This window comes from Silurus meridionalis, chromosome 23, assembly GCF_014805685.1.
Source record: "Silurus meridionalis isolate SWU-2019-XX chromosome 23, ASM1480568v1, whole genome shotgun sequence".
NCBI lineage: Eukaryota > Metazoa > Chordata > Actinopteri > Siluriformes > Siluridae > Silurus > Silurus meridionalis.
Genome location: NC_060906.1, coordinates 13,433,836 through 13,485,457, shown reverse-complemented (window position 1 = coordinate 13,485,457; position 51,622 = coordinate 13,433,836). Strand labels below are relative to the sequence as shown.

At 37.6% G+C, this 51,622-nt stretch overlaps 1 long non-coding RNA gene across 1 annotated transcript; it reads right to left on the bottom strand.

Moving 5' to 3' along the window:
* Positions 1-340: 340 nt before the first annotated feature.
* Positions 341-28,459, bottom strand: LOC124377307. The gene is made up of 3 exons (XR_006924091.1): positions 28,305-28,459; positions 24,658-24,760; positions 341-1,435 (listed from the first exon to the last, which is right to left on the bottom strand). It is a non-coding gene; the product is annotated as an uncharacterized LOC124377307 (long non-coding RNA).
* Positions 28,460-51,622: the final 23,163 nt, after the last annotated feature.

Here is a 51,622-nt window from a genome sequence, read left to right as displayed (position 1 = left end):
ATCATAAGAACATTTCTTGTTGCTTTGACCAAATTGCGAATGCTTTGGTACATTCATTTAATCAATTGTGTACAATTGTCTACGTTTCCTACATTATAACTTGTTTATGTCATGTTGATCAAAATATATTATACTGGTTTCAGCTAAATAGTCTTAACCCCTTAAACATTTCAGCATCAGTTCATTGCATAAGTCACTGAATGCATAATGTTTTAACCAGTTGTCATCATCTGCCATCTAAAATGTCTATTAAACTTTTTTGTGAATGTGACTTAAATTGATAAATTGTGCAGATGAATCTTAAATGTCACTAATGAAGGCGAGTGAACAGTAAAACGGGTCAAAGCTGAATCTTGTAAACCTTTAATTGGAGAGTGTATACAGACAGAGCAAAATAAAGAAATTATAACTTCTAAAAATGGATGAACAACTAAGAGACAAACAAACACTTGTATAGTACAGTAAAAGTGTCAATCCTGTAAGGTCTCTTGCGATCAATATAAATGAAATAAATAAATTTGTGCTGCTAAAATTCATGAATGCCAAACAGAAGGAAGTCAAATTTTGTGCATTTTCAGTCACTGTGATCCAAACCATAGTTTATATCAAGAAATCCTAAAACTTTCACCATCATACTGACAACAAGACTAAACACTTTGATCTTGTTTGTAAACAATACCAAAGGGACTGATGGGAATGATTTGTTCATTGACACAAATACTTACTTTTGAGCGATGAAATAAGTATTTTGGGAAAAGTACAGGCTTTTGCAAGAAATCCAATGTTATGTGCTGTTTGTACACATTGTTTTGAGAACGCACTTACTGGTTAAAATGGCAGAATTACTGTAATGTTTTCTATCAGACCACTAGGTGGTGCCATCACCACATTACTCATTATTCAGTGATTTTCTCCCCACATAATCTACATAAATATCCAATATTATTCCACCTCTACTTTGTGGTGACTCATTTAATATGTATGCACATTTTTTAGGTCTAAGCTTATGTTAAACATTACAATAAACTGTACACTGCCATGCCATTCCCTTTTCACTGTCTTACACTAATAATCAATGTTCCTTGTACATTTCTTTATTAAGCATCAACCTAGTTCATATATCACAGCATGAGCTGAGCAAAGGGCAACAGTGAGTGAAACAGTAAATTAGGACCATAATTAACTCCCCCCAGCAACCAATCAAGCTTCCCATAGAGATCAGAGCATCCAATCAGCCACCCTTAATGCAATCCTGCTAGCCAGTCATGCCCCCTGCTGGTATCAGAGCTGTTTTTGAAGGTCCAGAAGGAACTGCGAGCACCAAGGTGTCCTCTCACTAATGCTCTCTCACTAATGGCAGTCTAAGCACTGCTAACACTCGCTGATTCCTCTATTGAAAAAGCAGCAAAGGAAACACCCCCATGGCATTTCTGATCTGAAATAAAACAGAAAGAATATGCAGTGAATTGGCTAAAATATGAATATCCTGCAGCCTGCAATTTATACTGTCTGTATGCAGGCACTTTGTTCCAATGTATGTTCTTTTATTCATTTATATCAGATATAACCTTCATTAGGTATATATTAACACTTCCACATCACTTTTAACACTGTTCATATATTGGAACAGAAAGCTTAACATTTAGCACTAACAGAATGACAGACTGAACAGACTGAAATATATAATCATCATCATCATCATCATCATCATCATCATCAAGTACTTTATCTAGCCAGTCTAGTGTCAGTTTGTCTTATAAGTGGAGAAGTAGACACCAGATACAATTTTTGACTCTGATATTGGCTAAATTTTAACAATAACAAATTTGATAGATAATTTAACAGCTCAGTCCTGTCCAGACACAGACATAAGCAGGGTAGATCCTTATACACCTTACTACCTGCATAAAGTATTTGACACCAGGTTTTGTTGTTTTGGTTCCTTAACCACAGCATAGTATAAGTGAATAAAATATAATTTAAGTGTAAATGTTTGTGAATTTTGACATAGTAATAAATATTTTATTGACTGTTTTGGATTTTAAAGGTTTTTCAATATAATTCAGCAACATGTAGATGTACTTTTGGTGGACCACCTGGAGGAGTATCTATTTGGAACAATTTTGGTCCACACATTTTATCATTTCTTTTTTCTTTGGCATTTGAGGGCATTCATTTATGCACAGCTCTCTTAGGATCCTGCCACAGCAGCTGTATTAAGTTCTAGACTTTGACTTGGCCATTCAAAGTCCCTGAATATTTTTTTCTTTTACTTTTGGTCTCATTAGTCCATAAGGTATTGTTCCAGATCTTTTGAAAGTTGTTCAGATGCAATTTTGCATTAAAAAAAAAAAAGGCAGGCTGTTATATCCTTTTCGAAAGAGAATTTGCCTTTTTTATTTTTTAAAGATTGTACTGTTATGAACATAAACATAAAATGTGCTTAGGAGTTTTTGGAGAAATCTTTATATCTCAGAGCACTAAATACTCTGACCTTGAACTAAAATTGCAGCCCAATACTGGGAATATTGGCAGCTGATTTAAAGGCTCTTTGTTAGTAAACAATCCTTTTTCCTGTAAAATGATGAATTTCTAAAAGTTTGAAGAAGCCCCTGTAACCATAACATGATTAATAAGCAGTAACAATTGCATTGCCGAGATCATGGCTGATGTCCATTCTGGTGTCCATACAGACACACACACCTGAACGATCCATAACAACACACTACCAAAGGTCTGCTTTTACAGATTTCACAATTCCTGATGATTAACTAGTCTTGACATTTCATTTGTAACACCTACAGTACAGACCAAAAGTTTAGACTCACACTGAAGGTATCAAAACTATGAATTAACACATGTGGAATTATATACATAACAAAAAAGTGTGAAACAACTGAAAATATGTCATATTGTAGGTTCTTCAAAGTAGCCACCTTTTGCTTAGATTACTGCTTTGCACACTCTTGGCATTCTCTTGATGCCTACTTTGAAGAACCTACAATATGACATATTTTCAGTTCACTTTTTTGTTATGTATATAATTCCACATGCGTTAATTCATAGTTTTGATGCCTTCAGTGTGACTCTACAATCATCATAGTCATGATAATAAAGAAAACTCTTTGAATGAGAAGGTGTGTCCAAACTTTTGGTCTGTACTGTATATATAATATATATAAACTTTTGGTCTGTACTGTATATATAATATATATAAACTTTTGGTCTGTACTGTATATATAATATATATACAGTACAGACCAAAAGTTTGGACACACAAGGTGTGTCCACCACACACACACACAAACACATACACACAAACATATGCACATATGCATACATGGTAGGCTCCTGATTAGAGAACTTACTGTATCTTAACCAAAGGCATCATGAAGGACAAGAAGCTATAAACATTATTCTGTTTTAAAAAATTTTCAACACATTGAGCACCACAAAACAAGTAACATTGAAATCTATTCTAACAAAACACAACTTATGGTATTTGGCTAACAAACCTGCAACTTATTCATGCAGCATTTACATACGAATGTATTTGTTAAATATTCTTGTTACATCATGAAGACTGACTTGAGTGATCAAAAGTGTTAGAAAGTTCCCGAAAGTGTAAAACAACCTGGCCTGAAATCTTCACTGTGTGCCGTATGCAGTATTTTCTGGAGTTGAGCAAGGCTGCAGTGTCTATGCCTGTACCATTACTGCGTGGGAGGTAGGAGTGTGTAGGTGGCTGGGGAAAACTGCTATTTACACCCTACTCTGCAGCACTGACAACATTTTTTTTATACAAGGGCCCAGTATGATAGTATGTTGTATCTGCTGGGAAAGGCTCTTTTCCCATTGGTTGGTCTACAACAGTTCTACAAGGAATTCTGCGTATTCTATTTTATAAGGTGAGGACAGAAATGAACAAATAAACCTGAGTGTTTATTTCATATAATAACGGGTGTGAAAAAGCCTTTAAAGGCCACTGCAGTTTTTCAATATGAGATGAGACAGCATTAGTCAGCACTATAAACTGCTACAATTTACTACTGACCTGTACTATTCATTCTATGTATCTTATATTTTACAGGCTGCACACACTGGGGAGAGAGAGAGAGAGAGAGAGAGAGACAGACAGACAGACAGAGGGAGAGAGAGAAACAGATGGAATTTATGCAGGTGGCATTTTCATATTGGACTTGGATTTGGACTATTCATTAATTATTCTCAACGTCTCAAAGTTTTCTCAAAGTACACAGCATTTGCATTCAAGCATTGATGTTACTCAATATATATATATATATATATATATATATATATATATATATATATATATATATATATATATATAATATATAATATATATATAAAATAATAAAAACAAATAAGAACCTTGACCACTGTTTTCTCTCTCAATCGAGAAAGTGTATACTGTTTAAACCCAATGTAAATCTTTTATATCACTCTAAGCATGCACCAAATTTTGTTGTGTGCAAGAACACATAGTCACCATATTTTGCTGCAAACTCTTGCACAATCCAGTGGGAGGAAAAATAGGTTGCCTGTCTTGGTGTGCCAGTTTGCAGAGTTTTGCTGCAGTGAGATAGAGGGACCTGCTTTGATCATGCAAAAGCTGACAGGAATGAAGATGGATGCTGACAATCTCCAACACACACACACACACACACACACACACACACACACACACACACACACAGAGTGTCTCTCAAATTAACTGCATACACATTGTTCTAAAATGCAGGATATAAAGTAAAGAAAAAAGCAATCTGAAAGAAGTAGGGAACATATAAGGACAGTGTTCTTGGGGCATGTGAAAAAAGAAGCAATAGCATAGTATCAGTAGTGTGTACCAGCATCATCAATCCAAAAATACTTCAGACGAGCTGAAGAGCCTCTCTGTTTTATAAACAGATCAGAAAATATTCAGAGTATCTTAGTGTACAACTGGCTTTAAAAAAATATCCCAAAACAACACACACACAATAGGAAATACTCTATACTGCAATATACCACAAGATACTGAGTAATTATATAGATGTTTTAGAACAATATATATATACTTTGAGATCTTAGGATGACTCTTCTTATCCAGAACAAGCTAAATGTCCAAACACATAGCTGCACAGGTAATAAGTGATGATATGACTAACAAACAACCAAGACTGGTGCTGAATTACATTAATGCTAGTCTAGTTCACCACAAAAGAAAAAAGAATCTTAGCTACAGAAAGTAAATCATCTACTTTCTTTCATTTTGTACTTCACTGGAAAAGGGCAATGATGAGAAAGACCATTTTTCTACTTCAAGCTTGGCAATGACATGCTTGCCTTGTGTATTATCAGGCTGTAAGTGGCTTGAACATTTCCAGTGAAGAGAAATTGCCACAGCATATAAATGTTTTCATATTGTGTGCTTCCATTTTGGGGAAGACTTGCCACATTAGTATGTATTTAACCAGTCCCAGTCCCCCCCCCCCCCTATTTTTTTTTTTCTATTGTTAATTTAACAATAATAAATTATTCCTTTTTTTAATCATTATGACCAATAATGTCATAATGAACTCTCTGAATAGCCTGTCAGTGTATAAGCTTTAAATACATATTGCGATATTGCATCATATTTATCATTCGTGTGTCTTATTTATTGCATATTTAAGTGAATGCAAAACAATTAAAAAGATGTTGCTTTTTTCACTGTAAGTGTGTTTGTGTCATTCAGTAGAATAAAACTGGAATCTTTAAATTCATTTATATGCTGTTGCTTAACCTGTGATTGTGATTTTGGTTCATTACTAGAGATTTAAAGCACTTTTGTACGTCGCTCTGGATTAGGGCGTCTGCTAAATGCCGCAAATGTAAATGTAAATGTAAATGGTTCAGCAACACATTTTCAGCCCCTTTCGTGTGTGTATATATATATATATATATATATATATATATATATATATATATATATATATATATATATATATATATATATATATATATATTAATGTTGTTGGTGTACTTTTCCGTTTAGCACAATTGGCAAACCAAACTAGTGAAAAAAGCTTTACTAAAACACTTGTCAATATACTAGACTGTAATATATTTGCAGATATTTGTTTTGCCACAGAAAAGCATTGTTTTCTTGCTACGGCTCATTAAGTTTCATCACCATTCAGCTTGTTTATTCTCACTCAAACATCAGTGTAAACTCTGTTGAAGCATGACTGCTTTCAAAAGAACTATTAAAGTGAAAAATGACAGAAGTGGATGACTGATATCATTAACCTCATTAAGTCCTTCAAAATGGTTAGCTTGAGAACTTAACTGTCCAAGCTGAGATTAAAACCTTCACGCAAATTTAAAGATTATCTACTGCTGGAACAAAATCATTATCTTTCTGCATTGTGCTATAGTCATTAACCATTAAACATGTTTAGGGGTTTCTGTCTCAGTTTCATAAATATGGCCCCCCTTTTTCATTGCTAGGTGGGTACTTAATGGTATGTGGTGAATCCGAATGCATTAATCCTGTCTGGTGTATGCTGCACCCATCCCAGGGGTCTAATTGCCTGCTCCTTAATGAGCAGCTCCTTTTACGTTAACGTGTTAACAATCTCTATAGCCCGAGTTTAATTATGCATGGAATAAGCAACAGTGAATGCTGCCTTATTGGGGATTTTACTTCAATTTCTATTTGGGCTTAATTGGTGCTTCCCTGCCTGGGGTGTGTGTTTGATTGTTGCCAGTTCTTTATTCAGATGCAGACTGAGTAAAGGACTGTAAAGGGAATTTTGCACTAAAAGACTGCATTAATGTAGAATCAGTACTAAAACTGCAGTGTGCAGTGTCTGTACTAAAACTGATTGCTCTTTTTGGTAGTGAGGAAGTTACCTAATATTTAGGTAATATCTATAATAATACTTGCTGTATTGTCTGTGTCTGGATAAATAGAGTACATTTGGAATATAAGAGCACTTGGTGCATTAGAAAAAAGTGGTCTGTGGTGCTCTTGGGGTCAACACTACACAGGGAAAGCTGCTTATTACAGATTAGGCTTCAGCAGCCTCGGTACCAAGTGTTTTCCTCTTGAATTCAAAGTGCTCCTAATAGCTCATGGGTAAGTGGAAGCATTAGGGCCTATTAAAGTTAATCAACATAAAACCTTGACAGACAGTGTGCACATGATTGAACTACTAGATAAGAGCAGAGAAAAAAATATCTACTTTGATCAAATGTACCGGTTTGTTAAATAATGTTTGTTGGTCAGTGTCTGGTAATATTTGTGTCAGGTACAACATATTCGAGAGTCCTCAAGGACATATGTGTTTCTGTGTGTGCAAATCCTTAGAGTTTAATTATTGCAGGAGATGAGCGAACACGGAAAACAGACACACAAACACTCAGACTCAAAAACATAGGTACACCTATAAACACATACAAGCACCTACATGAAACATCTCACATACATATTGTGTATGTAAATGTTTGTTAAAATTGAACATGGGCCAACTTTCCAGAGATCTTTTTATGTCATCAAATGTAAAATACATTTAGCTATTGCTTAAATCTGTAAATATCTTCCGTTCAAACATTTGATGTTTTCTGTGTTCTACTGTGAATAAAAATCATTGCAGTCTGTTTTATTTATACACAGTGTCCCAATATTTTTAGAATCTAGGTTGTAGTTATCTGGTTTATATAATCCTTTGTAAAAAAAAACAATTATTGAGGCACTTCTAATGGCTCCACCACTAAGACAATCTGAAGAACATACAAGATATTTTTTCCTAGAAATGCAAAAGCTTTTTACAGTGTTGAGTTGCAGTAATCAAACCTGGGAATACCAGGGATCTAACATGTGAACAATAGCCATGTCTAGTCAGGAAAGTTCATCCAATATTGTTATGAACAAATCTGCAAGATCTGGATGGCGATAACTTAATTAACAAAGTTGATCTTAGCGCCTAACTGTGTGTTTTTGTGGACTGTGAGGTTGTTAATGAGCCTTTTACTACTAGGGTGATAAGACTGATAGGTCTGTGTGGACATAGGATGCATGCTCTGGATTTTCTAAACAACTCCATAACACCTCCATCATTTTTCAGGGGTTTCTCCGACAAAGTTCTCAAAAGAGTGAAAGGATTGTGAATTGTTATTCAGTCAAAGATTTTTGGTTTGTTTGCATTGTGAAATATGCGGTAAACAAAACCAAGCTTATGCTCAAGTTATTAGGGGATTCCATAGACTCGTTTAAGTTTGGATCACTTGGATGGTTGAAAGAGAATAAAATGAATCTGACCAATGAATAGTTTGGATGAAATAGACACTGTGATGCAGTGGGCTGTCTTTTCTTAGTAGAAGCAGACATTTTGACACTTTTTGACAGGTAATTTGGGGTAAGTTAGGACCTAGTGAATCTTCTGCTACGTGATGGAGTTTGTCTTGGCGAATGGCCAAACCAATGAGCACATCTAGTTACATTCCACTGTCATAGTAAACCAACTCTGTAATCACATCCCTTTTTAGCCCCTGATGGAATGCATTGATGAGTGTAGGCTTGTTGCATTTGCTCTCTGTAGCTAACTCAGTCCTTTAGGGCATACAGTACCATGAACCTTTTTACGGTTGACATGAATTGCTCACCAGCTAATTTGTCATAATAATTTATCAAGAGCTGGTATTTTTTTTCTTTTTTTTAAGAATGATATTTTGTAAAGAAAAGCACAGTGAGGTAAGCAATGGGAAATTAAAAAAAAAAAAAAAAAATATTTAAAAGCTATATCGTTTTTTCTAAAGAAATAACATCGCAACAATGACCTAAACATCTGCTGTAATGATGTTACATAATGTTGATGTTATTAGATGTTCGCAAATAACACCATGGCACATTTGTAAGTGAAAATCTCCAGAGCCGCAACATTCAACATTTTCTACTGTACATTTTCTGCTTAGTTAAAACTGGTAGGTGGTTTCTATCCAACTGATTGAAAAGCACAGTGAGGTAGGCAATGGGAAGCATTTTTATGTGACACACTGCCATGATATTACTGGAATTTGTCAGGAGTTGTAGCTAGATGGAATGCTTCTTCATGTCTTCTAGTGGAACACTGTAACACAGCTACATGGTCTTAAGCAAAAAGAGCTTTGTGGAATTTTTTGAAACCTTTGGCATCTATGCTTTTGGTGGAGTCATCTTTCATGCAGTGGACAAACAAGTGCAGGCTTAATGGTGTTGTTAAAATCAGTATAGTAGGGCTACGCAACACTGGTCATGCAAGCTACAAAGAGACAAACAAAACAAGATTAAGTCTGAAAAAATAAGCAGGCTATAGTCAAAACACTAATCAAGAGAGACAGATAATAAAGACTTGTTATCATAGACAGCTCAGCAAAGCAGTAATTAGTGGTTATTTTTAAAAGAGGTAGAGGATTTTAAGAGCTGTAGTCTGCAATTTACAGACATAGGTGTGACTAGAGATGAAATTATTTACTTGCTTAGGATTACTGTGTGTACTGGCATTAAATTGTCATTTTGTGTTACCTAATTTAAATCTCTTTTTAAATAAGATATTTGCATATTTATTAACTCTCTTTCGGTTTTGCACTTTATTTCAAAGTCTCATACAGACACTACAAATGATCTGTTTCAATAGCATATCACAAATGTATCCATAGCCTCTTGGCATGAACTCTAATCAGATTGTCTATTAATTGTCTGTTGTTGTAGTTTTTTTTTAAAGTTATTTACATTTGACTACAGATATTTTCTTTATGTTTTTGGCCCTTAGTGAATTTTTCATTAAACTAGTTAAAATCCACAAAGCCTTGATTAGTTCATTGTTGTCATTCAAAGCGAATTTATTGCAAGGACAAATGTAGCCCAGCCACATGGTGGCACTGTGTCCTTAAGCAGAGGTTCTCAATCAGTGAGTCGTCAAAGTGCGAGTGATTAACTGGTGGATGGGTAGAAAATCCCCTTTCCTGCTAACGTCCCTTTTCTAATGAGAAGAAAAGGCATCACAGACAGTCTCTCATTTCTCATTAGGAAAGGCTCACTCCCCTTTTCTATCTCAACCTGTCAAGCTGTCTTCTCGTGAAATCTGTATAAACAATTCACGCTTGAGAAGATGGAATGACAAAGGCAGGCGAAGAGTGCAAAAGCAAGGAAGTACTGTACGTCCCTGAATTGTTCAGAGTCAGTGCAGCATCATAATATGCTGTGTTCGTCAAATGCAAATGAAAGGCTGTAATCACTTTTATGTGGCCTGTGGGTCTGAGGATAAAAGAAGGGGTGACTCATTGGCTCGCATTTGTTAAGCACGTTCAACAGTAAAACAATCATCCTCTCCCAATGGAGTGGGTCATGAAAACATGAAAGCTACAGTACGGTTCCATAAGTGTGTGTGTGTGTGTGTGTGTGTGTGTGTGTGTGTGTGTGTGTGTGTGTTTGAATGTTGTGTTCAAAGAACAGAAAAAAACCACAACAAAAAAAAATGGTTTACAAAATACAAACTAGCACAATTATTAGCAGAGAACACAGCAGAGTGTGCATTAAAAAGGCTGAGTTAGTGGATCGTTACAGCTCTGTGGCTGCATGTCTCCAGTGAAATAGTGCCGTGTTTAGGTACCACTGTATTCCCGTTCATTCTCCTCAGCATTTCCCTTGAGTTTAGGCTTGCCAGTGATTGAGAGGACTTCTATGATTGGCCTGTCATACTCTTATTCTCATCTTTGTATCCTACCCGCCGGAACAGCAACTGCTACAAACACTGATACTACCACTCATTAGAAGGGCTACATATTTATATTTTTGTCCTTGAATTTCCTCCATGATCAGAAGAGCATGACTGAAAGTGCTTAATGTCATAAACCATTACATTGCACTGGGAACAGAAACAGCCATTAGCTTGCGTCTGATAATTGCTACAAATGGCATCACACAAGAGTCTCATTGAGTGAAAGTGCATAGTGACAGGCCTGTATTAAGATATTTATTTGGGAGAATATGGCTCATGGAGAAAAGAGCACCTTGCATCCCAACTCACCCATCCCAGACATGCACTACTGCTACTACACCTACTCTGCTGGTACCACACCACCATTTATAATTACAGAAAAAGCAGCGGTTTTAACAAGCAGTGTAATCAGTTATTCGTCATGTTATTTCTAGGGTTGTCTGACTTCAGGCTTGAAAGGCTGTAATTTCACTGCTCTAACTCACATACGTTACTTTGTTGAGTTTCCTAAACACATAGCTGTACAAAATCTGTGTAAAATGGCAGTATAATCTCCATATTGAACATTCTCTGACTGTAGGATACTTTTGTGAAACTGTACTCTGGTCATTATTTGGTGAGTTGGGTCATAAATAGTTGTAAAGATGTAAGAACATATTAAAAACACTGGATCTAGAATTACCAAAAGCAAATGGAGCAAATATTCTATAGTAACTAAAGAAGGCAAATGTAACACACTAATTAATCATTTAAAAAAAGCTATATTGTTGTTTTCTGAAGAATAACATTGCAACAATGACCTGAACATCTGCTGTAATAATGTTACATAGTGTTAATGTTATTAGATGTTCACAAATAACACCATGGCACATTTGTAAGTGAACATTTCCAGAGCTGTAACATCCAAGATTTTCTACTGTACATTTTCTGCTTAGTTAAAACTGGTTGGTGGTTTCTATCCAACTGACTGCATTTGTATATAAAATGATAAGCAATGATGTTGTGATTCTGTACATTGCCTGCAGAATAATACATATGAATTATTCATATAGAGTATAAAGTATGAGTAGGCTAAGGCAGTTACTTGATGATCATGTCAGTGTGGTACAGGGAAAATATCTAACTCATGCTGCACCAGAGAGGTCACCTGAAATCTAGCTATTTTTTCCTGGCACAAAGGTGATACTTGATCTTGGACAGTAGCACAGCCACAGGCAAAATAGTGATCACATAGCTGACAGCAGCACTCTACATATTTTTGCTGTGTGTGCAACCCAGAGGCTGTATAAAATACAGATATCATACGTAATGGCCCAGAAGGCATGGTACAGTTTGAGGTGCTGAACTGAAGTGTCTCTGAGCGTCTATCTGAACATGTGCTGTATGGAAATGTCTACTGCTGGCAGCATGAGGCAGCACATCTTTCACGGTCACGCTAATGGGCCATTGTTGCGCTAAGGTTCCCCTCCTATGCTCACCCGTTCCCTCCCTCCCTAGGGTGAGGAGGGCCCCAGTGCCATTTGTGAAGTGCCATTAAGGTTTGCTCTCCATGTGTGAAATTATTTTGATGGACTTTGATGGGCTAAGGAAAGGAGAGGCAATGCTTGGCTGCCTCTGCATGGTCATCCTGTCCTGTTGGCCACTACTAAAAGCCCTATTCAAATTCAATGATTAAATGGTGTGCTTGATTAAACAATGGAAATAATTAAATCTGAACACCGGGAAAGAAGCTTTTGGCTCACCGAAGCTTTGGTTATTAGCCACTTGATGACAAGGTGAAGAAGGATGTGTGGGTGTATGCATGTGAGTGCACGCATGTGCATGCTGGTGGGTATACAAGTGTATAGAAAGCATTGAGTGGTACATGAGTGGCTCTGTTTCCAATTGGAAAAAATCGAGCAATTGGGCAGCTGAATGACTTCAGTTGGGATGTGAAATCATTTGTAAGAGTGAATAGACTCACAGCAGCTTGTGTCCATAGCATATGTCACAGGTTACCTCCTGGATTAATGAAACCTCCTAAATTTCCAGATAACGTCTCTCAAAGCTGAGTTGTGATTTACGTGTGCTAAGCGTTGCCAGCCTCATTATTATCTCAATCCAGCTAAATGCCTACATCAATAAGAAATGAGTTGTCCACCAGTCAAACAGGTCACATGATCGTGCCCCACCCTTGCAGCCAAAAGGCCCCAGCTATGAGGAAAATGAAATATTCATCTCTCTCGCATCCATAATTCAGCAGCAGGAGGCAGGCAACCATTATTTGTGCATCCAGGCCAGGCAGATGACCCTGCGATTAGAGAGCCACAGTCCAGTTCCACACCACAGGAGTGATGGAAAAAAAAGAAGGAAAGCATGTATTTCCGTTGGTTTTGAAAAGTGGCACTCGTGACGCTGTTTCTGCTCGGGTGGGAAGAAGGGGCGGAGCTAAAATACAGTACAGTCTTGCTATGGGTTTGAAGGTCAGGATATAAAGCACACATTTCACCTAGAACAAAGATTTTGAAGATGAGTGATATGAAAGCAGGTGAACAACAAAATGAGTTTTCATGGTGTGGCTGAGTGGAACAGGAAAAAGTGAGCACAGAAGAATGAAAAGTGCTAATATGGCTGATGCACAATTAAATACAGATGACGCATGTCTGTGTGCATGCCATGTTGCCAGTTTCCTTTGTGTCTGTTTCACAGAGAAAGCCTGTATCTATCTGATTTGTTTTTGTGTCTGTATCTGTATCTCAGAGAACGCACATGTTTGTTTTGCGCATGCAGTGCAGGGTAATTAGCATCGTTGACATTGTACTTGCCTGCCAGGCTAATCTGTCTACGAGGTGCTTATCAGTAGTGGTGTTTACCAAGTGCGCCTGTAGGATCAGGGCTCCATTAGCCTGCTGCTAGTTTTCCACTCTCTTCTATTGTCCATCGTGACGCCTGGCCACAAAACCAAGCCTCCTGTCCTTATTGTTAAAGAACAACTAGCCAAGACAACCATCAGCAAGCAGCGGGCAGATGGCCCCATTCAGCAGTGCTAACAATACAAATAGCTCGACCCAGAGTGCACACTTGGATCCCAGTGCTGCCTGAACCTTGCACATCCAAAACCCAGCGCTGATTTCCTGAGAGGAAGGAACATATAAATTGTGTCTTTTTTTAAACTTGAGCATTTTAAGACTGATGATGGGTGACGTATTTATTCTGTACTTTTGTCAAAATCCATAGCTGATGGAAGAATGAGAAATTAGAAATGTGAATTTGGTAAAAGACAAGCTAATGGTTGGCAATTATGTAAAAACCGTTGTGTGAGCCCGTTAACCGTTCTTCACTGCGCATTAAAGACATTTCCAAAGAAATAGTTCTGTCATTCAAATAATGCACCAGCACATTTGATCGTCATGACTGAACTTGCACATTCAGCCCAAGAGTACAAAATGAACTTGATTTTTTTTTTTACATTTGGTTTTCACAAGCAAATTGTTGGTCATTGCACAATAAATCTTTCACCTTCATGAGTCTAGAGTCGATTCAGGCTGCGTTTGAATCTTCCCATGCAAATCCGAGCTCATGAAATGAGTCCCCAAAGGCATAGATGGAAACATTTGCATCTGTATGAAGGCTATGTGCGTAGTCTGTGCTTGTGCAAAAGAACTTCTGAGTGTCTAAGTCATATAATGAGAAAAGAGTTCATTAAAAATATACTTTGCAATTTTATCCTTTACGTTATTGTGCCTGCCCTAAGGACCTACATCACAGAGTGCAATGAGGTGTGCTAAAGTGCAAATTCAAACAGTATGCCTAATATCACTGCTTAAATCAAACGTTATTCATGAATGCATAAAAGAAAAGATAATTATATAAATTTAACCAATTTCCACTGGGCTACAGACCTTTATGAGGTCTGCATTTATAGCTGCCACTGCAGTTTCTCTGATCTTTGGGATCTGCATTAATTGAATAATGGCCAGTGGCAGCTGGCGTGGCTGCTGAGAGCCGGTGTGGAATGTGGTTGTTGTGCTGTGCCTTGGTCAATCTGTTCGGATCAAAGTGGAGGGAGGAGGAGGAGCTGAGAGGGCAAATGGAGGAATGTTTTCAAGGCCCCCAAAAAAAGCTCATATGAATTCAGGGCATGTCTCTCACAGGGAACACTCTGTATTAGCAGGGGAATGTGTGGGAGTTGGTGGAAAAAATGTCTTTTCTCTCCAAATCTGCTCTAGTTAGAACACAGCATGTTGTGTGAAGACTGACACCAGACTGAAAAATTATGAGCGGCTTCTAATGGTGATCTATAGAAAGAAAGATGGAGAAATGGATGGTACTGGCATGAGATGGGATTGGTGTAGAGGAAAGATGTGACATGAGGCAGCTGTTCTGTATAGGCGCGGAAGACCAGGCACTGCAGGGAGGAGGCCAGTGGGAAGGGAAGCACCTGCCTTTCTCTCCCTCTCTTCCTCTCTCTCTCTCTTTCTACCCCTCTTACTTATTTCTCTCCATCTTTCCCTTGCCTTCCTTCTGCTTCCCTCATTCCTGCCAGATCAAATGAGCTCGTTCTCTGTGTAGACAGCAACAGGGAGGAGAGCTCCGAAGCTTTTGAATGTGGATCATGTGTGGCATCCAAGATAAAATAATCCACTAGCACAAACTTGTTTTCTTTTCATTTCAATGTGTTAAAAATGGCAGGAGCCCAAGCTGCTCAGGTTCAGTCCTGCATCTAGGGAGGTAACTATAGCTGAACTACATCAGAAATCCTCTTAAAAAATTCCAAGGAATATAGTAATTCCCTCATGTATATTGGTCCTTCAGGATCATTAACTTTCATCTCTCAAACTAGAGGTTTTTAAAAATGAGTTCCCTTTGGAGGTTGGCACAAATAAAAATGTTGGCACCAGAATGAGACTTAAATCAGATTGAAAAATAAAATATTCATAACAGCTTGCATAAGCATTATAAAAGCTTTAGTGGTCATAAATTCTGCGTTTATCAGTTTAAATATTAAGTTGATATAAGTCTTCTAACAGAAAAATGTTACAACAACCAGCAATGGGATGACTTATATTAGAGCATCATGACAAATTACTTGGTAACTTGGTGAAGGTTTGTATGTGAGAGTTACATAATGGCAAGGTGGCTATGATGTATAATGGCAACTGTTGCCTTCATGAATGAATGAATGAATGCAAGAATGAATGAATGTCACTGTAAAACATGTTCATGAAATTCTGACATTTTAATCTGCTAAACAAAATGCAAATTACACTGTCAGTGCAGTGTGAATGTATTGCACATATTTATAAAAAAATTCTATTGTTACAAGAACAATAATATACCAGATCTTCATGTCGATGTTACCACCAAGAGTTCATCAACCACCACAGACTTGCTTTGTTCATTTTCCAAATAACCTTACATGCCAAATAACCTTACAAGGGATTTCCATATCAGAATCATGATGTAACTCTGATCTCCCTAAAGCAGACTTAGCTATAAACTCAGTTGTCATGATGTCACTTGACTCAGGTGTTATGTAAACTTGACATTAAAATTGTTAAAAGCAGAGAGCTGATGCCTATTTAAAAAAGGCTTTTTAATTTTGATGCAATTTTATGGCATGTAAATCGTACATTTACATTTTATATAGCACTATTAATACTGCAGAAACAGCACTACCAACGCACTTTACATTAGATCATACGCTGTTGCAGAAATTCCTGCCATTCTGAATGTGATACAGTTAGAATGTTTTTGAACGTATGCAAGTGACATTTAAAGTACAAACAGACAAACTTTTAATAGTGAAACAAAACTGAAATAAAAAGTTCAGAAAATGTTACCAGTGAAATTTAAGAGAAGAGAAATTTACCCTCAAAGGGTCCACAGTGGTTTATAAATTCAGTATGAATCTTAAAAAAGCTTTCAGTGTAGAGATTTTCCACTTAAAGCCACAATATAGTGTGATATTTGTTCATATTTTCTGTGGGTTCGCTAGATTGATAGGAGGTCGGCTGTATATTTATGTGCAGCTCACCTATTCAAAATCTGGCTTAAATAAAACACAACAGAAAATCAAATGCATTCAAATGGCGTGTTCTGCTTGCCGTTGCGTTATCTCCCGATTCCAACCACCAAACATCGTTTCTTTCAGCCGTGTTTATGTGGAGGTGTAATTGCTGTACATTAATTCCCTCTTTGTGCACAAGAGATCTTTGAGCTGCAGCATTAGCCAAGTAAACAGAAAACATTCTGATGTAACACTGACTGCAGAAATCCCGGCCAGCCACTTCAGACACACTACACATGCTATGTTTTAAAGAGACTATTGCCTGCAGCCTGAACAGTGATCCATTCATCATGGATAGCTCTGCCTTCAGTTTTTTACAGTTCAAGATTTAATTAGTGCACAAACTGATTTATTTTTATTTGCTTATGTGATTTATATGAAGCAGTTCCATCAATGCCAGTGCAGTAATTTGTTCTCACCAAGCTATTTCATTTTCTCCACAAGGCTCTTATCGCTCCACACATCTAGTAGTGAACGGATTTTGGAAAGAGACAGTGCTTTTCCATCATTAATCCTGCGTGAATGCTAACTGCATAATTGAAACTGCAGCAAAAAGCCAGTCCTTTTACACTTTGCAAGTTTGAGCTCTCTGATCCTGGCAGGAACAATATGTGAGCTGCAAAGGCAGCTTCATTGTGTATTCAGTATGAGAGTCAGAAAGCTAATCCACTCAGTCTCAACTGGGTAGCTCCTGTCATTAGGATTATTTATAATCAGTAACAAGATTTTGGTGTTTATGAGCATTGACCTGTAGGTAGTATGTGAACTGGAGAGGTTTAATTCTAAGTTGTACTAATGTGCATAAGCTAAACACTAAGAGTGAAGTAAAGAAAAGCTGGCACACATTTATTTTCTCCAACTATTCCTTTACCATACAGTCATATACATGTATACCATTCATTGTGTCTATTTTAAAACAAATATTGTTCACTTTTGTTGTATTGATTTTTTCCACCATGTTTTTTTTCTCACAAACAAACATATAAACAATAATCATGGTTATTATAACTATTATTTGTACTGTGACAACACAATCTTAAATATAATGTAACAAAATAATTAATTAAAGTCAATCTTTTTATTGTTTTTTGTAATTGACTATGAAATCTGACTTGCCATCCTAATCTCTAGATTGGACTGTTGCAACGTGTTGCGTATATGTTCTCTATATTTTAAAACCCAGGTGATTTATGGGGATTTGGAACATAACCAGCGGAGTTCTTCTCAATATTTTGATTGTCTTTAGCCAGATTTAAGAGTTTGTGGAATATAAAACTAAGATTGAGGCAAAAACATATTGCACAATACTTTACAGAAATTTTGAATGTACAGAATGTTTCATTCATTAATAATGGCATACTTTTATTAAACCACATTGATTTAATAATGTGATTTAATGTAAAATAAAAAAAATTTAATAAATAAAAATTATTATGCATAAAAACAATTAACAAAGCACATGCTGTTATTCTTTTTGTTTGTTTGTTTGTTTGTTCAAGTTATTACTTGTTTTTTCCTCAAAATTCATATTCCAGATGAAGTCACTATTGGAGCTAGAGTTAGAAATTCTTCCCTTCTGCAATTCTGGGACTTTGACATATTTCAAAAATAAAGTTCCTGTAGAGGAGCATGCTGACATTCACAAACCGCAGGGGTTAATACATGTGTCCTGCAGTGTGTCTGAAACAATGGCCTAGCCCTATCGACTGTCTGTTAAATGCAGTGCAAAAATGCTTGCACAGGATCTCAAACAGTCCTCACAGGGATAAATCACCACTGCATTGAGGCTGTATGTACAGTCTATCCCTGCTCTCTCACATGATAAAGCCACCAGACTGACTAAAGAGTTTGCTGCCTCCAGATGTGCGTTGGCATCATGGTGTGAGTTATATATTTAAAGCCACCTAATACTTGTATTTCATAATTTTGTACAGGATTTTTGGGGAATATATTAATACCAATCATTCTGTTGTCACAATGCCTGTCTTAAAGTCTTTTGATATTTAATCACCACCTGTCCTTTAACTGTCTGGTTTCAGTGAGCCATGGCAGGTGTAATATCAGAGCCCAAAACTATGGTTGTAGTATTTTCCTTTTGTAGCACATTTGCCTAAAGGTTGAGTGTGTTTTATGCGCCGAGATGCTTTTCTGCTCACCACTATTTTTGCTTGAGTTACTATAGCTGTCCTGTCAGTTTGATCTAGTCTGACCATTATTTTCTGATCAACAAAAGCATCAACAAAATGGTTTCTGACAGCACAATTGCTACCTTGCTAGTTTTTAGCACTATTCTGTGCAAACTTTAAAGTCTGCTGTCTATATAATTCTCAGCTGATCAGCATTTTAATATTTAAACACCAGTGACAGCCCGTGCATTTGGTACCTGGGCCTTTAGTGGGGACTTACCCGACTTAATCTACCTCTTAATACCACCATCACATCACAATTATAAAAACCATCAATACTATGCAAAAACGCAATATAACAAAGCATATAATTACAGAGAGAGAGGCATTCGCATATGGAGAGTGAATACCATTTTACTAAAGCAAACTTTAATCCTCTATGCTATAACCACAGCTGTGTCACCTACATAATCTGGAACAGTTCAGAATCAATATTTGTCTAATAACATGACAAAAACATAGAAATGTAAATAAAATACAACCTACTCACCAGAGATGCAGACTCATAATTTGCACCGCTCCTCAGAGGCTGTAATCCAGTGGTACCGCTCATATTCACTGGTCTGGAAGAGGAGAACAAACCCTTTCCCAGACTGAGACAAGCTAGCTAGCTTCAGGGTTGGCTGACCTCTTCTCATGATGACTAGCGTTTCTTGAAAATGAATTTTTAAGTATGTCTGAGACCAAATCAATTTCTCTTTCTCCGTAAGCATTAAAAAGTCTCACTCAGATGTATTAATGTGTGCAGAGTGCTACAGACGTGTTCTGCCAGTTGAACTTGGCTGAAACAGTTTCCCTCTGACCAACCAATCAGAGGACGGAAAAATGCTGACGCTATTCTGGGCCTGCTAGCTGCCCTGTGAGGCGAATACGAAATCTGATTTATCTCATTTTCAGAACTATATCTTAAAAAGACTATGGTAAAAGAGCCAGCAGTACAGACCTTGAAGGTCCTGGGCAGATTAGATTGACATGGCAGCACATAGTGGCTGAAATCTGATTGGTCAAAAAATCTAACATTCACATACACGTACTGGAAGCAGTGCAGCCAAGAGAAACACTACGAAATGAAGAGAATAAACTTCTGGGAATAAATTAATAAAATTTCATGGAATAAATATTAAAATTTCTGTTGTAAATGAAGGTCAGAGCTTCTGATAGTGTTTCGGCCAGCAGAAAAGGCTTTGCTCAGATATTCAGATTTTTTACCCAATCTTGTTGTTTGATGTGAACCTTAAATAAAAGCTACTGACCTGTGATTGCATGGTTTTATGATTTATGCTGCTGTCTCATGATTGGCTGATTATATAATTGCATAAAAGCACTGATGTACAGGTTTTTCCTGTTAAAGCAGCTAGTAAACCTATGTCACACACTGAAATGAAATGAGTTATAAAACAGAGGTAAAAATATAATGTTTGATACTACTATCAAGCCAGAGGTCAGCAGGTTGTAGTCACCTGTATTTACATCTTTGCTGGTGCCGGCCCTCCAGCAGGTCAGGTTAGGGAATTGTTTAAACGATAATCATAGTCTCGGACACTTTTTGGCTAGAGATTGTTCTTAAGGGATCGCTGGCTCTCCCAGATTGATAAAATTAAGGCTATGATTAGGATTGACTTAACTGAAATTTCGAACAAATTCCATAATTACTTTTGTGATTTTTATGAGCTCATTTTGATATAGCTTGGGGTAAAATCTGAGTTGTGTCACTCTGTAAATTCTTACATTCTGCAAAATGCATGTGTATTAATCATCAATTAAAAATGAGTGATGACATCAGTCTTCAAAAACAGAACTAGAATGTGAAATCCACATATTTACTTATGAAATCTGGCCACTAAAATAATAGCTTTGTTATTTGTACAGAGAAAGAGACAGAAAGAGATTGCACAAGACTGTGTGCAGCAATACCTTCTTGTCTGCCTGTGTTTATTATATTATTGCTAGACCGGAGCCAGAGATGCCAATAAGGGCACAATGCATCACACTCTGAAAAATAAAAAGGAGACAGAAAGACGTTTTATCCAGAATTGATTGCATTACAAGTAGTAGAACACAGCGTCTAATTTTTCCAGCTCTTTTCCTTCTAGTCTTCTGTCCCCACCTATTTTTTCCTGAACATTCTTCACATCTGACATTTTAGCAGCTTATGAAAGCAGAACTCCCCTTCTATTTATTATTCTTCTCAGTTAAAGGGTTTGCTTGTTTACTTCTCCTCGTTTTCCTTTTTTTTTAATTCCTTTGCAATCCGGATATTCACTCAAATGCTTCTAATCTCTTCTTTCTCAAAGGGCGTGACTCCTGGAGCTCTGCTAAACAGTGCCACTGCATAGTCTTCCTCGTGAAGCTCACACACAAGCACACAATATAGTGAAAATGCTTCTTCTATTTTATTCTACATTCTTTTTAAATTTAATTCAACTATTTTTATTACACATTATGTGATTGACAACTTTGAAATAGAATCTTTGAAAATATTCACATGAATTTCAGACTTTCCTGCCATTTGGTGCTCCTTTTGCTTTAATGAAAATGTGCACTCAGGTTGGCGCAGACTCCGTAATTCTGTGCTTATCTATTTTAGCAATTTGGCACTAGGAAAATCTGACCTTTGTGCAAAGCAGGTAACACGGCCAATATCACACATTTGCTTACAATTCAGAAGGCACCTAGAAATAGTGCAGAATCTTGTATATCAAATATTCAAGATAGTAAACATTTACTGTATTTGTTTGAAATTTTTAAGCATTCTTAATAAACTTTCTGTTTTTCCATCTTTAAATAAAAACACCAACAGATTTTCAGTGTAATCACAGGCTTTTGGACCTCTCTTTAGATGGCTGCTGTAACATTTACAATATACAGTTCTGTGCATAATCATAATCAATTATTTAAAAAATTCTAATTACTGAACACAATTCATTCGTTATATTTCCTCCTAGTAATTAATTAAAATTAATGGCTTTCCTAGGTAGTGATTGCTTTTTTTGTTCCATTGAAAAACAGTAGGAGCAACCTCATGATGTGCTTCTGATGAAAGAAAAAATAATAATTACATCTGATTGGACAGACCCTCACTCAACATTATCCAGCTTCGCTGCAGGTCTACAGTATTGACAGCACCATACAGGAGTAACAACCCAAGAAAGTCAGCCGAGCTCATGAGAGGCACATAGAACAGCACTATGGCTCATTACACTGGGAATGCATGAGATCAGAGCATAGGACTCCTTAAAATTTTTCATCCAAACTATTACACTTTCTTTTGTACTTGATCTGTTCAGTGTTTGCAAGATGGATAATACTGCTGCTGTAACTTAAGTGTGGGAGCCAAGGTTTGCCAGGTCATTCATCCCTGCTTTCTTATTGAAGTGGAGGCAGCCATTGTGTAGCTAGTCTCCATGTCCAAGCAATTCTATCACTTTTCTGGAACTAATACTGCAAATGCAGTAAAACCGAATAAGCACAATCCGGGCAATCTTGTGGAAAGCATAACAAGCATACAGTGCATAAGTGGAGCTGACCAGTACTGAAACAAAGGCGTGCCATTTCAGAGTCACCACTACGTAAGTGAAATAAAAAACCATGCCAGTTGCGTCATAACATCCTGTGCAAAATGTATTATCAACCACATGGGGGATGATGAATCACTACAACATTAAATAATTACAAACTTTAGTCGATATCAGTTTTACCAACCAACCAACCAACCAACCAATTTCTTATAAATGGTGTAATGTTTGAATTATCACATGCTTGACTGCAACCTTTCGCTCAGTGAAAAAAAAATAGTGCCCTATTGCTCTATCTATGGATGTCATCCCCAGAGAGGGTGGAGTACAGTGCAAAGACACAGACGCACAATGACTCACTCATTCCATCCATGACCTCATCAGTGGTCGACCCCTGGGGTGTCTGGGAATAGGAGTGGAAAGAGAGTGTGGGGGTGTGGGTGGAGACAAACAGGCAGGTCATCTTCCATGGAAACAAAACAAAAAGATAAAACAAATGAAGTGAAGGTTTGCTACTGGATACAGGTGTGTTGTGCTCTGTGACCTTATTTAGTAGGACCCACAGTTTTACACTCAGCATTGCATCAGATTACAAATATGTTACATGTAATGAATGGGCTGAGGAGTAGGGCATCAGGTGGAAAGAGCATCTTATTTAATGTTCCACAGGTACAGATGCACACTTAAAAAAAGGGTTGAATAACTGATGTTATTGTACGAAGCATTGTGACGCCACTTGACCACCATTCTAGTACTTCCTTACTGTGTTGCAAAATTTCACAGTTGTCTATTGACAAAATAAAAAATATTTTGTACTATATTTTTACATTACACCCAATATATGTGCAATGATGTTTACAAGGTAAGCGTTCACGTAAAAGCATTCAGGACCAAGGCAGAGAAGTTTCTGTAAGGAAAGTATATATAAAAGGCACCTAGGAGGAGGGTGTGCTTAAGGTTCCTGGACCAAAATTTATGAAGCTGAAGGCTTAAAGGGTAAGAAATTCATGAAACACACCTACTGAGCTGTCATTCATTATTAACTAGGATGGAATTTCCAGGTTCAGAAAATAATCTGAACATCAAAAGTTTAAAATGGAGTATGAAATTTAGATTTTTTCGTTTTAAACTATAATAATTTTAATCAAATGCCATTTGAGTATGACATTATAAGATTATAACATTATAAAATTATAACATTATAACATGTCACACGTATGCTGTGCCCCAGTGTGTGAAAAGCAGTACATGTAGTATATGTACATAAAGTTATAAAGCATTTGCTTTGATACAAACACTTGCAGGATTCTCAATAATAAATATGTGGAAGGGTTGTGTGCTGGTTGTAAAATGAGCCTGACTTTATATGTTCGATTAATATATGACAATTATGTTGATTCTTTTCATTTTTGTATATTGACAATATCTCGGATTACTTATTTTTGTGTCTAAAATTAGTTTGCTGTCGGAATAGTGTTAACATTTTCAGGAAGTTCTAAGAACATGCTTTTGGAAAACACAATGAATCATCCTCAAAATTTGTAGGAATTTAGGTCTAGGCCAGATGTTGACCGATACTATGGCTACATTAGATAACCTACATTAGTAAAGGTGTACGTATTGTTCTGTGCTGTGTTGTCTCTGTGTATGTGTGCGTTTTTATGAACTACTGAAAGTTGTAGCAGTTTCTGACTGACCTCTACACTCTAGCACAGTGCTCTACACTCCACATACACTCTAGACAGCCTCATCTCAGTGACAGATGTGCCTTTATAAACTCAGGAACCCCCCAGAGAGAACAAAGGGCAGGACGCTGACCCCAAGGCACAAACAGAGACACAGTGAGTCAGTAAATGAATGAGTGGGTGACTAAATGTACGAGTATGGTTAGATTGATACTTTCTTAACCACGACAATGCGGCACTCTTGTCTGCCTGTCCTTGCAGTGACACAGAGAGACAAGAAGTCAATCTTTGTCTTTTTTTCCCCTCTGCCATGGTGTGTGTTTAGACAAGTAACAACACCACACCAACCCTGTCTATCAACTATTCAAATCTCAGTCTGTCCCTCTTTCTCGTAGCTGTGGTACTTATTAAGGAGGGGCAGAAATGTCTGGTGTCTTGTGGGTTAGACATTAGGATAATGCTGCTGTAGTGACTCACGCATTATTGCTCTTTATATCCACACAGTCTGCAGTGCTGGGATACTCCTCCAAGGGTATTGCAGGTATCTGTAGGCATGTCTGCATTTTTTTATATATATACCCTAAAAAAAACAAAAGAAGAACATAAAATAATGACAGTTGGAGAACATATGCACAAACAAACAAGAGTGATGGCATTAAAATCTTCTTCTTCTGCTTTTGGCTGCTCCCATTAGGGGTCGCCACACCGGATCATCTGTATCCACACCACCCTGTCCTCTACATCTGCCTCTTTCAAACAAACTACCTGCATGTCTTCTCTTACCACAACTATAAACCTCCTCCTTGGCCTTCCTCTTTTCTCCTTACTGGCGGCTCCATCCTCAGCATTCTCCTAACGAGATATCCCATGTCCCTCCTCTGCACATGTCCAAACCCTCTCAATCTCACCTCCCTCACCTTGTCCCCAAAACGTCGTACATGCGCTGTCCCTCTAATAAACTAATTTCTAATCCTGTCCATCCTCGTCACTCCCAACGAAAATCTTAACATCTTCAGCTCTGCTACTTTCAGCTCCACCTCCTGTCTTTTACTCAATGCAACTGTCTCTAAACCATACAACATCGCAGGTCTCACCCAAGTCCTATAAACTTTCCCTTTCACTCTTGATACCCTTCTATCACAAATCACTCCTGTCACTCTTCTCCACACACTCCACCCTGCCTGCACTCTTTTCTTCACTTCTCTAACACACTCTCTATTACTTTGCACTGTTGACCCTAGGTACTTGAACTCCTTCACCTTCTCCACCTCTTTCACTGCAACTGCACCACGCCACTGCCCTCCCTCTCATTCACACATGTACTCTATCTTACTCCTACTGACTTTCATTCCCCTTCTCTCCAGCACGTACCTCCACCTCTTCAGGCTCTTCTCCACCTGCTCCCTACTCTCACCACAAATCACAATATCCTCCACAAACATCATAACCCACGGAGACACCTGTCTGACATCGTCCGTCAACCTGTCCATCACCACTGCAAACAGGAAAGGGCTCAGAGCCGATACTTGATGCAATCCAACCTCCACTTTGAACCAGTCTGTCGTTCCTACTGCACACTTCACTGCTGTCACACTGTCCTCATACATCTCCTGCACCACCCTCACATACTTCTCTGAATCACCAGACTTCCTCATACAATACCACAACTCCGCTCTCTGCACCCTGTCGTATGCTTGCTCTAAATCCACAAACACACAATGCAACTCCTTCTGACCTTTCTGTACTGTAATATCAAATGTAAGCATATCATAAAAGGATTTATTTTTCTCCTCAATTTGAATTTCTCTAAAGAAAGGAAAAAAAAACAAACATTTGTATGTCCTCAGTATTATTTTACAAAAATGCTTCAATGATAAGCATTCATTGCATCAGTATGAGCCATCCTTTGCCAGCAATTATGAATTTGTATACTAATAAATACTTAGCTGTATTCAATATGTCTCTATGGATTTTATTTAGCCATTTTCTTCAAGTCAGAACCACTCTCTGTGGACTACAATGCTAAACTGCAATTTTCAAGTCATGCCACAGATTTTAAATTGGATTTGATTGTGAGCTCTGAACGCATTTTCAAGATACAAACCCATTCCGTTGTCATCTGTGACCTGTGCTTTGGCTCATTGTCCTTTTGCACCATATATTTTGCCTCACATGCAGATGTCTTGCAGGTTCCCCTGAACAATTTATTTCAGCTCCAATTTTGCCTGTAAAGGCAATAAGGTTTCAAGGTCCTCCTGCTGAAAATCTACCCTGGAGCATGATATTACCATCAATGTGTTTACAGAAATTCTGTTACCTGACTGTTGAACTGTATGTGCTATGATTCAAATTCTAGGCTTTGGCTTTATACCAAATGGTTTAACTTAAGTCTCATAAGACCACAATTCTCTCTTTTAAAAAACCCTCAGTTTTTTTGACATGGTCTTTTTCAGAAATGGATTCCTACGAGCCAGTATTCTATCATTGCAAGAACAGTAAATAGCTGATAATGTTCAGGTCAACACAGGTGCTCCTATTTCAGCCAGTGAACTGGGTGTAACACTTTGATATTTCTTGGCCTGATATTCTTTGGCCTGATCTTGATAGCATTTTGGCTTCACCATATTTTTTCCACTTTCACTTTTTTCCCCACTAGATTTCACAGTGCTCTTAAGAAGGTTAAAAGCATTGCCACTTTTCTAATAACCTTCTCAGCCATTTTCCTTTCGAAAACCTCATCTGGACACCTTATGGGCGTTTTTGTCAGCCTTAATTCCAGCAAGACTAATTTGATCTAATTGGACACACCTGGATTTAACACACAAAAGTCGTATGTCAGATGTACCCTGTTTAACATATTCACTATGAGCACGATATAACAGACTAGATTAAAAAAAGCTTTGTATATACAGGAAATCCTTATTAAATGATGCAAGCAATACAGCAAAAAGACCACAGATTTAAAATCGCTCTTTCTTTCTGGTAGTGCTAATAGAAAGCTAGCTGACAAAGGACCTTAAGATATAACATTAAGACAATTAGAAGGCCTCAAACATTGATTGATATAGTTTATTTAAATATTAAGGAAGCTGAAAAAAATAGCTAGCAATTTCTGCACATTCTGCAAGTATACTGATGTCACCTTGTGCATGGACTGTATAGCTTTACTTGAAGAATCAGCTAGCTAAATTAGCTGGCCAAATTTTGACACATTATTTAGTTATGTTAGAAGGCTAGGTTGGACAATCTATCTGATAAAGCATATTTAAGCAAGTAAGATGATTCAGTGATATGAAAGAAAAATAAAATAACTGAAAGAACAATAGCCTTTATATGTCACATATACATTACAGCACAGTGAAATTATTTTCTTCGCATATCCCAACTTAAGAAGCTGGGGTGAGATTGCACATGTCCACTTATTTTTTTGCCATATCATGTACGTGCATCCAGTCCAGCTCTGAATAATAGGTTTTACATTTCCACTCTAATAATAAATAAGATTTCAGGCTGTAACTGGTATCGATTGTAACTGTGGCCTACCAATTAGTACTTCGGCAGAGGTAAAGAAACTGCTCAGATCAGATAGCGCACCGTTTTGTGGTGTTCAATAAAAAGCTCATGGTGAAGCTATGAAGATTTGAAGAAATCTCACCCTAGTGTCTAACCACTCTAATTGCTATGGCTAGATCAACAAATGCTTTTCTCTGAGACTTGACAGCTCAGTCAGCCTGTTATTCTGTGTGGAAAATAGGACACATTGTAAGAACATAATTCACTTGGAAAAAAGCATCTAAACCTTTCCAAAAATGGCACAGTCAATAAGAAAAACTCTGTGTGTGTGTGTGTGTGTGTGTGTGTGTGTGTGAAGTAGAGAGAGAGAGATTCACAAGTCTGCATTTATGCCAACAGTAATGCACTTTGCTGAAATGGTATAGACCATGGGTCTGAATTGGACTAGACCCTGCAAAGATACTCTGTTCATAAATAGTCATTTTATTGAACTCAGTTTAATTGCCTTCATTACAAAAAATGACCTACAAGGCATTCAGCTCTGGAGTAGAGCTTGAACCACATTAGCATCTATATTAGCAACTAAATGCATCAGCTCATGTGCTGCCAACCTGCCGCGAGCCCCTTGGTGCTGGATGGTGGAAATGCAAAGCCAGGCACTGCAATGAACAGCAGTCTGTGCTCCAAATCCTGCGCCTACAGCACTCATATCAAAGCGATGACTGTTCCAGGCAGAATGGGGGTTAAACCAGAGACGGAAATCTCACCAGGGAGTGTTCAACCCCATAATGCAGTTGTCCTCTGTGGGCACAGCCCCTGTGGCATGCCATTAAGGACAAACACAGCCTGGTATGAGTCAACGTCTCTTACTCGTGTGGGTTTAAGAGAAAGAATTCTCAAGAGGCTGAAGAGAGACCTGGGCTTTAATTTCCCAAGAGAGGCCCAGAGGGACTGTCAGATGTCAGGGACTGCTACCTCTTTTTCTTTTCCATTCGATCGTAATAGCTTTGTCTCACTGCAGGTGATTTTGCAGTAGGTGGAACAGAGTTTGATAATGACACCATGGTATCATTACTCTTCTGTCTGGCTGACAGTACAGGTGACTAGCTCAGGGCTTTAGTGCAGAGACCAGCTGTTTTAAAACACAATATACTGTACCTGAGTCATTTAAATTCAGTGCTTTGTATGAGGCAGTTTTACAGAACTGGTTTGTAACTTTACAGCAAGTCTTGTGTGGTATGAATATCTTGGATGGGTTCATTGTCATTAGGCTGAGTGGAAAGGTGGTAAGCATTGCTTCTCACTGCGTGACCATGCATGTGTATAATGAATGGCTGATGGAAATAGGGGTAGGGGAGGAACCACACACACAACACAACAAGTTAAACAAAATGTAGTATAAGAACGGTGGATATCTATACAATCTTACTGAGGGCTGAAATGCTAAAAGATTTGATGATCTGCTAACTATTCATGCAAGCCTTTGAGGAGGAGAAAGAAGACCAACTAGGGTTGAAGACTTCTATTGTCAGAGAATTCAGAGGTGATCACCTTTCTCAAACTGTATACTTCTCTTTGTCTATGAAAAATATATTTTTAGAATCTCCTGATTTTTTTTTTTATATCTAAAAAACAAAAGAGAATTAGTTTCTACTCAAATGTGGCTCATAGAATCTCACAGTATTTTTATGTACTAGGCTTATCAGCATAACCTGATTCCTAATTTGTTATACATGTAATTAATAATGTAATATTAGTAAGAAATTAAACTATTTAAATTAATTATATTAAAGCCTCAGCACAGACAAATACTGTAGCAGGAGGGAGTGAAGATGTAGACCACACCACTTTGTCTGCCACCTTTGCCTTATTTCGTATCAGGAAAAACCCTGGCATGTGACAGGAGGAGGGAAGTGGGAGGGGGAGAACAGAGAGGAGAAAGTCATAATCCCTTCCCTTCTCGCTCTTTTTCCATGGTGACAGTGAGAGGTGGTGTGAAGGTTTTCTGCTCAGACAAGAAATTGAATTTCGCCTCTGTCTCCCTGAGCTCATATTTATGACTCTGTCACTGCCTGCTGCATTGCACCGTCTGTGTGGGCAAAGGAGAGATGGGCAAAAGCTTCCTGCACCCACCCACACACATGCATCCCCAACCCATACACATATTTTTATCAAAATAAGCATACTCATACACAATTACCTCATACAGGTCAGAAATGTCTGCTTGCTCACACTAGTATGGCCTTAGCTTATAATAAATTATACAGTGACAAATTACATGTAAACATTACAGGACAAGCCATGTGTGTGGAATAAATCAGTGTCATGTTTATAAGAGTCCACTGTCATGATGCATCCTATTTTTGTTTAGGCCTAAAAATCATGATACCCCTATGCACCGGGTCATCACTCAGCCCATCTTTCTGTCAAATTTTTCTTAGTCTACAGTGGTGGCATGACTTTGTGACGTCCTCTAAATACTTGGAGCTACTGTTCAAGGATCACAATATGAAGCATTTCTAGTATTCAACCATGAACTTGACCTAAAGCATTCTGACCATAGATATCGTTAGTTTAGGGGAGTTTTTCTGTCTTTGTTACCATGACAAAACAAATCTTATTTCCGGTACAAAGTGAGTAGCCACACAGCGACACTGCGCTAACTCTGGTTTAATTTGTTTTATACCGCTGGAATTAACGTGTATATTTTCAATTTTAATAATAATAATAAAAAAATTTGCTCAAAGTGAGAGGGGGACATTAAACAAACTATTTTCTGCTCATGAAAAGGATTGCATGTGTACCGAACCGATAGCCCTGTACTGAAATTTCCTTTACACCCTTTATAAACACACACACACACACACACACACACACACACACACACACACACACACACACACACATAAATGACTATATTACACGCATAACTAGGTAATATCATATATTTCATGCCATTTCTCAATATGCAGTATTGACAGTAACTGACTGTAGAATTCATCTGTGAACTGCAGAATTCCATTTGTGTTTTCATGGTGAATGTGTTTTGACATTTAGAGGTAAAATCCCATTAGTATTAAGCAATAAAGAAAGAAACAGAAAAGAGAAGGCACCTTTTCACTCACAGCATAACTAGCTATATAACGTTTTCTGTATCAAAAAAATCATAGGCAGCGATTAAGTAAATGCTGATGTTCATTTTTACTAGTACTAATAATATCTTGTACAGTCACAGCAGAAACAAACAACATGCTTTGCAGTCACTTCTAATAGATGTCAGATAGAATCTGTTGGTGCTGTTGGTGTGTTTCAGATTTTGGCTTTTAATTAAAAAATGACAACTGTATTACATTGTGACTCCAAATTATAAACCTCTACCCAAAGTAGCAAATAATATTTGTGTTTTTGGTACAATAGCAATAAACATGCTGTTTTTATTTTAAGTAGAAGTTAGTATTAGTGGTATACATTATAGACAGGGCAGCTGTGGTATGCGCAAATATACACATTGCATTATATACGTATATTGCTCAAATAATGGCTGTATTTGTTACAATTTTTTAATTCCAAGTAGCTTGAGATAACCTGAACCAAATCACTTTACATGTAGGTTGAGGGATTTAAAGGGTGCTATTTTTCTCATATTTTTCTGTAGGTCTCCTATTTTTAACCACAAAACATCCATTAAAAAAAACATACCACACACACACACACACACACACACACACACACACACACACACACACACACACAAAGTGAGGCACCTTTCATTTCCTCTACAGAACAGGCTGTGATGGGTATACTTGGATGTGTGTATGCTTCATGCTTTTTCTAAGTTTCTATAAGGCCTGCCTCTGCCATGCTGTTATATAACTGAGGGAATTTTGTCAGTGTGTGAGCAAGAGCAGACATTTTTCACCCTGGGGGCAGATTTAAAATTCAGACAGAAGAAGTCAAAATGGAGTAAATGAAATGAGAAATTCGTCCACGCTCAAATGGGTCTTACTACTCAGGGGCTGATGACGCATACGCATGCACATCCTATATCGATCCCCCAACCCTGATCCTAGAGTGTGCTGTAATGCAGAGACTGGAGTGTGCCTGAGACATAATACAACCTACTGTATATGTAGTACACTCATAGTTGCATTCAGAGAAATAAGTAAATACCACCTCACATATACAGGGTCAGCTTTTTATTATGACTATCAGTATGAAGGCTGAACCATTTAACCATTTAATATTTCTTTTGACATACTGTACATATCTGAACCACATACAGTATTAATGTACTGTACCAGCATTAAAGCATTGCAGTCCCTCAAACATTAATGAAATACAAAAATCAGTTATTTGGTGTGATGTCAAATACCACTTGTATTTGAGTTATGGTGATTGTTATCCCTATAGCCACACTATCCAGAAAAGAGATGACTATAACACAATTCCTATTGCAGTGGAGAATCCAAACTATAATTTGAACACAGAGTCCCTGTGCTTTTCGATAACATCGTTTTGTATTATAATTTTCATTATTCAAACCCAATGGCTTCATTTAGAGATAAAATTGCTTTGCGCTCCTTCTGAATGATAGAAGACATCTGGGAAAATGTCATTATGGAACCCAATGTTAATTTACCTGTCTAAATGGGTGCGCACTTGTGTGTGAGTTTAGCGGTCACCCTGACAACTCAAGACAGCTTAGACAGCACTTACAAAGGGGTTCATGGTGGGCTTCTGGAAAAAAAAGCTGTCTCCAGCAAAATATTCTCATCCCCACTATTTTTCATTTGCATGACAGATCTGCAATGCAGGAAAGATAAAGAGCCTGTAGTGCTTCAAAATTGGTCTGAAAGCCTAAAGGAGTGGCATTCTTGTCATTTGATTGGCAAATATTGCAGTGCCGCATTCACAGATGTTTTATGAGTAGTGGCACTGTCAATTTCTATCTTTGTTTATCTATTATAAATGGGCTGAATGAGCCTTTAGGTAAGAGTATTGAGCAAGGCTGATACTGAGGAGATATGGGTGAGTGATGAGGTCATAGCACGAGTCAGGTTTGCTGGCTTTGTTAATTTCACATGAGCCTCACGTGAGCAAACAAGGCCAGCAAATCTAATGACACCCTGCTCAGACTGCATGGCCCCTCGATCTGTCAAGCATTAGTACAGAATGGCAGGGCTCGTGCACTTGCACACTCACCCACTCACGCACAGCCTCCCTCATTGATCATAGTTATGGCTACTGTTCAACTTTAATTTATGGTGCCATTAAGCTTTCTGCTGTTCTACCCCTGACAGACAACCAATAGCGAGGACTGCTAGAGAGCATTTGGAGCATGCCTGCCAAAATTGCATTATTGTAAAAAGAAGAATTGTGTTTACAGTTAGGACAGTGTTTTCAACCGTGTATGGGCATATAGTAGACTTATATCACAATAAGCATGACTGCATATAACAGTCACAGTGAAACATATCTGCACCACTACACACTTATCACTGCTTGAGAGGCATATGAAGAATTAAGTGGGAGACCTGAATGAATTTTTAATCATAACCCCACTGGCAGATGCAGTACACACTGACCCTGGAGAGTACTGCTGGACTTTAATCGAGATGACACACACACAACTAATGTGTCTGGTTACTAAATCTGCTTAGGGCATGCAACGGATGGAAATGAGACAACATCTGGAATCACTGCCTGTTTGGCCACTAGTCCAGCTAAGAAAAAGGGTGTCTAAATCTCTCACAGAAGAAATAAGCTGAATAATTAAGTTAGAGACATTAGGCTTCTCTCTGTTTTTTCTACAGTTTTATAGCCTTTAATGTAATAGAAAATTTTATTTTTCTGTCATAAGTGCAGGGTTTGAACAACAAGAGCCATGTCGGCTAAAACTATACTTCATAATCAAATTAGGTGTGCTCACTGCCCTATTTAACTTCATTGAGTTATTATTGCACCTAGTGGTCAAAAATGGGAACTAGGACAAGTGCTAAATGAGGCCCATGGGGGCAGGAACCACACTGCCCCATGCCCTGGGGAGAAGCAAAGGATAGGACAGTTAATGACAGGGTTGTCAAGGTTACAATTATTAATGCAAAATTGGACTAGTTTAAAATACTCTGCAGCCACCAAAACCTGTTTTATAGTAGGTAATCAGTAAAAAATAAAATTTTTTATAGAAAAGTAGATTTATATCACACAAAGATATGGCAAAGTTTAAAAGTGGGAAAGATGATTTTTATAATAAGATTATATCCATATATCAATGTTTTCCCACACAAAAGCCACAAACACACACACACACAAATGCCTCCCTTCTCCAATGTCTGAAAAGCTGAGATAAACTCATGTCTTAGCTCAGCTGAAAGTAGCACTGAATTAAAAAGCTGAAGCACCACCCCTCTACTTTCCGCCTTGTTTTCTTGGGCATCAACAAATTAACAGCAAATCTGGACATTATTTCCGATTCTACAGCAAGCACTCAGTCAAGCAGCTTGCATCCCATCAGATAATAACGTGCCCGAGTGCCTCTTTCCTAATGAGAGTAATTTGGGAAGGCGTGCTTGGCTAATATGACTGATAACAAGGGTATTGTCTAATTGCACATCTAATGTGTCATTTAGAGCTGATGACTTTCAATAGGAGGGGCTGGCAAAAGTCCTGGATACTCTGAAGGGTCTTCTGCTCTCATGAGAGACGAAGCGAAATATCTGTGTGCATTCAGCAGTGGCGGGAATTTGGTACCTGGGCCTTCAGTGGGGACTTACCCAACTTAATCCACCTGTTAATACAACCTTAATACAACATTAATACAACATTACAGAGAGAGAGGCATTCGCATATGGAGAGTGAATACCATTTTACTTAAGCAAGCTTCAAACCTCTACACTATAACCACAGCTGTGTCACCTACATCATCTGGAACAGTTCAGAATGAATATTTGTCTAATAACATGTTAATCATAAAATGTAAATAAAATACAACCTACTCACCAGAGATGCAGACTCATAATTTGCACCGCTCCTCAGAGGCTGTAATCCAGTGGTACCGCTCGTATTCACTGGTCTGGAAGTGGTGAACAAACCCTTTTCCGGGCTGAGACAAGCTAGCTAGCTTTGGGGCCGAACTCTCCTCACGATGACTAGCTTTTCTTGAAAACTGATTTTTAAGTATGTCCGAGACCAAATCAATTTCTCTTCCTTCGTAGGCATAAAAAAGTCTCACTCAGATGTATTAATGTGTGCAGCGTGCTACAGACATGTTCTACCAGTCGAACTTTGCTGTAACGGCTTCCCTCTGACCAACCAATTAGAGGACGGAAAAATTGCTGATGCTATTCTGGGCCAGCTAGCTGCCCTGTGAGGCGAATATGAAATCTTATTGGTTAAAAAAAACAGAGCTATTTCTTAAAGAGACTATGGTAAAAAGGCCAGCAGTACAGACTTTGAAGGCCCAGAGCAGATTAGATTGACATGGCAGCACATAGAGAATGATATATGATTGGACAAAAAATCTAATCTCCACATACACGTACTGGAAGCAGTGCAGCCAAGAGAAACACTACGAAATTAAGAGAATAAACTGTTGGGAATAAATGAATACAATTTCATGGAACAAATATTAGAATTTATGTTGTAAATGTAGGTCGGTGCTTCTGATTCTGTGTTTAGGCCAGCAAAGAAGGCTTTGCTGGCCCTGACCGCCCACCACTGGCATTCAGTAGTGCTGGACTAAGCTATGCAATCCCATTTCTATTCCGAAAAGATACTTAAAAATGATTCAATTAAGTGTTTTCTGCAGTTCTTTTGAAAACATTGATGCCAAACTTGCGCCAATGTAAGTAAAACCTGATAGCTAGCAATCATAGTGGTGTAATTTAATATAATTCGTTCTTTACTGACATAGAAACATATTTTTAGTAACATTGTTAAACATAGACATTTAAAAGAAGTCTGTAATGCTGCTTTTTTTTTTTACTCAAAAGTCATCAAATAAATATCTAAGGCAAAAATATGTATAAAAGAAAAAGGGTCTTGCACAGCAGTGTAGTAATGTAGAGATATAAATCGAATTGATTCCCAAATCCCTTTTGTCCGCGGATTTTGTAATAAGCTTTGAAAGATATTTTGTAATCGGTCAATATGATTTGAACAAAAATAAATCAAATATCGATTGCTGCAGGAGAGAGAGAGAGAGAGAGAGAGAGAGAGAGAGAGAGAGAGAGACTATAAGCAGATTGCTGTTTTAATGCAGATCAGAGGCAGACAGCACTAGTGTGCTTACAGAAGGGATCATAAATGATAACCTGCTCCCTGATTCCTCACACCAAGTATCATAGCTTTTACAGCCAGCAATCCTGCTTGATAATTCAGTCAGGAAGACAGTAAGTGGAAGTTATACCACCTTTCCTGCGTGAAATTTGAGTCGCATCAACAGTATGAGGTTGAGAAAATGCTTGCTGTAGCGAACGCAGCCAGATGTAATCAGATTTAATTTCTGTCTGAGCTTTTGTTCACAGCTACACTACACTGCAGACTATTAGTCTCAAGCAGGAAAATGACACAGAAGCCTGCATCCAATGCAAATGAAGTATCATTTTAGCTTACAACCTAATGCTAATAAGGGAACACTTCAATTACTATACATATTCAGAGGATTTCCCCATCATCAAATCAACTCCATAGACTAAACAAATGATATAATTACTTGGGAAATGACGATCGGAAGAGAGCACAGATGTACTCGTTTGAAACGGCACTAATATTCAATGTTTACAAAGGAGGTGATCTATGCCCAGAAGCAGTAGAGGTGGGCACAAATGGCAAATTTGTGTGACAATGGAGCTTCCAGTTTGTAATCTAGTTCATTCTAACCTTTAACAAAAATGCACTGACTATGAATATCTAAACAGATTTGTAAAATGTGACTGCTAAGCAATGCTATTCACTCACCTTATACACACTAGCTGACAACATAACTTCATAAGAGAGCTGTGCTGTATGATAATTGCCCATTAGGAACGATCTAAATTATCACAAATATGCTTAAGAAAGGACTTTGATTGCTGAGTAAAACTATTAAAGTGCTTCACTGCTGGACTGCATATATGTATGAGGTGCAGACGTAAAACAGGAGCCAAATTAAAACACTACCATGGGGTTTAGAAAGCTGCAGTCTTCAGAGCTCCTGTACCAGAGCTTCACGCCCAAAGTCAAAAGCTCATTCGCATTCACAGCAGTCTGATAGTCTAAAGCTCAGGGTTATGTGCTGCTGTTCCAGGTCAGCTCTACAGAGTCCCTGCTTTCTCCAGGGAGCCATGAGATGGTCTAAGTGTTGGCAAGCACTTTAATATTTTATGTCTGTGCTTGGGTAAGTGGTTACAAAACTTAAAACACACACCATGTTCAACTCTATCCTCTTGTTCACACACATTCTATGCTGGATTTAACGAAACCTGAATTACACCTGCGGCAGCCAATTAAAAAGGAACCCAATGTAGAGAGGATGAGGAGCAGTGGGTGGTTTTAAGCATAACCCACCTTTAACATACACTTCATCCCAAGTGAAATTATCCACATATCCACTTGTTCACAGCAAGCAAGCAGTAGACACCAGGATAACAAGTCCCTTTTAAGTAGTTCTTGAACCCAGTCAAAGCGTTTCATTTATCTTTCATCAAATGGTAAAAAACACCTGGAATAAAGTAGTGTGTGGTTTAAGACTAAGCCTAAATCTTCCCCTCACTTCAGCTTTGCCCATGTAACAATTGTTATTTATGGAATAGTTAATAGTGATTGTTTTCCAAATGCCTTCATGTCTGAATATGTTTAATTGCCTTTATATAACGGATGTACAAAATTAAATGAGCAGCGCATTATACCCCTTAACCTTTGGTAGTTCCATTTATTTATTTCTCATCTATAGTATAATTTTTTAAATAAAAAAAAAAATGTTTATGTTACAGAGAAAATAGAAAGCATAAATCCCTCTGTCTTGATGATTCCTTACATAAATAAATGTCATCTAACAGAAAACTTCAACATTTCAAGATTTTAGTTGTTAATGACATTTATGTTACCAAAACTATAAATGCATTAAAATGCTATTTTATTAGCAATGTTTTAATTAGCTGTTACTATTACTATAGAATAACAGCACTGTGATATAAAAGCTAGCAACATGTATAGAAAGAACCAAAAATCAACAATGTATCATGTAGAAAGTGTAATCATTTATAAAAAATAATGTATTAATTAAATCACATAAACATTGAAACATGGCATCATGGCTCATAAACTTAGATAGTATAGGTCACACTTTTAAAGCTAGTAAAATGTTATAACACTGCCTTTTGAACAGAACTGAAATATTTGCTCCTATACTGCCTGTCAGCATAAACATTTTCCCTCGTAATCAGTAGTGTAACCAACCATTTTAAAATGAAATTGATTTTAAATTGCTTTCATGGCAGTCCATCAGCTAAAATAATGTGGAAAGCACAACAGTGGTGGTGATATGCGGAACACTTTACACTGATGGATCGTTGAAACGGTGATCTCAGGCAGATTCCATATTTTGTGGTTTTCATGACTTTGAAAATGTAAATATTCTGAGGTCAAGAGTTGTGAAGTAATGCAGAAACCTCTAAATAAACGAATACATGAAACAGTTAAAAAGGAATGTGGCTGATGTGAGGTGGAATTTTAGTATGCAGCGTTTCCTTAGTGATTTTACCAACAAATCACTGCAAAGTGTTGTTCTTGTAGTGATTTGGTATCGCAGATAAAAAAAAATAAAGCGTTCATGCTCTGCCTGTAGGCCAGGATACCTAGCAACAACCCACTTAAAAACAAATTTCCTGTGTTCACTTTCCCATGTCAAAACCACAAATTCAGGTGTCAGGTCCAGGTTTGAATGCACCATGGTTTCCAAATATTTTCCTTACCTAGTATTGAAGTTTCCCAGTACTCACTTAAACAACATCCAGTAGGCTAATAGAACTGTCAGTTCACCTGATATCACTTACCCCCAGCTCAGCTGCCTGCTTTCACAGTAGTGCGCCTGTTATCGAATACAGATTGAACTGCCCTGTTCCTTTTAAGGACAGTTAGGCTGGTCAAGAGAAGGCAGCACTGCAGTGAGTTGCTTAACAAGAACGTCTCTCCATTAATGAAGATTTTTATCTCCTTAGCATCAAAGACTGAACACAAAGCCTGGAGTGCGTGCTCTGATTAATGCATCTGCCGAGTAACCACAGTGACATAGAAAGCTCTGTAGGCATTTGTTCTAAAGAGCCAAAATGAGACTCACAGTTTGTCATTCTTCACTAACTAACAAGGTTAAATGTAATGATAGCGTCTATAAAACCATGAACTTTATCTCAGACAAAATACTTTCTGTTGAATATCTTCTGACCCTTGACACACACGTAATAGTACAGATTGTTTTAAGGTGAGGTGCATTGCCTGTTGCTTGCCCTAATTGCATATCAAGTGTGGGCTAAACTATAACTAATTAGAGAGTTAGCAGTCCCATTTAATAATCTTTCTGTTCATTAACCTTGTTCTCACCTCTATGACTGCTGTTAACTTGGCTGATAGATGGTAATATGGAGAGACTGCACTTTCCCTGTTTGCTGAGGTGTGCTTGCTGTGACAGCTTTGACAAATGGTGCAATGTGACTTGATCCACAGAGAGTGCGGTACAGCACTGCAAAGCCCAAACAAGTTTACTGCAAACACGACAGTGTGCTAGTGCACAGCAGTAAATTGCACATTTCTCCAAGGTGTTAGCGCAAGACAAACATGACACCGTCTGCTTGCCATGTACCATTCCTACAATTATACATGTCCTAAAATTGGGGTACAGAAGAGATGACTATGAACATAGATACAATTTGTTATTCAAGTTTATTAGTCTAACATTAACCTGATACTTTTACATCATTTTCTCTTTTGATGCAAATTACTAAAAAACGAATTACTTTTTTTCAAATTAGATTACACATAATCACATTCATATTGTTAACATTACAGGTCAAGGAAATAAGCTATACGACAATATTGTGAAAACTCACAGGGTACTCAAATAAATGTTGTTGTTTATTCTTCATTTCCCTGGATTACATCCTTGAATTTACATGACCTGAATTTAAAAGAGGAATGGTATAGTGAATTATTTTCAACAATAAATTACGAAAGAAGCATTTTATGAATGTTATATAAATGTAATATAAATGGTTGTACTACTGTATATTTTGTAGCCTACAGTATGTATTGGCTCCAGTGCATTACATCCACTATTAAAATAGAAATCGGATATTACATGTGGTGTATAAAAAACCCTAATAATCTGCACTGAAAACTGATTTGCTTTATTATGGGGTGGGATTTCCCTGTTTTGTCCCCAACAAACCAGCTCTCACCTTCATAAGGCAGCTAGCATCAAAGGTGAAGGTTAACATGTGCTTCCTATGAGACTTGCTGGGAAACCTGCTCAAACACATTTAGAGGAATGTGTGATCAGTAAGTGTTATCAAACTCAAAAAAAGGTGTACATGTTTTTGGTTTTTTTACTACTTATAAGTTGTCATTTTTACTTTGATAACTATTAAAATATTTGAGAACCACCAAAGGTCTTTATTGTGTGCCTTAAATAGGCCTAACATTTACCAGCCTACCTCAGTTTGAGGTGCAGTTGAAATCTAAATAATATCTAGACGGTCACAGTGCTGTATGTTGAGGATGCAGCTGAGGAAAAACATCGATGAAACAGTGAAAGCCACATCAGGTGCTAATTTCAATTACAACAAAATCGTTTGCCAATACATTGATCACAATCTACCGGTCGATCGCAAAGGTAGTGTGGGTAGATCACATCACATTAAAAAAGTAGATATTGATTCATGCATTTTTTTAGTAGATAGATCGTTTTGACTTGGTCATTTTATAAGTAGCTCGCATGCTGAAAAAGTGTGTGCATCCCTCCATAAAAGTAGCTAAAGGACACTTAATATTGTGATTATAAAAGTTTAGACACAATTTTAAAACTATACTTTAATGTAATCTATAATGTTAGGGTTATATGGATATTGTACTAAGTAATATTTGCAATGTGTTATTGATAATACATATATTACTAACACATACATATTGACATTAATCATAGAATCAGTACCCTTCAAATAAAAACAATATTATATAGTTTTACATTTAAAAAGTTAAACATTTGTTAATGAATAAGTATTTTTTATTGTAATAATAATAATATTTATAGTGATCTGCTACTTTAAAAATGTGTACAGTTATATATATTTTGCTTTGTAGGGTTGTATTTCATGCATTCTATGGCTCACAGGCTTTTTGCTAAATAAAGGCAATCATTATAATGGTGCTAATTTATATACATAGATTTTTTTTTCCAGCCTGATTATCTATACAACCACCAACTATACTGTCATCTCCAACCAACCTGCCACCAACCCCCTTCCAGAACCTCCATCTGCAGGTGTGTTTTGGCTCACAGCTGCCATGACTAAAGATGAATAGGGCTTTGATTTTTTCTCGTTTCTCTCTCTCGCGCGCTCTCTCTCTCTCTCTCTCTCTCTCTCTCTCTCCCCCTCTCCCTCTCTCTCGCTCTTTCTGTCATTGTAGTAAAAGTTTTGGGGAAGCCTTCCTCTCTTCCTCACTGCCTCTTTCTGCTGTGGCAGCCACCCACACACAGGGCTACTGTCACTATGTAGGCATGACTCACAGAACACTCTTGATCTTTTGGTGCACTTGTGATTTTTCTGGACTTGAGTCTTGTTTGGGGTAGTAACATCTGTTTATAGACTTGTCTAAAGCAGAAACGTTCCTGACCACTATCTATATTAAATCACACTTTAATAGGAACACCTGTACACCTGCTTATTTTCTGGTTATCCAATCAGTCAATCACGTGGCAGCAGTGCAATGCATAAAAATGTTGTCGATCATTTACTTTTAATATTCAAACCAAATATCAAGGATGGTGAAAAATGTGATAATCTCGGAATGGTCATTGGTACCAGATTAGCCGTCTGAGTAGCAAACCGCTGAGCTCCTGGGATTTTCACACATTTCAGTCTCTAGTGTATTCCTGCCTCATGCCATAGGGATTCAGGCTGACCAGGATAAAGCAGTTACTGATGATGAATAAAATCCTTCAACATGTTTTATATATACAATATATTTGTACCTTTTTGTTTAAGTTGTATTGTGGTGTTTTGTTTAACACCACATTGTTGCAGAGCTTACACAAATTATATACACAAATATGTATAGACACACATTCAGTGAGATTCCCATTTCCTCCTGAATCCAGTCTATATATAACACAAAAGCAGGCCACAGGGGGAGGCTCATGCGAGATTGTGGCTGTCGTTTCTATTCATCTTTCTAACAGAGGGGAGTCTACATGACAGCCAGCAGAGCCTCCACTTAGTGACAGCTCTGACCTTCTTCGATTAGACATCTATATTTCCTATCACTCTGGCAGGGCAGTCCCTGGGTATAATGCCAGTGTTGACAGTGAAGTATGACAGTCGAGAGTGTTCGACCTTGGGCAACCATTTACATCCAGATTCGTACACACTCGGAGCTGCTGATGTGCAGATGACCTTGCTATCAGGTTTCAGACCTCAGCACTCCCAATCTGAGTTGGAGACGGGATCTCATTTCCCAGGGAGCATCTCTCTGTGTTAGTGCCCTGCTCTGCCATTTATTCAGCTCTGCACCAAAACAAGGCCATGGTCCAGTCTGAAATGTTGAAATCTATTGAAAGGGCTAGTTTTAATCCTAAACATTGAAAAGTAGTAATCCCTCTAAATAGCTAATACTTTAGGAAACACTGCTCTGATGGACACTAAAGATGGATGTTGTTAGTCAATCTTTGTCAAGTTCAAGTAGGTCAAGTTTAATCATAGAACCAATTTAATATTAGTAAATGCTATTTAGTATATCCACTGGATAATCCACTGGAAAATTCAATCCCACTCTTTTTATTTTAGTCCACATTCTGACCTTTATGATGTAGAGTACACTTTTTACAAATAAAAAGGTTAAATCTAAAACTTTATGGTTTGTCTGTTTACGAAAACTCTTGCAGAATAATTGTGTGGTCAGTTCTAAAAAGAAAACAACCAAGCTTTAATTCCTGCAAAGGGTTTCTCCCCGAATGTAATGGACACTCTTATTGAATTCTGATGTCATTTTTCAAAGCCACTGTTTTACTGGTAATACTGCCGCAAACAGAATAAAGACATGCAAGATTTTTCCACACAACCATGAGTTTTATTAGGCTGTTTCTGAAAAAAGTCTTTATCACTCTAATAAGACACTTTTAGTATATTACATATCTGTATTTTACAGCTAATATTACAATGTCTAAGAGTCTTTGAACTATAGGCTTTACAAATTTACTCTTCAAATTCGCCTGCTTATAATTAAGCACTTATTTCAAGTCCTATTAAACTCTAAAAGCAATTTAAATGCTCCACAACGATGTAGGTTGCATTACTAAAGTGGTTTGTTCTGCTATTTTTTTACTCAGAGTGTTCAGAAACTTGTTAGGCAGTGTGTTTCATGTCAGTGTTGCTTTTGTGTGTTCCCCCCCACTGTTTTTTTCTACTCTGTTTTGTTCTAGTGCCTCTGGATCCTTATGCTGTAATACTATAGGTGGCCCCACCTGTAAATCATAACTAAATGGTGGCTAGGAATGGACCAATCAAGAACAAGCCCTTGTGATAGAAGCCTTTTTGCTGCCCTTGTTGTTGCTAGCCATGTTCGGTCTTATACTAGTTTACTTGTTTTGAGGACAGCTAAGATTGTGTGTGCACCTTCATTCCAGCACATAGTTCTGATTATTGTCTACACACACTAGGTTATAGGGCAGGTGCCACCACTTGTGGTTTTGTTAGCTTAGTCTAGTGTAGTCAGTTTGTTTTATTTTGCTGGTAGTTAGGCTAGCAAAGTTAGTCTAGACACGTCTTTTTCTTGTGTTATTTTTTTAGGCACTGTCCAGGTTGTCTTAACTCTGTGAACCTACCCACATAGCAAAATTAGTTTGGCACAGTGATGGCCTACACAACCCACTTTCACTTGGCCCAAATACAGCAATAATTTACAGTACATGACTGGACCAGGTCTGGTTGCCAGAACTCGAGCCACATATGGCCATGTCATAAACATATCTCTGCCAAATGTATGATTATACAGTAGCTGGCCATATTCTGGTCCTATGTAGGACCAAACAAATTCTCATCCTCTCAATTATTAATTACAAAGGTACACGATTACAATGGGGTTAAAACTGCAAACTCATGAACCATTGCGCTTTTCTAGCTGCAAGCTGATTGGTAGATTTTTTTTCTTTTCTTGGCTATAAAAGGAAGTTTCAAGAGAGAAGCAATTATGTGAGAAATTAGCCTTGTCTTGTGCATGAAAAGGTTTAGAGAAAATATGAAATAAGTTCAATGTTATTATAGATAATAAAGGGTTTTATAATTAAATTACGATTAATTGTTCATTTTAAATTGCCATTATTCATAATTAAAATGATTTGTTTGATGAAACCTTGTTGATAGAGAACAATAAACCCACGCAGCGAACATGAACAGGAGAAACAGCTGTGTGTATAAAAAAATATTATTACTTTACTATCAGAAATACCTGAAATTACATTTTTGACTGTGAAATAAGATTGGCCACACATATGTGGCCCACAGATCTATACTTTACATCTGGGTCAAAAAAATGCTTAGCAACTGGCCCATATCTTGTTTGCGACCTTAAAGGTTCCATCTCCACCATAACCGGGCCAAATCAGGGCCAGAAGTCTTTGCTACCTGGGTAGTTTTCCCCATCACTTTGTTCAGTCACATTCTCTTCATTAATAGCAATAAAACATACAATAATATAATATACAATAAATATATAATTTTCTGTCCTATTCATACATATCTACCATTTTTTTTCTATCCAAGAAACCTGCACCAATTAAACTGTTATTGTTCCTGCACTCCCCCTAGGCCAGTATCGACTGTGGGAATGTAACTGTGTATTTTGAAAACATCTTTTTTGCAGTACATTTCAAATGCATTTTAGTAACCAAGTGAATTCATATTAAGTTTCTGGTATAATATTGTTGGTAAAATGACAACAAAATTAATAAACATACCCCAGATGAACACACACACACTAATGCCATCACCACAACACTCCATCTGGTCCTCACCCACTTGCACAATAAGGACACATACATACGAATGCTGTTCATATACTTCAGTTCAGCATTTAACCCAATAGTCTCTCAGCACCTAAGCAATGGGGCCTCTCAGGGCTGTGTGCTTAGCCCACTGCTGTTTACTCTGCTGATTCACGAGCTGAGACAAGCTAGCTAGCTTCGGGGTTGGCCGACCTCTTCTCACGATGTCTAGCTTTATTTGAAAATGGAATTCATTTTAAGAATGTCTCAGACCAAATTATTTTCTCTTTCTCTGTAGGCATAGAAAAAGTCTTAATTAGATGTATTAATTTGTGCAGTTTGCTACAGATTTGTTTTGCTAGTTGAACTTGGCTGTAACGGTTTCCCCATGTTGAAATGCTGACGCTGTTCTGGTCCAGCTAGCTGGCCCTGTGAGGCAAATTAGAAATCTGATTGGTTAAAGAAACAGTCCCATTGCTAATATAGTCTAAGCACTACTGGCCAGCACTACTGATTCTGAAGGCCCTGGGCAGATTAGATTGACATGGCAGCACATAGAGAACTGACATCTGATTGGACAAAAAAATTGAACATCCACATAAACTTACTGTAAGCAGAAAATAAACTGTTGGGAATAAATTAATACAATTTCATGGAACAAATTTTAGAATTTAGGTTGTAAATGTAGGTCAGTGCTTCTGATAGTGTTTAGGCCAGCAGGGAAGGCATCAGGCTCCAACACACAGAACTGAACTGTAGCAAACTCACTCACACACTCACTCAGCTGCGTGTTACTAAACTTTTACAACTCAACACACACTTAATACTTATTTCAATTCATACACATCCATGTCTACAGCACCACACATATTATATTATAATCATATTATACTGTTTACATGCTTGTACCTCTCGATTGCTGCTCTTGCTGTTTTGCACAACATTGTGCTTATGTTTAACCGGCCAATGATCCTAGTGGTCTCTTTAGTGGCTCTAAAAGCCAGATCCCCCATGCGGCAGAGCTCATCGGAATGGCTGCTCGGGTCACCTCCCACATCCAACTCATGCAGCAGGTCAGCTTGATACGCCTGAAGCACCGCCATGGTGTGCAGGGATGCAGCGGCTTGACCTGCCAAAGCATAAGCTTTACACACAAGTGTATATTAGGAAGAGGCTCACTCCATGTGCTTTTTATACTTCCTGGTCGTGACTTCACCCTGCCGGTGACAGCCAGCATCCAATTTTTTGACTATTTACACACATTATTTCAGAGCGTGAACACTCGCGTGCGTTCCCAAAGCGTTTTCCTGGAGTTCCTGAAAGTAAACAGAAATTACACCTAATGTTCATACGACTCTGCATGTTATTTCCCTGCAAATTGACCTATGTCTATGACCTACAGAATGAAACAAATACACAGATAAATCTCTCTCTCTCTCTCTAAAAATAAAAATAAAAAATACATAGTTTCTGACTGTACCTAACCTTTGGCTCCTGTAGCCTTATTTAGTAGATTTTTAAAAAAAGTGGGCAAGATCAGTTGACAGTGGCTGGCATCTGCCATCAACAAAGAGTGTGGTTTAGACAACTAGTATTATATCTGGCATCATTATACTAAGTGCTACTGGTGCAGCATAGTAAATGGCTGATCGTGTGCAAAGCGCAATTTATTTTCTCTATTTCTGCTCTCTGTGTGGTCTCTCTTTTTCCCCAAAGTGAGATGAAGAATGTGTGTTAGCAAAGATGAAATGCAATAAGTGGCATAAAAGTAGTGTTTGCATCTTGCACTCAGGAGGGATGTTTATCTTGCTAAAATGTTCTCTGCAGCAGAAGATTGAAGTCAGTCAGACTTCAGTGAAACTTAGTTTGCCTTTTTTCTGTTTTCTTTTTTTTCACCTCCTACATCTTTGCACTGGGTTGCACTTACTGCTTGTGTGTTCCCAGTGAGGTGACAGCTATGATGCAGAGACTCTAATTACCAAGTCTTCTCACTCTCTACATGTGGTCCTCTCACAGGGGGCTGTCAGTGCAATAAAGCTGGGCTGGGATAACCGAAGACCCATTGAACAACAGCCAAGGCCAACCACTGAGCAGAAGGACATTGTACAGACAAACCTATTAATGTGATTTGTCAATTTAGCTCATTACGAATGGACCACAGGCTTAGGAAAAGGTCAAAAGCGAATTTTCATTCACCAACTATAGTGAATATAAGCTAGGAAGTAAATATTGACCTAGTAAATAATCACTGGTGTAGCCATACTAACATACTGAAACGGAACCACAAATTCGAATATACGAATTAGGATAAATAATGCTCTTAGAGAGAAAAAAATCTTTATCAGGGGCACAAATCGGAGCAGCAGACAAGGGAAGCCTCCCTTCAAGTAAACAGAGAACCTCCACACCCCTAATCAATATAATACCACTCTTCATCCCCACTCCTCTCATTTCCATTAAACTGTAGCTGGCTCCCACACTCAATTAAGGAGATTAGCATCAGGTAAATGTAGAGGTTGGTGTACGTGAGCAACTCTGTTGCTATGTGGCATTGGAGCTCAGCTTACCAGACAAGAGGAAATCAATGCAGCCATGCTCCCTGCCAGCATCTGCAACATAGCCGGCAGCCACTGTGACCATGTTACATTATGAAAACGATAAGACCAACCTTTCTCATAAATACACACGAGTGGTTCTTAGTGACACCATGCAGTAAAAATAAAATAAAAAATATATATTTTTTTTAAATAACAAGCTTCTTTCAGAATACACAGCAGGGCAAAAATAAAAATGTCAGACAAGATACATGGCCGCTCTAAAGGCATTTTCAGAAAGACTGTTTCACAACTAAGTCAAAGCACAGCAAAGTGACCTCACTGGGAAAGATGGATGCCATTTGGGAAATCTTTGCCAGGCACAAGATATATATGTTCTATATTTTACACTTGCCATAATACAAGGTGGGCTCAGGATCCAGTTTATTAAAAGGCTAGAGCGTCTCTGAAGTGTGGCACACAAATCAAATGCCAGGCAATACAAAAAAACAAGACCTATGTAAACTGCACTGTTTATATCCACAACAGACCCCTGAACATCAACTGAAGCCTCAGGAGTAAAGACAATCTTTCACTTCACTGCCCTTCGACTGATTTAGTCCTTACTGCCTAAAACACAAAAACTATATTTTTCTCTGAGGCATTTAGAGCTGCTCGCTTATAACACTTAAAGTGCCCTTTAAAATAAAAATTCCGTGTATAACCTATTTATCTTAGATTTATTCAAACAATGAAGCCACTATTCATATATATTCACTATATAGTGCACTAGTTTGAGAGTTCCCATTTTGTAAAATCTCCCCAAGCATTTTGACAGGGTTCAACAACACACCCTGAGGTGTGTATGGAGTCTTTATTTCAGACTCAGAGAAAAACCTACACTCTAATAGCTAGGTTAAAAACAATTAAGTAAAGGGGGAACCAAAGATGACATTTCCTTTTTTGCCTTTGTTTTCTTTTACCTGAGACTCCTTAACATGTCTGTTCTCTTTTCGGTAAAAAAACCAAAACTAAGCATGCCGGGTTTGGCCAGTTCATTTCCATGCCACTTACAAGCATTATAAATAAGTATTTCTCATTTGCTTTGTTTGATTAAAGAAAAGGAAGCAAAATAATTGCCCATTCCTTCACCTACAAGCTGTAAGCCTGATCCCTGAGCACTAAAGCCTTTTCCTCATACAGTGATCCAATCATCCACAGACAGTCTGGAGCACTAAAATACACATTGTTTCCCACATGCACACCAAAAATACACGACATTTTACACAGTGGCAGGAGAGATTTAGATGCAAAACACAAGCTCTACATTAGGTAAATAATAGGCAGGGGAGGAGGAAATGTTGTTATAGTGTAATAGCATGAAAACCTGGTATAATTAAGTTCACTTTACCTTCATTTGTTTGTTCAATATACAACTGATTTATTTGTTCACAGAAGCAAAGGGAATGGTGAACATTCAGACTCTCCCCTATAATCCTTTACAGGTATAATTCCATTTCAGAAAATAATGGATGAGATCAGAATTCTTAGAAGTCATAGTAACTAGAGTTCTATTTGAAAAGGAAGTAAAAAGGTATATTCTATTAGATCAGAGGTCATCAGCCTGTTGATCACTAAGTACTGGTCGATTAATGAAGAGTTTTAGCAGATCACAACCATCCATGTACTGACAATAATCATAACAAATTTGGTTAACTACATCTGAATAATGTTTTAGACTTCATTTGTGATGTGCAACTGCAAAGGTGAGAAGTAGCCAAAGAAAAATAATTCTGGCTAATTACAGCTAAAAAAAAAATTGGGTTACATTTGCAAACACGGTTCTGGCTTCTGTGAGGCTACTCAGCTAGCTAATGGTATATTTATTTCTGTTCTGTCAGTTAGCAATGTCTATTCCGAAATCCTTGGTGTAGCACCATTACATCACATTCACAAACTTATTCCTACAAAAGGAAAGAATTCAGGCGTTAAAAAATGTCAAACCAAAGCAAATCACTTTTTTTTTTACAAATACCTCTGACAATGCTAAAGCTGTCACAAAGGTTTCCTTCAGTGTTAGCTATATGTCTCCTAAACAAGCACAAACTGACTGATGGTAAGACTGATGTTAATAAAAAAAAAAGAAATGGTGACTAACTGCTTACACATCAAACACAGATTAAAATAAAATAAAATAAAAACATAAAAGCAGGAATTAACCGTGTGCCACTTAGTTCTCAACCTATCCTGAGGTAATGAAAGGATTCAGCAACAACCATCAAACTGACGACTTCTTTTTCTTCTTCTTCTGGCTGCTCCTGTTAGGGGTCACCACAGCGGATCATCCATCTCCATACCAACCTGTCCTCTACAGCTGACTCGTTACTACCTTAACGACCTGCATGTCTTCCCTCACCACATCCATAGACCTCCTCCTTGGCCTTGCTCTTTTCCTCCTTCCTGGTGGCTTCATCCACAGCATTCTCCCACTGATAAACTCCATGTCCCTCCGCTGTACATTTCCAAACCATCTCAATCTCACCTCCCTCACCTTTTCTCCAAAAATGCCCTACGCACATGGTCCATCCAATAGACTCGTTTCGAATCCTGTCCATCATCATCACTCCTAATTAAAAAATCTCTGCATCTTCAACTCTGCCACATCCAGCTCCGCCGCAAATATGCAGATTACAAACCATCACACTGACTAAATGAGTAAAAAACATTATGGTCTTCATTAGGCATGCACCGAATATTCGGTCACCGAAACTTTTCGGCCAAAAATGGCCCAAAAGGGCATTTTTGGTTTTCTTTCTCCACGTCGGGTTTAATTTGAAATCCAAACATCCAATCGCTATGCTGAATATGAGAGGAACGCAAACGCACAGAAAAGCAAAACCCCTCCGAGCATGCGCACTACGTCTGTGGCGGACGTTTTTGAAAAGGCAGGAAGTTTCCCAGTGATATTGTTGCAGTTGGAGTTCTGAATGCACTTTGTTTTTATGAAAGAACATATTTAATTTTACAACCTTTTAGCAGGCCAGAGGGCCTGTACATTATTATTTAATGTACACATGAGTGCATTTAAGTTAAACATTTAAGACTATATTGTAATTTATTTTATCCTGTGCATTGTTGCAATGTGCTATAAATAAATATTTTCATAATTTGTAATTGATTTATTCTTTGAAACTTTAATATTAATTTATGCAATTGAAATGCCTTGATTTTAGTAAGGTTAGTACACAGTCATAGCCATAAATGCAATGGTAATAATAATTAGCATAATTTCTTTCGGTGTTTCGGTTTTCGGACTTGCTTTCCTACTTTTTCGGTTTTGGCCAAGAATTTTCATTTCGGTGCATTCCTAGTCTTCATCATTTGAACTGTTTGCTCTTACTGTGCATGTCATATTAACATGTATTAGCTGCACTACATTTTTTTTCCTATTATTTCCGTTGTCTCAGAGATTTTTTATGTAGAAATTTTATCGAATATTTATATTTGAACATTATTACTGTGTGTTACTTTGATTGTTCATTCCTGTATGGATAAATATGTCATTAATGTGAAAAGGCTTTACTCTTGGTGGGCTATTTGTGTTTTTTTTGACAACATATAGTGTAGATGTCATTTCAAATTTTTACTTCCAAATAGATCTTGTGCTTCAAAAGGCTGAAGACTATTTCTGACTATTGCTCTATAGAAACCTTGTATTCAGTATTCGCCCTGGTAATTTATTGCTACTTGCAGCTTTAATCATGTTGTAAAATGTCAGAAGCCCACATAGCATGGGCAAACCTTTATGAGAAGTGTGCTTGCCCACAAAGACATTGTAACTGATTGCTGCATTCAAATAGAGTTGTGTTTACACAATTTCATATTATCAGCCTATGTGTATTCCACCCTTTTAGGAAAAAAAATCTAAATCACAATGTTAGTGCTTCTTAACATAATGCCACTAATGCATGATAATAATACAACATTTACACATGAATCTTTAACAAGTGTAAATCCTATTTACATCCTTTAGTCAAACTGATCTTTTTCAGTGAAAAATTATGACTTTTATTTTTTTATTGTGTTCCATTAGCCCCAGTAATACCATAGTTTGTACTAAGCCTTCATAGTTTCCCGTTACATAGAAACTGTGTTCTCAACATTA